Source organism: Alosa pseudoharengus, unplaced genomic scaffold, assembly GCF_046254945.1.
Source record: "Alosa pseudoharengus isolate Yale_2024_CS ecotype anadromous, Long Island Sound unplaced genomic scaffold, YU_APseudo_1.1 YU_APseudo_1.1_scf_17, whole genome shotgun sequence".
Lineage (NCBI taxonomy): Eukaryota > Metazoa > Chordata > Actinopteri > Clupeiformes > Clupeidae > Alosa > Alosa pseudoharengus.
In genome coordinates, this window is record NW_027468640.1 from 35,023,360 (window position 1) to 35,095,070 (window position 71,711).

The 71,711-nt window shown below is 41.1% G+C and overlaps 3 protein-coding genes and 7 non-coding genes across 13 annotated transcripts; 5 read left to right on the forward strand and 5 right to left on the reverse strand.

Annotated features, from left to right (window-relative positions):
• Positions 1–3,960: 3,960 nt before the first annotated feature.
• Positions 3,961–6,449, forward strand: msmp1 (microseminoprotein, prostate associated 1). The gene is made up of 3 exons (XM_076289390.1): positions 3,961–4,125; positions 4,937–5,045; positions 5,387–6,449. The coding sequence occupies exons 1-3, from the start codon at positions 4,032–4,034 to the stop codon at positions 5,550–5,552; spliced, it is 369 nt and encodes a 122-aa protein (XP_076145505.1). The 5' UTR covers positions 3,961–4,031; the 3' UTR covers positions 5,553–6,449.
• Positions 6,450–6,512: 63 nt separating this feature from the next.
• rgp1 (GP1 homolog, RAB6A GEF complex partner 1) lies at positions 6,513–13,049 on the reverse strand. The gene is made up of 9 exons (XM_076289389.1): positions 12,831–13,049; positions 12,125–12,240; positions 11,596–11,729; positions 10,564–10,647; positions 10,064–10,213; positions 9,093–9,245; positions 8,332–8,459; positions 7,787–7,964; positions 6,513–7,317 (listed from the first exon to the last, which is right to left on the reverse strand). Exons 2-9 carry the CDS (start codon positions 12,238–12,240, stop codon positions 7,094–7,096), a joined length of 1,167 nt encoding a protein of 388 aa, XP_076145504.1. The 5' UTR covers positions 12,831–13,049; the 3' UTR covers positions 6,513–7,093.
• Positions 13,050–13,653: 604 nt separating this feature from the next.
• gba2 (glucosidase, beta (bile acid) 2) lies at positions 13,654–38,468 on the forward strand. Of its 4 annotated transcripts, none has more exons than XM_076289393.1 (18): positions 13,654–13,735; positions 14,719–14,988; positions 19,698–19,789; positions 22,197–22,312; positions 23,644–23,862; positions 24,236–24,475; positions 25,965–26,067; positions 26,508–26,661; positions 30,093–30,218; positions 30,624–30,808; positions 31,204–31,308; positions 31,673–31,780; positions 33,280–33,431; positions 34,398–34,504; positions 35,652–35,794; positions 36,047–36,162; positions 36,536–36,727; positions 37,372–38,468. In XM_076289393.1, exons 2-18 carry the CDS (start codon positions 14,786–14,788, stop codon positions 37,579–37,581), a joined length of 2,571 nt encoding a protein of 856 aa, XP_076145508.1. In that variant the 5' UTR covers positions 13,654–13,735; positions 14,719–14,785; the 3' UTR covers positions 37,582–38,468. The 4 variants fall into 4 exon arrangements, with proteins under 4 accessions (XP_076145508.1, XP_076145506.1, XP_076145507.1 ...); XM_076289391.1 differs by having other exon boundaries at positions 13,671–13,938; XM_076289392.1 differs by lacking the exon at positions 13,654–13,735 and adding an exon at positions 13,946–14,139.
• A 3,051-nt stretch (positions 38,469–41,519) lies between these two features.
• Positions 41,520–41,592, forward strand: trnak-cuu (transfer RNA lysine (anticodon CUU)). The gene has a single exon. It is a non-coding gene; the product is annotated as a tRNA-Lys (tRNA).
• A 363-nt stretch (positions 41,593–41,955) lies between these two features.
• Positions 41,956–42,028, forward strand: trnak-cuu (transfer RNA lysine (anticodon CUU)). The gene has a single exon. It is a non-coding gene; the product is annotated as a tRNA-Lys (tRNA).
• Positions 42,029–43,648: 1,620 nt separating this feature from the next.
• trnan-guu (transfer RNA asparagine (anticodon GUU)) lies at positions 43,649–43,722 on the reverse strand. The gene has a single exon. It is a non-coding gene; the product is annotated as a tRNA-Asn (tRNA).
• A 367-nt stretch (positions 43,723–44,089) lies between these two features.
• On the reverse strand, positions 44,090–44,162 carry trnak-cuu (transfer RNA lysine (anticodon CUU)). The gene has a single exon. It is a non-coding gene; the product is annotated as a tRNA-Lys (tRNA).
• Positions 44,163–44,615: 453 nt separating this feature from the next.
• On the reverse strand, positions 44,616–44,689 carry trnan-guu (transfer RNA asparagine (anticodon GUU)). Its single transcript has one exon. It is a non-coding gene; the product is annotated as a tRNA-Asn (tRNA).
• Positions 44,690–45,165: 476 nt separating this feature from the next.
• trnak-cuu (transfer RNA lysine (anticodon CUU)) lies at positions 45,166–45,238 on the reverse strand. Its single transcript has one exon. It is a non-coding gene; the product is annotated as a tRNA-Lys (tRNA).
• A 395-nt stretch (positions 45,239–45,633) lies between these two features.
• On the forward strand, positions 45,634–45,707 carry trnan-guu (transfer RNA asparagine (anticodon GUU)). The gene has a single exon. It is a non-coding gene; the product is annotated as a tRNA-Asn (tRNA).
• Positions 45,708–71,711: the final 26,004 nt, after the last annotated feature.

Below are 71,711 nucleotides of genomic sequence, written 5' to 3' on the forward strand. Positions count from 1 at the left end.
GAAAGTGTATTGTCTAGGATTGCACCAAGACTCTTGATCTGTGTGGAGCAAGGTATATGGTGCAGCCATCGATGGATACATTTTTTTACCCCAAGCCCTTTAAGGCATTTAAGTCTGTTTTACCTGCTCTCTCTGTCTGTCTGTCTGTCTCTTTCTCTCTCTGTCACACACACACACACACACACACTCCTTGAGATTTATCGAGTTAATTTACAAAGCATTTTAGCACTATAAGTAGCACTTAAATCTGTGTGAGCTTACTAACTCACTAAGACCAATTCACAAACGATAGGAACGCAGCTGTTGTTCCACGTTGTTATGTATGTAAACCCTAGCAGCGGATACCTTATGAAGTGACATTTTTCCTGTTAAAATTGGTCTTAGCCAGTTTTGTGAAGAGGTTTTAAGAGAAAACTCTTTGTTAATTTTTTTTAGTGCAATTTATACGAGCACTCAGTAAGATAAAATGCTTTGTGAGTACGGCCTCTGTACAAGATGTTCTGCACTGATGTTTTTGCTGTTGTCTTGGAACTCCTATCTCTATTTCCATGCCAGACATTACCCACAGTTTTCTCCACTTTACTGCAAGCAGATGCCTCTACTCACCGCATAAGAGTTGTAAGGTTATGAACCCAATAAAACAGAAGAAACTGTTTGTTCAGTTTTTCATTCATGGAAAGAAAGCAACCATTTCTCTCTCAGATGACACAGATGATCTTTTTCACATCGTTTCAGCTCAGAAAGAAAGCAGAGAGCTGAGGCACCTGTCCTATCCCCCTCCTCCCTCGACTAAGTTAGATAATGATGCATAAAAGTAATAATTAGATACATTAATCAAACTAAATCTGTCAAAAAGATGTAATGTTCTTGCAGTAACCAAGACATTATAGGCTAGAAGTTGTCTACTACTTCCCGCTAACTGGAGTAAAGAAGCGGGGGTGCTCCATTTATGGAAACACACTTATACAAATGTGTGGGTTCACTTATGCCCCCCCCCCTCTCTCTTACACATGCACACACACATTACTTTTACAGTTTACAGTCAACACACACACACCTGACCATATAGCTTCATATACTTACAATACAGCAGCATGATCATGCAATTATTCTCTTACTCTCTCACTGCCTCAATTCTCTGTATGTCTCACTCTCTCTCACACACACACACACACACACACACACACACACACACACACACACACACACACACACACACACACACACACACACACACACACACACACACACACACACACACACACACACACGCAGGGGGGTATTTAGCTGGTCAGGTTTTCCATGGCCTGGATAGGGTATAATTCCAGCCAGAACCAAGGGAAAGTGTTTGATTGTGCGGAACGCATCAATCTGCAAGCCACAGTCCAGTCATGGTGATTGGCTTAAGTGGTCAAGCATTTCTTCAGGGCATAGCTTGCGTAAGGGCATAAGTTGAGCAGTCAGCATGATGCTGTGCATTTCTGTTGAGCGCTAAGGCTGTTCCATGGCTGTGCTCCATTAGGATTATAGTTAGATCCCAACTGGAGCCTCATTAATAGCTACATCAACCACTAGTTCAAGTGTGGTTACATGGTCTTGACCATGGTATCAGCAGGTGCAATTTTGCCTGTGTCAGCAGCTGTATGAGTGGCACACATGTCACTGATGGAACAGACAACAATGTCTGCATTTTAAAGATAAACTCAAGAGTAAAAAGAAATAAAAGGTTCAGTGACACAAATTCTGAGGTATCTACTTGCAGCCGTATCAGTAATCCTGTGAATTGACTATTCATCCGACATAGTTGCCTGTGTCGTCCGTTTTGACTGTGCCACAAAACAGTGAACAACACCTAGTTTTGTGTGCATGGGCTTTTGAGCAGTATACACATACAATTTTTATGAGAAACTGAACAAAAATGGGGTGTTTGGCTTTTTGCCTCTGTCCTCTCTTCTCACCAGTGGTCGCCCAACTTCACAAACACTCTCCCCATGCATACAAAAACTCGAGTAAGTAAAACTGGGCAGATGTACAGGGGTAACTGCTAATCCCATTGCCCCCCTCTACAACTGAAGTCATACATAGAGATAACTGACCTGAAACTGCCCCCCGCCTCCCTCATACATACAGAGGAGAAAGGTCATTGGGCAGCCCCACAGGGGTAACTGCCCCTATGAGGACCACTGAAGTTGTAGGCAGGGGTAAATCTGAGTCATCGCAGAGGAGACCAAGTTCGTGGAAGCCATGCAGTAGCATTACGTTCTGCGGTTGATTGACAGAGGAACTTTCAACACCTCACAGTCTACTATTGGGGGGGTGGAGATGGGGAGGGGGCAGGTCAGGGGTGTATAGCAGAGCAACAGAGCCCCTGTGGACTCCCTTCTCCCACAATGCACCCCAGACAGCCTTGCTATCGCAAGATTTTCCACCACACGCCGCCGTGTGATATAGTGGCAGAGATGAGCTAATGATGTGAGCTAATGCGAAGCTGTGTTCCCGGCTCAGAGAGCATTACCCCACATCATAAGTGATGGACACACATGCACACACACACACATTCCACTGCAATTGCCCATCAGAGACATGCAAATTATCAATCTAACAGAAAGGAGTAATAATAATAGAGATAATAATAATAATAATAATAACAATAATGTAACTTTCTCATCCCAGTGACATACACATTCACTCATTCACTCCACAAATCCTAGAGGAGAAAGAGGAAATATTTATTCTGGAACACACACACACACACACACACACACTAACACACACACCTGCAGCAGCCCTGCAGTAAAAGTCTGATCCCAGCCTTTACGAGTTTCCTCCTCCCAACCATCCACTGGACGTCCGACCTGTGTGAGGTCATCTGCCCGAGACACCACCATGACATCAACTTCATGAGCTCAGGGGAAGCTGACACGGGTCAGTGCAGACAGCAGACAGCTACAAACATGAGTACCTGGTTACTACTTATTCATGGTGGTCCAAGAGCTTAAAGGATGTCAAGGGTACAGTTTACGCAAGGGCAGTTCTAACATTATTACCTAAAAAGGGGGACCATTGACAGACAACTTGGTGCCCAGTATTGTTACTGAGTGTTGATTTAAAGATATTATCAAAAGCTTTGGTAAGCAGACATAAGAGGTGCATGTTGATTTAACTTTATTATCTGAGGATCATTCTTATTGTTCACTCAAAGCATGTATGTGCATGTGTGATGATTTGAGAATCCTTCTGACGACATCTAGCTCACTCTTAATGGTGCCCAGTTTGTTCATGATCACTGTGAACCACCTCAAATGACAGCAGACTGAGGTTAGTCCACAGTCCCCATCACCATTTCTAAGAGATGACTTCAGTCCACTATAGGTGAAAAGTTTTCAATGACCTCATTTTTGTCCTAAGCTCAGAAGAATTTCTTGAAAAGTGGACAATTTTGCAGGATTAATAAACAATTCCTTCCTGTTCCTCTCTGTCATTCACTTGTCCTCTTGGACCAGCACACTGAACCTCCTGTTCAAACTATTATGAGGCGCCCCTGGGTTCACGATGATAAAAAAGTTAAATTGTGCAGCATTAATGAACATATTCCGGTAAGCCTTTTGGAAGCCCATGGTCTCTCTCTCTCTCCATCTCTCTCCCTCATTCATTTCTGCAGTCTTTCTTTCTAGCCTCTCTCTCTTTCCCCACTTTTCCTCTCTTAGTCATCACAGGATGTGTCAGTGTTTCTGCCGCTAGTGGAGGTCATGCCCAGTGGTGCGGAGCAGCGCCCATCTCCGCTGAGGCCCAAACGTGCCAATATCCCCCATGCCCCCACCCCACCAGCACCAACAGGACAAACCTGCCCTCCACCCCGCCCCGCCCCCGAAATACACACCTCTTTCATGCAGGGGCTCGTAAAGATCTCAGGAGTATATATGGATTACACAAGGCGAGAGAGGGATTGTGAAGCTTCAAACAGCTGAGAGAGTGTGCAAAGAAAAAGAAGAACAAGAAGAAAGATAAAGATAAAGGAAAAAACAACAACCATGATGGGACACTGGCCACTCACAGTCCTGGTGACCTCTCTGCTTTGGGCTACCTGTCGAACAGCACCTGCTCAGTGTCACTTTAACTCACAAGGTGAGTATTCATGGCAACATACATTCATGCAAACACTACAAACACTATTCAGAGACTATTCAGCTTGATCCCTCTGTGATGGGGACTTAGAGGTCTCTTGTGAATGGGAACACTAAGCGATTGCAAACCCTGTGTTTGGACTGTCAACAAAATGTACTAAAATTCTAGAATTAAACATCAGCATCATGGCATCTCCTACCATTACAACCAGTTTGACTTAGGACTTAGTAGACATCAAATCCTCTCAACATCCTGCTTTTGCTATGGTACTATTGCAATCAGTAATGTTTAAGCTATTTGCATTTATTTTGGTGTAACATATATCCACTGTTAATGGTCTTCTGTGTTTCAAACAGAGTTTAAAACCTATGGTACTACATACTAGATGTGTGTATTTATTCCAGAATAATGTGAACTAAATGAGTACATAGATGCCCTACAAACAATTTGGATGTGAATGTGTGTGTGAAGAGTATCAACATATATGATTCAGTAGGACAAAAGTTGCATATTGCATTGCTTTTCCAATTACAAGATGTAGCTATGAAATAACAAGACGGATTCCTCAAATATGATCTTAAGTATAACAGGTTTTCTTACAGCTGCCTTTTGTATCATTATCTTAAGGTCACACCTTGTACATTATACATGTAGACTTAGTTTATCATTGGCTGCATGGGTTTACATGTGAGCATGTGTTTATGGTGGGATATGTTATTCTTTATCAGGTGTGTTAAGGTTACGTCACTGAGGACATGGGGATATAACGGAATATACTAATTTAGTAATTTTGTGTGTGTTTGTGTTTCAGCTCTTTGTGAGTATGAGGGCAGTAGCTACTCTCTGGGGGAGAGCTGGATGGAGAGTGGCTGTATTCAGTGCACCTGCCTGCACCCTGTGGGAGTGGGCTGCTGTGAGACGTGAGTCCTCTCTCTCTCTCATGCTAGTCAACCTACTGTCTACTACTACTGTCAAACAAAAAGATCCATTCATATTCTCTCCCACCCAGAGATGCTTATTGTCCTATTCAAACAGAGACAAACGGCAACTATTTTCTCTTTCTAAATGCTTAGACACACAATCAAAAGGATTCAGTGCCGACTCTTCACTCTCTCCCTGTGTAGAGACAAGCACACCTCCAAAAACTAATGGATAGTGGTGCAACAATCTTATTGCAAAGGATTTCTGTTGAGCTTCACTGCCCCACTTGACCAACACACCTGTCTCTTGACCAACACACCTGTCTCTCCTCTCCCTGTAGGGTCCACAGGCCGGTGGACTTCCCTGCCTGGTGCGAGGTGCGTGTGGAGGCTCTGACCTGCACCGTGCGTCTTGTGCAGAGCGCCGACCCCCGCTTGCCCTGTATCTCCCACGGCAACAGCCTCGACCCCAGCCATGGGACCCTGGGCATGCAGCTGGGGAGATAAGCAGCCATCACCTCTCTACCTGCACTCGAGCCCACAACCCACCTGTCCAATATCAACCCTGCTTTGAGTCCGTCTGAAGACGTCTCATGTGCTTCTGCAGTATAGCCGTTTGAACTCACACCAGCTCACTATCAGACTTCCATCTATCAGAAGTCCATCGATCCTGGCAAATTGTTATTGGTATTCAACAGTTCAACAACCAATCAAATTCCAAGCTCCTGAAGCAATTTCTTGATTGGCTAAAATGGAGCATAGCTTAATCCAAACCACCTTTTCTCATTTACAAAGCCAGGAAACAACAGCTTTTGGATTATACACACAAAACAGTCCACTAGCTAGGGGACTAGTCTGCACCTTTAATTGCCTGTGCTTGCATATTGCATATGCCCTCTGTTGCACCCAACTCTTGTTCCTAACTTCTTTCCCCAGATGTGGACTGTCAATTAGTCTCTATGTTCGAAAAGTATGATTCCTTATTTTTCCTGAATGTACAATACTAATGCTATTAGCAATAGAATCCACTGTGTTGAGCACAGGTGGAAAAGAAAGGGTGCAAAAAATAAGGGTTCTTTTGTCCAAGCAACAGTTTGTTTTATGAGCACACAGCACACACACATGTGCACTCACGCTATTGTCCCTGTGTAAACTGCGTCGGCAAACACACACAGCACACGTGTAATCTACCTGCTGCACACACGCACACATTCAAATGTATATCATACAGTATAATCCCTTGTAGAATAAGATCATACCAATACATATGCATGTCACCTGTGGTGTGAGCAAACACACACACACACATGTACATAAATGCATGTACAGTAATATATGACAGTACTTAATATTCCATGTGTTGTATAAGCACCTCAAACTGGTTAAATAAAAATAAAGCTCAATTGTAACAGCATCTGAAGGTTTTGTGTTGATTTGAATGCTGTGCGTTCAAAAAACAGCAGTCGCTACAAATATGTGTGGTTTTATTTTGAGGTCAAAAAACACATTTCCAACTCTTGAGAACTTCAAGCCTCTGTGTCTGTGTTACACACATGCACACACGCACTCACACAGACACACACACACACACACACAAACATGCATGCGCACACACACAGACAGTCGAAATACATAATGGTGGACCATATAGTCAGTCAGTGGTCCCTAAGCTCTCCCATTTGAGAGAGAACTGAAATAAAACATAATTGTAGTTGCAATAAGGAGGAACATAATAAAAAAAGCTTTTAGTAAGAAATCCCCTATATACACTCCCAGACATGCACACACACACAGGCACGCACGCACGCACACTTGAAACATTAAAACCTGACTTGATTAAATTTCAAGAGATTTACCCACAGTGCATAGGCAACCGTTAAGAAAGATTGTTAAAACACACACACACACACACAAAACTCTGTACTTACACAACAGAATCCCCACACACACACACACACACACACACACACACACACACACACACACACACACAGTACCCTCTTTCTCTCACACACTAACTAACTCTCTCACACACGCAGACATTAATATCAAATGTTAATGCTGTTGGTCCCTGTAAACTGGGAAACGTAAGCTGCCAGTGCCGGATTGGTGGGAAGCACTTTGATTGGCAAGTCCCAGCTGAAGGTGTCCACGTCTACGTGGTCCGCTCCTGTCCAAATCGTAACCTCTGATTGGTTCTGCAGCACAGTGGGCGACTCCACAGGCTCTCTGGATGTCACAAACTCAAAGTGCAGACGCCATCTCAGGGTGACTAGGAGAGACACACACACACACACACACACACACACACACACACACACACACACACACACACACACACACACACACACACACACACACACACACACACACACACACACACACACACACACACACACACACACTGATCATCAAGGGTCAGTCTAAGAAAATGTCTGAATATGTTTTATGTTACTGATACCCATTAGGGTCACCTTGACATGTTAGGGTAGCTTGAGTGTGTACAACATGCAATTAACATCAGCCTTTTTCTCTTGCATGTAGATATACTGAATCCTAAATAGCAGTGGTGTATGAATTCTGTATGACAGTGTACGTGTATGTGCTTCTGTGATTCTGTGTTTGTGCTAGTGTTTCCTATATGGTGGTGTATACATTGCAGATGAAACCTGATGCTATGCTATAAACAGATATAATATATGTATGGCCCTGTGTGTGTGTGTGTGTGTGAGTGTCCTTACTGATGTCAGTGCTGAATCCTGGCGTCACATTGAGAGGTATGGGCAAAGAGAAGTGGCTGGATGCAGTGTGCAGGCAAGACTCTAGGTGGCGCCCATGAGAGGTTACACTCAATGGTGGAGCTGGCTTCCTCTGGTACATAGAGTTCACCTCCTCTTCGGACTGTAAACTAACAGAATACTACACACACACACACACACACACACACGGTCGTAAACTCAGTGATGTATTTAATTTACTTGATTAACTTCAAAGTCCTCAACAAATGCAAATTCCTTCTTTTTCAACTTAATAGCATATGGACAGAAAATCTGTATTACATTTCCTTTTAGCATATTGCACAACCAGGGGTCTATTATTTTACAGCATGACTTTTTTTTCTGCTCTGGAGGTGAATAATAAATAGTTCTTTGGAATCACTGACATTTGACTGGTAAGTTTTCCTGCAACTAAATACTTGCTTTATGTTCAGAGTGTGATAAGCATTTTCATTTCTGGGCAAAGCATCCCTATAAGACCAGAACTGAGAAGGGACAGTGGCTCTCACCTGTAGACAGGGGATTTCCCCCTCGGAGAAGGTAAAAGTGCCGATGATGTCCTCCCCGATCCGGTAGACACTCTTGAAGATACAGAACTTAGCCACCTTACCCCGTGAGTTAGTGATGTTGAAAAGATCTGAGGACAGAAAGGGCAAATCATTGAGTTAGGAAATACACATGCTTGTAAGGAAATATTGTTTTTATACTAGAAATTTTTCAGGGGGCGGGACATTTGATTGAGGCGGCTGCCTTGCCCTTTTCTATCCAGGAAAAACCCTGTTGTTCTTTTGAGACATGGCTCAATCCCATTATTTCAAAAAGAGTGCTCGGTGCAGAATAATTTCCACAACAGGTGAAACAGTGCAAAGTGTAGATCTTCTAATATGGGAAAACAAATGTTAATTAACATCACTGATGAGATCCGTTAATTTGAAAGAAGGCCTAGTCCATAGGCTACAGGTAGCAGGTGCTGGTGGAGCGGAGAATCTGAGCGAGTGAGGATCAGAGTAAGAGAGAGGAGCGAGAGCGTGCTGAACACAAAGGCCTAAAGTGTATTAAAGCTGACATTAAAGCTATCGTTTTAACATCACTATTCACCTTCCCAGATATTCTTAAAAGCATGTTTTTAGCCCCCTGGTCGTTTACTTCATTTTGTGCCAAAAATTGTGAAAGACATTGTATTGTACTAGAAACAGTGACATAAGCCCATGTGCACAGTAACAAACAAACTTCCTCCACACACAATCCAGAAACACACACACACACTCACGGGGGGAGCGGCGTGACGTTGTGGCCATCAGCATGTCCAGCGCCTTCTCCAGGAGACTTCCGTCCCTGCGGTTGCTGCTCCCCTCCTCCTCGTCCAGGAAGGGATTTGAGGGGGCCACTTCCTCGTCCTGGAGGAAATGCGGCTCCGACATGCCTGTGAGCCACACAAAGGACACACCGGATCTATTTAGCTCAACCCAACCCACGCTCCCTCTGTCAAGACTACCAACGTCTGCATGTTCAATTGTCTTGGTTTTACCAAACTATGTAGACCGATATGCATTCAGGATTCTCAAAGTGCAACCGGTGGGGCCAATGGCAACACTTTTTTTGTGTAGCTGGCGAAGATAACATGAAAGATATGTGTAACCGAGGTCGTAATTCGTCCACCCGCACACCTCCACACACACCGGCATGGGAGTCGAACGCTCTAACCACTGAGCTAAAAGCCCAGGCTCCCAACTCAGAGGTTAGAAGCGTTCTTAAGGTTAGGGCTGTGAGGATTTACACGGGCAACTAGCACACTAGCTCAGTTCACCTCTGTTTTATATGTTTATGTATTTAGAACATTGACAGACCGAGGTCTGGACAGAGTCACAGGCAGAAGGTTGGGGTCCAAACAAACAAAGCTGAAGTTAGTACTTAACAGAGAAACATCTTCTTCATGGGGAAGAGAGCTTGTTTGCCATGTCACATTTGTGCAATGGCATTTAGAAGTGATGGGCAACCCTGTCCTGCATGCCTGCTTTGCTGTCCCATCCATCGTAGGGTAGAGTTTGTTTAGGATCCAAAATTATGCAAAAGCTAACTGTTAATTTTATTAGAACAATGCTGCAACAATATCAGCAGTAGTTAGCTATGCCATCTAGGATAACATTGATTGCTAGAGATTGAAAGAGTATGTCTGTGGGTGTGTGTGTGTGTGTGTGTGTGTGTGTGTGTGTGTGTGTGTGTGTGTGTGTGTGTACTCACCATGTAGCACTAGTACTCTGAAAGGAACACGTAGCAGCTTGATTGGGGAGTTGACCCTCTGGCAGCCGATGGTCAGCTTATACACATACTTCACCGCCTGCCCCCTGAAACTCGGTGGACCGTCTGAGGGGACAACCTCACTGTAGGAATCTACGATTAGGTGGTAAGGGGAGAAAGACAGGAAGAGCATGAGAGGACGGTCAGAGAGGATCAAATGTTGGTGTCCAGTGCTCATACTGTTACCTGCGTCTGACAACAGTGAGCTTGATAACACACTTATGTAATGGAGATGTATGATTGGTTGCAGACAATGTATGCTGCACTGTGGAGAAGGGCCTTTACGGATCCCGGGTATAGCATGCGGCACATGTTGCGGTTGTCTCCATACAATCAATAGGACAAGGACATTTTTTCATCTTCCTGTGTATAGGTAAAATTGTGAAAAAGAGTGTGACCGTCAAAAAAGGAGTTTGTGAGAATGTATTCCGTTTTTTTCTTACAGGTTTTGCTTTCTCCTGGATCCAGGCGTAAGTCACAGAAGAGGATCTTTGGTGGAGTGTCAAGGATACACTGCCCCCTCTCTCCTGAGGAAAGAAGGGAAGAGACAACAGAACATTTCGAGAGAGGAGAGTAAGAAATTCTAATAAGTGAAACTTAAGAATCCATACACTATGATGGGAGCCACATACAGAATGTGTCAGTTCAGGTTGCACAACAGAAAAAACACATGTATAAACATCAGCTACTGCCGTCCAACACTATAAGTATTCATCCAGCATTAGCTTGTTTAGATTAGAGATATTTCCCTCAACTTCCTCTCTTTTTACCTTGCATAATAAACTCAAACCAACTTTTTTTTTTTAACCACATGTCAAACCCAAATCTGCTGCGACTGCTAATCTGCTTTGGTCATGCAGCTTTCAGTGCCGCTATTGTGGGGAGATGAATGCATTTGTGCAACATGGGGACTAATCAGCCTAATAGGTTTATTTAGTCATGACAGGTGGTAGGCCGCCAGTTCAATAACTTTATAATGAACCCAAAGTCATATCCGGAAAAATGCACAAAAGTTAAATAGGGGTACATCTGTCTAGTGCATCGTATAGTTGCATTGTAAAGTAGCACATATAATACATAACAGGCCTGTTTTGATTTAAGCCTAGCCTAAACTAAAAGAGACCTCCAATGAAGACCTCCACTGAAAAAGCGCTTTTAGTGTAGTCAATGTCCAAGAAATCAGCACTAATAGTTACTCCTCCACACAAGCAAAGTGTTCAAACTCTATTCCAATCATGCCATGGTCAGAGACAGGTTCTATTCACATAAATTCTTTGTGTAATCAACAACTGGGAACAAGTTTTGCTCCCATGCTCAGTGGATGTGTGTGGTGAGTGAGTGAGTGAGTGAGTGAGTGAGAGAGTGAGAGAGAGAGACAGAGAGACAGAGAGAATGGGTGTGTGTATGTGAATCATGCATGACTGCAAGAAATATTGTGTTTGTTTGTGCGTGTCTGCTTCTGCCTGTGTTCTAACCTCTGCTGGGAATGAGCACTGTGTCGCTCTCAGCCTGCACATCCTGCTTGTTCCCTTGAGAAGGCAGTGCCACCCTACTCTCGCTGGCGTGGAACTGGCAGTGGATCTGAGCACTGGCCCATGCCAGCATCTCACTGGCCACAGGGGGGGAAAAGGAGTACACAACCATCACAGTAGGCAGTACGATCGAAAATAATGGATAGTAAACAGGCAGAGGTTGAATACAATGTTGGAATTAAAACAAAGATTGACAGCTATATGCAGCCACACAACAAAATTGTCTTAGAACAAGTAGCACACTGTGATCCATCTCACTTATGCTAGACAAAGTTGAGAAGACGTAAAAAAAACGAGAAAACAGCTTATTAACAGAGAACAGACAAGCAAGAAGAAAACCTGCAAGTCCCACACGGAGGCAGCATTAAAATCTACTAGCAAAGTAAGATGACAGTTAATCAGTGAAAACAAACCGGAGTGACAGAAAACCGAGAGCCACAGAGAGGCTGACGCCAAATGTAGCCTAGCCTACCTGCTAGCTGAGGTGGATAGATGAGACATCGGGTTGGTGAACGTGATAAGGCACTCCAGGAGCTCCCCGGTTAGGAACACCGGGCCGCGTGCCATGGAGGCCACCACCTCGATCATCTGCCCGACATACGAGATAAATTAGCAGGACCATCAGATAGAGTTAGCACTACAAGCTATCCAGCCTAACACACACTGTGGACAAGCAAATGGCTATGCCATCAGATGTCAGTTCTTTCACTCACAAATTCTACCACATGCTTGCGGGGGTCATCGCGTGTTTGGTAGACGTCCAAAACGTATTAAACAGTCCAAAGCTAATACACCAGCAAAAACATTTAACATCGCTAACGTTATAGTATGACAATGTATAGATATTTAATGAGCTAGCTAACTTATGCCATCACGTTACACTTCGCAATCTAGCAGTTAAAATTACACGACATGAATTTGATACACCGTTACATGAGATTAAATACGAATTTACCCTAATCGCCCACTGATACACCATCAAAATGAGTAAAACACTAAAACATTGTCTCACTATTAACCTTTAAATGACCAAGCTACCCACATCAGTTAGGCTAATTTTGATACATAGCTAGGCTAACGTTGCCTCTCATACTTAGCTCGGTAACCAATTTTGAGCTATGGTCTTAATCGATGCCCCTGTCCGCCGGTACAAACTACTGACAAGATTGAGAAGTTACCTTTGAGTTGCTTGCAACCACCTGTCGGCTGGCTAGTCTTCTCAATACCAAATTATAGATATAAAAAGAAATATAACAACCGGCGAAAAAATATCCAAGTTGGCTACATCCACTCAGCTGTGATCAAGCCAGCTCAAAACCAAAACAACACAGCATAATACCCTGCACTACCAAGCGTTATCACTACGTTTTCTAAAATGACGAGGCGTGTGTATTAAACCTCAGTACAGTGCATCCTGTGGCTGTACTTAGTTTTGTATGACATTGACAGCCCTTCAGTAAAGTAAGCCTAATTCCATTTGTTTTACGGTCATGGACCTGCTACCCCCGATTATCATCTCAGGTAACATGATATCAGAAACGTTAACGTGATACGAGCATGATATGTCAAGGTATCCAGCCAACATTTCAACGTAACATAGGGGAAAGTGGGGTTGGGGGATGTATGTTACACCTTACAAAGACTATATTGTCGGCATCTCAAATACACACGGGCTATCATACTATGAAATACAATAACAATCAGTCAACATGTTAAATTTAGGTGTGAGGTTATGGTTGGCCCATGAAACGTCGCCGTGGCATATGTTGACGCACCACTTTATAACATGCAGGGGGTTTCAAAAAAGTATCGTTGAGATTTTCTAAAATAAATAAATAATGCATTTATTTTAACAATATAAAAATAAATATAACATCTTTGGATACATAGTGGTATAGACTGTGATCTGAAAAAAAATATTGATAACATACAACTCTACGCTGGTTTTCTCAACAACTCCCTTTATCACATAATTTGGTGTAATCTCGAACAGGGGGATTACTTGTTTCAAACTCGCCTGGGCGGAGTGATATCCTTACCCATGCTATTTACAGGGATGGGAAAGCTGCAGGAAATCTTGATGGTAAACTCCAATGTGAAGCCATTGTAGACTACTATCAATACCGCTAAGTTAACGTTGCAGCATACATTTCCGATTCAGTTACGAACGTACCAGCCGACGAGACATGGGACATCTTATACAATCAGCAAGAAATCCTAACAGATCAGAAACACAGAGAAAGGGTCCCAAGGCCGGGTGGGCAGCGACTTGTCTGGGCTAACTTGGTAACTCAGCTACCTAACGTCTCGCAACGCGTTGGAAAGAAGTGTTTGCACTTCAGATGTTGCCTTCAGCAGCTGTGCGCGCGAAATAGAATTTAATGTTAATCATTGCAACCATACGTCATTGTCGTATGAGCCAGTACATCTTCTCTGAGAAAACTGGATGCTGACAGGTGTGGTTCGTTGCTTCGCCAAGAAAACCCGGTAGAATATGCTGTTTTGTTGCATTGTGACAGGGTCACGAGCCGCTCTGAATGATAGTGTTTTGTTTACTGAATTGTAACGTTATGTTTTAGCAACATAAAGATAACTAATGTAACGTTAATTTATGCTAGCCACAGCTTGAATGATAGCATCAACTTGGCAAGGTACTTCTCATGTTTCAGCTTGCAGAAGGATAGATTTGGATGAGTTTCCATGAGCATATTTTGACGATTCTAGGTAAAGTTAGCGATTGTACGCACATGAGTTTGTGAGGTAAAATGCTTGTTGTTGTCAAACCTTTGTCTGTTAACATTATAGCTTTAGGCCCGCGACACGTCAGATAGGTAGCGCGCATTTTATGGGTTCACCGGTTCACTCTTAAACAAATCCTGCATTTCCTGCTCTAGCTCGCCTGACTCGTTCATGAGTTGCACAGGATTTTTCATTTTGGGAGAGAAGTGAATCACGGGGTTTGAAGATAAAGCTACAGTGATCTGCTTTATGCTTTGTGGCCACTTGTGGAATAAACACTGAAAACGGGATTATTAACTTAAGTCCTTTATTTTGGCTATATCCTAGAGACCCGTCCGGTTAGACGAAGGGTGACGCTGACAGCTGGTTTGACATCCACTGACTTGTGCACTTGATGAATTCAACGATGGAGTCATCAGACCAGACGTCTTCCGCAGAACTGATGGGTCGATATGTCTCATCGGAGATGGGATACAACGTGCCGAAAGAGGGATGGAGGATCTGCCTGGCGCATGAGTTTAAAGAGAAGAGGAAGCCTTTCCAGGCCAAAGATGTGTCGCTCTCCAACATCATGGAACACATCGGTCTTGGGATCAGGTAAGCATCGACGCATCCTGCATCAAAGCCACGGGCACGGCTGCCCCGTGAATTCACCCCGCCTTTGCTCACACAAACTGAATGTTTGCTCGGTGCATGCAATAATTACACCATGCACACCGACATCACGGCCACATAGCATTTACTTAGTGTGAAGTTTGTATTTATTTAGTTTGAAACATCTTGATGATATTAACTTATGGTCACCACCATTGGACTTCTGGAATCTTGGCAGGTTTCCCGTTGCAATATTTCACAAGTTGTGGAGAGGGTGCGAATCAGATGTCGCCAAACAAAACTTGTTCCCAAAGCTACGGCTATTCTATTCATCGGGGCTTTGCCAAAAGGATTTTGCTAAAGCACCCCTCTAATACAATTGTATAGCTTTTGTGGCTTCCCTTTCTGTTTGTGTGTCCCACCTCTCACCTGTTTGTTTATCACCAGAGGTTAGGCAGCAGATAATGGCAACTTTATATGCCAACAATTTGAACGCATACTTCGATTCACTATGTTTTCCAATTAAAGCTGTATCTTGCTGATGCATCAATGTTGTATGGTAAGGCCTGGTAATGTAGGTAGAAGCCTATATGCCTTTGACATTTATATGTTGTGTCTATGTGTACTGTGGGTTTGAATCTGTCGCTGTATCTTTTCCCATTTTGAGGGTGGAGTAAACTAATATTTACTATAGCCAAGTTTTCTCAACAAAAAGCCTTTTTGTTTTAGTGAAATGTTCCAGTTGTAAACTTATCCAAAAAGGCAATGAGAAGTACCTGACAGACACACACACACAAATCAATCCATAATGTAACACGGAGCCAGACTTGCTGTTCTTCCCGTTGTCATGGTGCTTGGAGTTAATTGGTCATGTTTATTAACCTGATTCATTCTGATCATTGTGAGAATGGACTCTGTTAATGATTACCGGAAACTTGCCTCACATCCACACGCACACACTGCACGAAGTCTATAATCAGACCCAACACACACCCTTTTTGACCTTCATGTGTGTGACCTTTCAACTGGATATTGGCAAACATGTTGAAACTTTGCTGCCTTGTCCTCTCCCTTTACTTGCTTCCTCACAAAGACACATTTATGTGTACCCCCCTACAGACACACACACACACGGCTTGTAACACACCCTGCACACACACCACCACCAGTGCAGCGTCACCTTCATAGCACAATCTCTAGTTTTATCTCCCCATATCCCACAATTCCTCTGTGCTCTAGTCTGTCTGAATCCGCTTGTGTGCAGCAGTTTACCAACAGCTGTGGTCACACTCCACAGGCCACCACACATGAATGTAGAGACAGAGAGGGAAAGAGAGAGCGATGATCAGAGGGACAGAATAACACCCCTCACAACAATGCTGCCTCTATAAGCTATAGAGATGGAGTGAGATGGAATGAGAGTGAGTGTGGGTTCTGGTGAAGTGATGCGGTTTTGTTCACTCTAGCCCAGAGAGAACAATGTCATCATGAAATTATGTGTTTTGTTCATGTCTATGGTTTGGTCAGTGGTTCTGTCCAATTACCAGACCACTGGGCCTTTCAAGCATTTCTCAACACTTACGTCTATTATAATGTGAACAGAAGAATGGAAGTTGTTGGGCCAATCCCAAAGTGAGCCCTAAAGGACTAAAGACTCACAGACTTAATTGTTCTCAGGTGCTAAGTGAGTGAGTGAGACCACATGGGCTCAGATAGGTATAAATGGGATTGGGACAGCACTTCACGATGTTTAATAACAAAGACGTTGCTGACACATGCACCATGCATGTGTGTCGTGCTGTTGTTTACCTTTGTAATGTCCCGGATTTCCCTATGGTTTCTGCGGTAAACATCACAACGCTTTGAACTGTGGGTAATTCTCTTTGGTGAAGTCTGCACCGATGCAGACTCACAGAAAGGGCTCGGTAAGTGTGTACTTAAACACCCTCTGAAATTTGACATTGGGACAGCCCTAAGCCCTTACGAATTTCGTGATAACGCGCACCCAAGTCTGTGAGTCCGGACTTTGGGATTGGCCCATTAGATGGAAGTAGGTCTTGCCAAAATTACAAACAAGACAATACTACTGAACACAACACTCTTTTAGGTAGGGGTGTAATGGTACACAAAAATCACAATTCGGTATATACCTTGGTGTTGAAGTCATGGTTCGGTTAATTTTTGGTACAGTAAGCCTGTAAGTACTGTTAGTGTATCATTCACCAACAATATTGCCGATGCCCAACACATATAAGGAATAGTATTTTGAAAAGGTGTTAAATGCTTTTTGCCTTTAAATGACTGAACTGATATATGGTCAGCCACTCAATGTTTTTGTGGGAACTTGAATGTACTGCATTCGGCACACATCTGTATTGAACCTAAATGGTTCAGTATGAATATGCGTGCCTTTACATACTCAGGCTAAACTTTCTCCTAAGAATATAGCTTAGCTGATTTCCACGCTAATGTTTTCACAAGATTTGACAAGGTGACACTGTGTACCAACAACCACAGGCCACTTTACGTAGCCTGTACATAGAATAGAAATGAATCCTACAAGACTATACATCAGGAGAGTTTGCGTGATGTATGAGAAACGAGTTAAGTAAGTAAGTCTTCTTTATTGTCTCTCCCAAGAGAGAGAAATTTGCTTTGGCCAACCAGAGAGCATCAGCAACACATACATAAAAAAGAAGTCATACAAGCTACAACAACAAGACATAGACCATTTTACATAGATCACTATACATAGAACATGAAACACATGGCATTACCCCAGTTCACACACACACACACACATACACCAGTAATCCAAAACTTTTTTTATTATCAGGTGTTTACCTTTGCTCCTTATCAGTCTCGGCTGGCAGCTTAGAATCATTAGTCTTCAGGTGGAGTAATTTGTCAGTGGGGAAGGGCTGGGAGCGACAGAAGTCAGAGAGCCAGAGAGGGAAAGAGAAGTAGCCAGACTCACAAATCTATGCAAAATAACTCAAATGGGCATTCTATATAATGATTAAATGAATCTGAATGTAGAAAACAAGATCAGTTAAAAGCAGTATGCAATTTGCAAGACTGAAGAATAGGAAGGGACAGAATGTGGGCCCATAATGTTCTTAGATAGATAGATGGATGGATAGATAGATAGATAGATAGAATGTAGTTTGACGGAGATAGATGTGAATAGTCAGTGGAGTTAGTGTTTAATTTAGCACAAAACAATGCACTTTACCATACAGACAGTGTGTGTGTGTAGCCTATATAAAGAAAGGTTGACTGAGACCATGTGGTTTGGAGTTAGCGGTTGCTTTGTGTAGTCACAACTCTGATAAAAGGGGCACGCAGCTGTTATGCTGTGTGTGACCACCTGATGTGATCTATGTGTCTGTATGTATTGGAGTCTTCTCTTCATAGCCACCTAAAATTCATTAGTACTGGTCTGTGCATGTACTCTAACCGGAGTCAAATTCCTTGTTTGTTTACGCAAACCTGGTCAATAAAGCTGATTCTGATTCTGATGTGTGTTTGTGTGTACATAGCGTGATACAAGTCATTTTGTGGTCTGCTTTATATGTTGTCACTAAGACCTTAGGCTATGCCTTTGTCTTGTTCAGTGTCCAAACACACAGTAGGGAATGGAATGAGTGAGAGGGCTACAGTGTTCAATGAAATCTGAGACAAAGCTTATCTGGTCTAGCAGTGTATCTATCCAGGCCATCCTCCGCAAACGACCTCAGGTTAGCTAGGCTTTTCTCCTTGGCAGGACTCTGCTGCTGATTCCTTATCAGTAGGACAGTGTTGCCACTGCCAGCTAGTGTCTATATGTTGTTATACACAAAAGTCTTGAGCCTTTTGATTTGACTGTTTCTGTTAGTGACCGTTAAAGGAGCTACGTGAGTTAAATTATTTTCGCTCATTATTTGAAGATGGTGATTATCTCATTACAGTCAACAGTTAACTTTTTCCCTCTACTGTGAATCCATACATGATATGTCAATTAGAGCTGAAAATGTTCTTAATTTTGATCATTTCACGCGGGCTCGAGCCGGGCTCAGGTTTGTGCGGTAGGCTAAATGGTCAGGTGATGTGTTTCGATTGGCTGCGAGAAAGATGCAAAAATGGATGCTGAGGAGGTGAAACGGAGGCTAGTCTCTGGCGATTACGTTGTAGTTGCACCGGCAAAGAAAGCAAAGTGTGAGGTGTGGAAAAGTTTTGTCCATGTGCATAATGAGAATAATGAGCCAGTGGGTTAACCTATGTGAAATCCAATGGATGCAACATTCTGCAGAACGACAGGGAATTCGTCGCTGATAAGGCATGTTGATCAAAGCTTGTCCACACCTGCCAGTGCCTAGGATCAACCTACAATCACATCGTTTGTTACAGCAACAAAATCCAATCCTGCAAAGGTGAAACAAATGGTTACGGAGAAGTGTGTCAGCTTTCGCTGTAAAGACATTAGGCCTTTTAATATCATAAATGGCGAGGGGTTTGAAGAGCTGGCGCAAGAACTGCTCGGGCTCGGGCTGATTTCTGACGGGCTCGGGCCTTGTCGGGCTTAACTTTTAAGGCCCGATTACAGCTCTAATGCCAATAAAGCCCCTGAAAAAACATTATTTTTTTTACTACTAATGAAGAATGTCTTTCTTGGCCCATTTGTTGAGTATGAAGCACTGATCCACTCATTCTTTAACCGTGTATGTGTGCAGGTATCTGAAATGGTGGTATCGAAAGACCCAGGTGGAAAAGAAAGCACCATTTATAGATATGTTCCGTGCTTTGCCTCTGCGACAGATTTATGGTGAGTGCAAACATGATCAGATATAAATACTGATGAACTTACTATTTTATACACTTCCAAACCTCTAAAAATGTTACTCTGATTAAAAATGAGTGTGTCATTGCCACAGCTTGTGATCTTGCAGAACTGACACAAGTCTGTCAACTGTCAACATATTCCACGAGACAATTAGTGCAGTGGGAATATTGGGTTACCTCAACAAATATTGTGAAGGAAGATGGTTAAAGCCTGATGTTAATGAATGACTGTCCAAAATCCTGCATATTCTAAATATCTTCCTGGTTGCCTTGCCTAACCAGCCAGCTTCATACCAACACTTTCTTGAGTGCAGACTCCTTCCCCGTCTGCCTAGTAACATCAGACTAATTCCAGTGTTTCCCATACATTGACTTGTTTGTGGTGGCCCACCACAATATCAACATTTACCACCACACAATGATTTTCCAGGCTGTACTAAATTGTGCTTAAATCTTAAATATAGCATCATAACCACATTGTGCTAATTGTTAAAAACAGTTATATTCAAGTTATTACACGGCTCTTCAGAGTGCTGCAGAAAGTTCCATTCACATGAATGGGCCTTCCCAACGTTCGGGCCTGTTAAATCTATTTATACCATGGTCTAGGTTGAAATGGGTGTCGTTTAAAAAGTGATATACTACACCTATAAAAAGACGTTCCGTTCGAATTGCCTGATGACAGTTCTAAATCACTGTGCTGGCTCAAACGCTAGTTGGTAACCAAGGCAGCATTATCAACAATCAACTTATCAACATTCCACAGCGTTGCGATAAACAGCTGAAAAAACTAACGATTTTAGCTCTAAAACTCATTTAGTATTGATAATTGATTTCATATTTATTTATTTCGTAAGTGACCATGGTATAAACGGGATAATGCCCTTCGATGCGTCCATTATCAGAAATAAAAGGACTTCGCGGAAGCAACCGTCCTCCGCTTCGCGTCGGACAGTTCACGCCTCCGCATCGTCCATTTATTTCTGATAATGGACACCTCGTCGGGCATTATCCCTTACATAAATCGCCGGGAAAGTATATAATCACCGCTGTCAATGGCAACGGGTTGATTAACGTCTTTCATATCCCTCTGCAAGAATTCCGTTCGCTTATTGCAATGGAATTTCATTGAAAGGGAAAGTAAGCTAGTAAGACGTTGCCACGCAACACCTGAAACTGTCAAGTTCTATCTGTGTGGCGAACTATTTATTTTGTCAGCGGAAGACAGGAAACGGTAGCAAAATAATTTTTAACTCATTGAGTGCCCCCATGCGTTAATATTAAGTTTTTAGCTTCTTTTTTAAATTACGAAACTAGACACTTTAACACACCTTATATGTGATTTTGGGAACTCTGTGATGAATGGAAATGAAATATATGACGATCGAAAACTCATGAAAACGCACATTCTGGACATTTTGTCTGGACATTTTATCATAACTCGGTTGCCGCTTTGGGTCGAATCAGTGACGCATGCACGTCAAGCTCAAAATCAGGCCATTTTCATGGGTCTATCACTAGGTGGCAGTCTCGCTAGGTCACTTCCCGGAACCTTACAGGCAACACTTGATATTTCATGAAAGACGTTATATCCATTTCTAGAAAAAAAACAGCGATTTTGATGAAAACTAGCCACTGTTTAGCTTGGGATTTCTCAGGAACAGAGGCGTGTAGAAATACACGGTTTGCACCCACTGAGAGCTTAAAGTCTCACCTTTCAAACGAGCCATTGTATGTGTTCATAGCTATAACAGCTATAATATGCTGTGGCTGTACAAAAATCATCAACAATGGTCTAGATTGCTGGCACTCTAGGACAAAGCTTCCGAAAACAGCTTGGCATTCAATGATTTAAAGATTCATTGTGTTAGGTTTCTTTTCTCGTTTTGGCAAGTAGCCGTGTAATAAGCGGGATAATGCATTGTCCGCCGGTAATTATCAGAAAAAAAGTCCCTTCAGGTCGAAGCAAAACCTGTTCTGTTCTCCCTGTCGGGACTTATTTTCTGATAATTACCGGCGGACAATACATTATCCCTTACTTAATTCTGCAAACCAACCACCACAAATGGAATTCAATTCTGTGGGAAAAACTGAATTCAGTTTAGTTACGTTGCACAACTTGCGGGCTGAAGTGCCCATGGGGACCCGGGTTCGAGTCCGACTGGGGTCATTTCCCGATCCCACCCCATCTCTCTCTCCCAATAGCTTCCTATCACTCTTTACTGTCCTATCAAAATAAAAGCAAAAAAAAAACCCCAAAAATATACTAAAAATTCATTCCACAGTTCCGATAGACAGTAGATAAGGAAAGGTAATTGTCTGGGCATGAACTCTCATCGAGATACCACATAACATATTTGGAATTTTTTCCTCTCTCTTTCTTGCTTCAGGTGCTCCATTGGGAGGTATTGGAGGAGGTACCATCACACGTGGTTGGCGGGGGGAGTTCTGCAGGTGGCAGCTCAACCCTGGAATGTACCATTACAAAACTGTGATCACTAACCAGGTACAACCAGTTAGCAAAATGTCTCAATCTTCAAAAACATGCTCTGCACAGCTAACTTATGTTGGCATGGTTATGTTACAGCTTGATAAGCGGGTAGTCTAGCATAACTAACACCCAACGCTACATGTCCCTTTGGATAAAAGCATTTACTAGATTCCACTCAGCGAATCACTATCACTTTACTCACAAAATGCGACTATCATAGTCATATACAATGATGGATATATTTAAAATGTTTATAAAATTAGTCTTCAGCTGATGATACACAAGGCAAGGCCTTGGCAAGCACATTTTTATACACTTATCTACCTTATTATACCTCTACCTTTTATACTACTTATCTACCTTATTATACATTTTAATAAGGTAGATAAGTAGGAGAATAAAGAATGAAAGATAAAATAAAGGCAACCACATCAAATAGAACCATTAAAATGTTGTAATATGTAAAAAAATAAACAATAAAAATAAAACAGAAGTGATTACATGGGTAAAATGAAAAACAATATAAAATAAAAGTGTAAAAGGAAGGTAAATGCATTTGGATAAAAGGGTGTTGGTCAACTTTTTGAGCAACGGTGCAGCGTTGTTGTTCCCATTCCCATCAATATTGGGCCAGGATTCTTTTTCTGGAGAACTTGTATTATCAGTAGGCAAATTTTCATGATCGTCCAATCAGAATACATTGAACCGGTTATGCATTTCCCATTGGCCACAAAAAGTTGCCCCATGTATCATCACCTTTAGGTCAGTGTTTGTTTGAGCATGTCTTGGACTTAAACATGAGGGGGGCACTGGTATGTTTGAGCCCCTTAAAGAAGTTCTTCTACCCAAGGCACCAGTCATGGACCTTCTGAATTATTCAGCACATAAATACTGCCCCAGCTGCCTGTGCTGTAATAGTGCCTGTGTGTGAGGAATGTGTGTGTCCTTCTAGTTTGCAGATGTGTGTGTGTGTGTGTGTGTGGAGGTGTATACTAACACTCTCTGCACTGCACTCCTGCGTAGGCCTGATAATTATTTACTTTAGTTCAAGCAAATACTTTGTCTTTGTTCCAAAACTTTTAGTGCCAATAAGTTTAATCTTTCCTCTTTTCCTTTCTGTTTGGCTTATGAAATTCTTCTTGGCTTCTCCACTCTCTCTATCCATTCCAACTATCTCTTCCCATCTCATTCTGCCCTCCCTCTTCCACTCCTCCTACTCTCTCTTCTTTATTCCTTCCGCTTTTACTTTCTTCATATCTCCCTCATTTGACTGTACTCTTTTTTCCCTAAATCACATTCATCAGTCACGTCTCCCATTCTTTACTGACCCACAATGCTATGCTTAGTTTACAGTGTGTCTGCGTCGGGGGGGTCAGACGGTGTACCAGCAGGTGCTGAGCGTGGAGCACCCCCCAGCCCTGCAGGGCTGGAACTGGGGCTTCTGCAGCGAATACGCATTCTACCACGCACTCTACCCCCGCGCCTGGACTGTCTACGACTTGCCCGGCCAGAATGTCACACTCACCTGCCGACAGGTGTCCCCAGTCATCCCGCATGACTACAAGGTGTGTGGAGCTTGTTAAGTCAGAAGCCTGCTGATATTTGTGGATTGTGCGGATGGGATTTTGTTTATTAAGCTTATTTGACAGATTTAGCTCCTTGGTTGATTACATGTGGAGGTCCTGGGGAAACGCACAGCACAAAATAAATGTGTTCATCTGAATTAGGTATTGCATCCATTTCTGTCTATGTATCTTTAGCCCTCTCCATCTCTTTACCTGCATTACTTGACTGCACATATTATTCTCATTTTATCACCTCTATTCACACTCCGTCATTGTTCGTACCCCCCTCCCAACTTTTCCTCTCCCTCTTATCACATTTCTGTTGGCATTTTCTTTGCCTTTCCTCTTTCCTCTTATTGTCTTGCTCCCCCAGGACTCCAGTCTTCCAGTGGGAGTGTTTGTGTGGGATGTGGAGAACAGGAATGACTATGATCTGGACGTATCCATCATGTTTACACTGCTCAATGGTTCAGGACACAAGGACGACAAGAGTGGGGGACACTGGAATGAACCGTTTCACCTGGAGAAGGAGGGGGAGGCTGTGTCAGGGGTGTTGCTGCACCACTGCACGCCTGTAAACCCCTACACACTCTGTATGGCAGCCAGGGAACAGGTGTGTGTGTGTGTGTGTGTGTGTGTGTGTTTTCATAATATTTGCATAGCAATTGCATAGTTTGTCAGATTGATTATAGTGGACCCATGTCTAGAAGATTGAGCATCTAAAGCAGTGTTTCCCAAAGATCCTGCTTTGAACACGGTTGTGTTGCATTTTAAGCACCATCAGCGTGAAAAGTTGGAAAAGATACGTTTTAATGCGCATCTGAAAGTTTGGAGAAATTCTCGCATGTTGCGCATTCGTCAGCATAGTAAGCTGTTCCTGTATTTCTAAAAAAAAATTGTAGGCTACGTTGCGTTGCAGACAAATGGGTCCATGACACTGTGGACATCAATTCCGATGTAAATAGCAAATAAGTCAAGTCGTTATATTGTATTGTTGTATTATATATTGTATAGTCATTATATCATAACAAGAGGCTTTTGTGCAATTAGATTTTAATTGGTAAAGTTGAGGAGCTGGTATCTGTTAAGGTTCGTGCAAATAGACGGATTCATGTTCAAGTTTGCAACTGCGAGGTGCATGGCAGGCGCCCCACAGAACGATTTCATTTTGATAGGTAGATATCCATGCTCTGGCTCCCCCTCTGCGATGCGTTCGTCCCCCAGTTTCATGCGCCAGTTTCATGAGCTTTTATGACAAAACCGTGACTGTGGTAGTTAACAAACTACATCCTAATAGAAAACTGTTAGCTTTCCTGGTATCAAATGACAAATGATATCAGTTAGGCCTATAACACAACATAAATTGTGCTGGCGACCCAAATAAAATCTCCTGCGACCCACCCGTGGGTCGCGACCCAGACTTTGGGAAATACTGATCTAAAGCAATTGGAAGCAATTTACTATCTAACCTGATGTGCATGCATGATTATTTGTTTGACAAGCCACTGAATTGCAGGTTTGGATATAAGTAAGGGATAATGTATAGAACGCCGGTTATTACTGGGAAAATAAGTCCCGACAGGGCGAACCGGACCCCGACGCGCAGCAGAGGGGTCTTGTTCCGCCCTGAAGGGACTTATTTTCACAGTAATGACCGGCGTTCTATACATTATCCCGCTTATTATACGGCTACTTGCCAAAACGAAATAATAAACTCCCCACGATATGACTTTAGCCTACATAACCTAGCCTATTTGTTACCGTTCGTCGTGGCATTTGCTGAGAAACAAATAGTTCGCAACAACACACGCTGCTGAACTTGAATCAAACATTCTTTAGAACACAGCTGATCAACAGTCTGCTTTCATGTTTGAATGAAGTTCCAGTCCTTGCGTAGTGATATGAAAGACGTATCAGAAGCACAAAACCCGTTGCCATTGACAGCGGTAATTATGTTTGCAGCGGTAATTACATGAATATATCTTACCGCTAGAACTTTGGGAAATCACATTCAAGTCAATGGCGCGTTCTACTAGCATTGTGAAGAGCCGTATAATAATCTATAATATTTCTGTCCCTGTGTTTACGTGCATGAACTTCAGCCCGGTCGGGAGGTGAGCCATCAGACGGCGTTCAGTCCAAAGGGGACGTGCAGTGCCCTGTGGACTGATCTCATCACTGATGGAAGCCTGGACTCACCAACAGGTCAGTCACTCAACAGACGGATATATACTCCTTGCTCGTGCAGTTGACACTAAAAGCTTGCTAATGTGGTAACTGGCTTCCATTGTGATGGTGAAAGCTTTTCTGTCATCTTCATGTGATCTGACCATTACGTATTAGAACACATACGTGTTCATTCATTCACATGAACCCTATTTAGAATCGCAATGAATTAGAAGATTATACTAATAGTAGTTTCTTATAAAAAATATACATCTGCATATTGATATGGTGCTCCAGGCATTATGCAGCATACGCATATGCAAAGATGCAATTAGAATTAGGAGTAGAAACAACGCATTAACCGAAATTGATAATACAATGAATATATAGTTCGATTTCAAATTCAGCACCCGTATCAGATAAAACCCAAAGGATACCCAACCCTAACTCTCTCTCTCTCATCACTCTATCACTGTTAGGCTCCAGTCCCCCCACACAGAAGGGGGAGAAGGTTGCAGCTGCTCTGGTGGCCAAATGTTTGGTGTCAGCACATGGACACAACAGCCTTGAGATGAGTCTGGCCTGGGACATGCCCCTTATACAGTTTGGCTCCAGAGAGAGAAAACACAGCAGGTACACACACAACAACAACCACATGCGCACACACACATACACACACACACCAGGCTTGGCTTGGCTTGGGACATGGGTTTCTTGTACAGCTTGGCTCCAGAGAGAACTCACCAGATAAAGACAACACACACAGACACAGTCTTGTCCAAATATGTACAAATGTACATGTGCCTCCAGAGAGACACGCAAGAACACACTCACACACACTCATTTCAACATTGTCAGCGTATACGCCTTTTTCATTTCCTCTTTCTTACAACCCACCCTCATCAGTCCTCCTTCCTTTGTTAAAATGTGTTTGTAATGTGTGTGTGTGTGTGTGTGAGAGAGAGAAAATGCTATCCATTTTGCACAATTTAGTAACATTTAACTTGTTGACACTTGAAATATTTCAAACAGTTGGATGCCAATATGGCAAAAGGTAAACAAACAGAGTTCTTTATAATAGCAGTGTGCAGAGCATTTTGTCTGGTTGTACGCACCAAGATTTACTTCCTGAAAGAACGGCTATAAATCATGGAGATAATAAAGAGAAAAAAATGCCCCGTCATTTCTGCTAATCATGTTGTATTAAATATTTCTACTTTCAATATACAATACATAAATGCCTAAAATAGATTAACTCATAATCATAGAAGTTGCCTTTCATTGCAACACATGGATTGTGTTGGCAGGTAGCCAGAGCTTTTGTTCTGAATAAATTCCTTTCAGTAAAAGGATGGTGACAAGAAAACAATGTTTTTTTCCCTTTGATAATCAAAAACAAAATGAGGGCTTCTGTTTGTAATCCTCTTTGTAAGTGGCTTCTCTCATATTTTGGCAGCACATACAAATAATGTCTAATCTAATCAACATGGTTTGTTTACTCCCATACTCCCCATTTACTCAGATAAAAAGTCTGCCTAGTCCTAGAGCAACAGTACCTTTTAGCAGGGCTTTGTGTGTGAGAGGAAGAATGAGAGAAGTGTGAAATGTTCACTACAAGTTGGTGTTGAAACAGGGTTTTTTCAGGGTCTTAAAAACTCTAAAATTTAATAACGTGGATTTTAGGCCTTACTAAGTCCTACATTCATTAAAATAATACGCACTAGGTATAGAATAAGTTTAGGCTGGTCTGAATTATGTAATGCTCATTTAATGCTACTTATACCGTGGTCATTTAAATGCAGGTGGTTTCTATGTAAAAAGCAGGGGCGAAAGTAGTTATGAATTATTGCCAGTAGTCTACTATGAAAGTCTCTCATAGGGAAAAGTGTGCATGCAAAAATTTCAACACACCTAAATAGGGTACATCAATTGATTTATTTTAGCCTATTTGCAGAGCATTCATCATGGCCTGTTATTTGGCTTTTATCATTCTCTCTTCTTCTTTCCCTGCCTTTTTTGAAAGGCCCCTCTGCCTATCCACTGTTTACTCACTTCTCTTTTTGCATGGCTTCATGGCTTTAGTTAACTTTCCAAATAAATTTAGCTTGTTTTAATTAGTCACTGATATGTCTCCATATGAATGATGATGCCTTACATCAGATAGAAGGGTGGTGGTAATTTGCCTCAATGCGCAGATCTCATACATTTAATTTAAAAATCAATCTGGAGGGACGAACATTTAGCACGTGCATGTGTGGAGAGTGAGATGTGCGCATTTGCGCTGTCGTTTTGAATCAGTCAGACGTGCTCATAGACATAGACAGTAGTCCTTCAGCCTAATGCACGGATATCATTGTAGCTTTAATTTGAAGATTCCTTGCTATTTCGTTTAGTTTTTTGTTTCGTGTAACCAAATCAGAATTGCTTCCATCTATTAACCTAGCTCATTGTTTAACAACACTAGCTGCTACCCATATAGAAATGCTACCGATGCTTTTGAACTGAAAGTTCGCTTCTTCTCGTCTACTACACCTAGACGTCAAACCCTCATCTGAATAGATTGTTCAGGATTGGTTGGTGAGTGTGTGATGTGTGTTGTTCACATTGTTACTGAGAGGGAGGGGGAGACACGCAACGGCAAAGTAAGTGTTGCCGCTTAAAAAAATGATGACTGAAATACTCGATATTTGCGATATAGCACTTTAATAGACCTCTCCAGAATAAGTCCCGCCTCCTAACTTCCGTATCCATCCAACCTTCGGTCGTCAAATGTCTATGGGAAATAACATGGCGTTTTGAAAGATCGTACCTGTCAAACTCTGTAGGTGACAAAGTAGAAAAAGCTGGTGGGCAGATTGGCCTACACACTTCTGCCATCTAGTTTCCCCTGGATTTTTTGATTCAATCAACAATCAAAAAATCCAGTGGAAACTAGATGGCAGAAGTGTGTAGGCCAATCTGCCCACCATTTTTTTGTACTTCGCTACCTACAGATGTTTTACCGGTATGATATTTCGAAACGCCATGTTATTTCCCATAGACAATCCACGCCCGGAAGTTGGATGGATACGGAAGTTACGGAGGCGGGACTTATTCTGGAGAGGTCAATGTATCTCACATACAGCAAACTGCGATATATCGAGTATGTCCGGTATATCACCCAGCCCTACTACCGACATATCACAATTAAATGTACTAAAATTACAAATAAGATCAACATAGAGTGGTAACTCAGATAAACATTGCAGCCCACATAAAATGTACAGGGTTCCCACTCTGTCAGGGAAAGATCATGGAATGTTACGTTTCATAAAGAACCTGAATTTCCATGACTTCCTATATAATTAATTGAACAATATACCAACCAATGATTTCAGAGCACCTGCGTAGCGTTCAAGAATCTTTTACTTCTTTAGAGCGGGAGATGAATAAATGGGCATTGAATAAATACATTTGGGCTACACAAGCAAGCAGTAAAGATAATGACCAGATGTACTCCAATTCTTCATGGAAATATTATATTTGGCAAGTACATTTTAAACTTATACAACTAAATTCCCTGATATTCCATGACTTTGCCCCAAAAATGATACAATTCCATGTCTGGAATAGACTTTCCAAAAAATCCATGATATTCCAGAAATTCCATGACCCGTGGGAACCCTGAATGTATTGCAGTACAAATGTAATTACTCATATGTTCATTCTGGGTCTTTCCATCATAATGGTCTTCAAAAGATCTTGACAAGTCTTAAATTTAAAAAATGCTGATCTCTTGATCCTAGTATTGTTCCCTCCACTATAGTGGGGCATGTAGAATATTCCACCAGCAGGAGCCTTGTTTGTTTAGTAGGTGTGTGCTTTTTCTCTCTCTCCCCTTCTCTCGCCTTACATTAGAAATATTCAAGATTCCGTCCCACGCGTGTGCATTTACCAAGTGTGTATGTTGACACTGAGTTTGTTTTATGTTAAGCGTTATGGGAGTATGTACTTTTTTTGATAGTCTGTCTGTGCTTTAATGCTGAGTTTGTGTGTGTGTGTGTGTGTGTGTATTTGCTTGACAGGAGATACACACGATACTTTGGCAGTGAAGGAAATGCTGGACCTGAGCTCTCACTGTATGCTCTCACACACTACAGAGACTGGGAGAAGACCATTGAGGAGTGGCAGAGACCAATCCTGCAGGACAGGTATGGAGGATCGTCTGTAGGAGGCCGAGGGAGGAATAAACTGTTTATCTAAAGCTGCAGTCCTCCATTCTGACAAAAGATTGTCGTTGTTTGCTCTTAAATTCAATCAACTTGCGCCACTCCCTTAAGTGATCCTGTTTTGCTCGGCTGGAATAGTGTATGACTCATTACAAGCCACTTGGTTTCATTTATGCAGCCAGGACTGTGCACAAACTCCAGAATTGTCTTGAGTGTATGCTGGACAGACAGCTAGAAGAATGAGAATATTGCTCTAGCAAAGAAAATAATAGCTTAGAATGGAGGAACCACCATACATTTTCTATTAGAGCAAGTAGATATTACTTTGCTAAACTGTTAAACCAAGTACAATTTGACTGTTAAGGTGTATGTGTGTGTGTGTGTTAGCTCCCTTCCCCCCTGGTACAAATCTGCCCTGTTCAATGAGCTCTACTTTGTGGCGGATGGTGGAACGGTGTGGGTGGAACTTCCAGAGGACGCTGATGTCAGTGGTGGTCTCCGTAGCAACGAAGGGGGGCTCCCTGCCCAGCCTCCTGTCGTTAAGGAGTATGGCCGCTTTGCCTACCTTGAGGGTGAGTGTATTCCTGCTTTTCTTAGTTGCTTAAATCCTCCCAATTTTACGTTCCCTTTTTCCCCGTTTCTGATCCCTCCTCATTCAGTGCTCAATCACTTCTTTTCTGACCTGATGGTCATTCCAATTAGAGAGAGACCTGGCTACATTTAAACTTGAGTAAGAGGTAAACCTCCTGATAGAGCTAGTTTGTGGTATTGTTTAGTTTGGATAATGAAGCTTTATGTGTCTTCTATTGGGAGGTTTAACACTTACTCAGAGTTAACTTGGCGAAGTTCATCTCTAAACTACATTTGGATTTACCCCCCTGGAGTACACAATGTATAACAACTATGATGTGCTTCTCCACGCTTTTTTTCATTAAGTTCATTCTATCTTCTGTCTTTCATCTTCCAGGACAGGAGTACAGGATGTACAACACATATGATGTGCACTTTTATGCATCCTTTGCCCTCATCATGCTGTGGCCCAAACTAGCGCTTAGTCTGCAGTATGACATTGGTAAGGGAAATGCGCGCGCACACACACACACACACACACACATACACACACACACACACACACACACACACACAGTAGGAATACTATTTATACTAAAACTGCATCTTGACATAAATAGTATAACTAGTATAATTATAGGACATTTAAGTATAATGTATGCATTGTTACATAAACATCAGTGTTTCTGACAGGATTTTTTCCAGTCCAGCGTCGGAAAATAATCAATTTTATCAGCCATATTCAAACCTTACTTGTCTTCCAATCTATGTTACAACAAACATAACTGTATCCTTTGATTCATGAGTAATTGTGTGTGTGTGTGTGTGTGTGTGTGTGTGTGTGTGTGTGTGTGTGTGTGTGTCAGCTGGCAGTGTGGTGCAGAACGACCCCACTGAGAGGCTTGTCCTCATGAGCGGCCGCTACTCCGCAGTGAAGACCCGCAATGTTGTCCCTCATGACATCGGGGACCCAGGTACTGACACTGAGTTTCAGCTCGTAGCGTGTTGCTGCCATTAAGTACCTTAAATTTGAACTGTCATCAAACCGTGCACACACACACACTTCCATATGCACAGCTCACATTAGGGATGGCACGGTTTTTGAAAAATGCTCCGAACCGTGCGGATGGCATGTCACGGTTCGGAGTGTGTGTTCGCCGTACGGTCCCACGGTTCAGGCTAGTTATGGCATGCGCAATTGATTCCCATGTGACAATGTGTTTCCCTTTCGCGCGAGAGTAGGAGTATAGTTTTGAGTGCTGCGCGCGACTGGAGTCTTTAGAAATGGCAAGTGCGAAAGACAAAGACTGCCCGGAGTTGCATGATGCGCCAGCCTCTTATAGGTCTGGTCTGGTGTGTGGGAACATTTCGGATTTGAGGTTACCTATGATGATAGAGGAGTTAAGACGACAGAAAAGACTGCGACTGTGTGCAAACATTGTGCAACACGTGTTCAGTATGCTCTTGGCAACTCTTCGAACATGCTAGGTCATATGAAAAGACGTCACCCCAATGTGTCTGTAGACAGTTTAAGGAAGAAAGAGCTGCAGGCTACCCAACAACTTCTGTCCTCAGCATTTAAGCAGCCTCTCAGTGATAACTCGGCCAGGGCAATGGCCATAACGAAAGCAATCGGGATGTTTATTGCAAAAGATATGATGCCATATAGTGTGATTGAGGGTGAAGGATTTCGTCAGTTGATGAAAATACTCGAGCCCCGCTACAACATTCCCTCCCGCCGACACTTCGGCACCTCTGTAGTTCCAAAACTATACGACGAGACACGAGAAAAACTTGTCAAAGAATTGTCTGACACGGCCCACGTAGCTCTCACCACCGATGGATTGCATTTATTGATAGCCACTAGCCAGCATGTTTTTTAATATTTAAAATATTACAGTGGCACTTTTACTTTAGATAAGAATTTTATGTTTCCAAATACTGCACTTTAATTTAAGAATTTAATTTAAGCTGCAAGAGTTACACTTTCTTTCTTTGTGTGCCAAAAAGGGGCATAAGTTCCTGCAGATGGCAATAGTACACATTCTGCCTTTTATGCCAAATAAATGAAAAGATTGTTGAAATCATCAATGTCTTCCCTCTTGCTGTATCAAAATCTCAACTGTAGCTTAAAGTTTCCTCAGACAATAATGTGCTTTATGTGAAGTCAAATTCAGTTTGTGCATTATTACATGATAACTATTCTTTAAATACTCTAGCCTAATTGTGGATGATTAAGCTATATGCTGAAATATGTTTCTGGAGTGTTAAAGATTAAAAGAAAAAATAACAACAAGAACCGTACCGAACCGAAAACCGTGACCCTAAACCGTGATAAGAATTGAACCGTATATTTTGTGAACCGTGCCACCCCTAGCTCACATAACCACTTGTCTAAACTGACTTGACACATTTGACCATGTGTGATCTCCCATGACCTTAACCCCACCCCTGGCCTTTGCACCCCTGCCAGATGATGAGCCATGGACTCGTGTGAACGCCTACCTGATCCATGACACAGCTGACTGGAAGGACCTTAACCTGAAGTTCGTGCTGCAGGTGTACCGAGATTACCACCTGACGCAGGACATGCAATACCTCTCTGACATGTGGCCCGTCTGCCAGGTAAACCAGAAAGAATGAACATGACCCGTTCAAAATTAGACACAGACATCAGTTGTTACTTTACTTCCTTACTGCCCATATGCTGAACTTATTGGTGACTGCCACAGTGCCAGTGTAAGCTACTAGGAATAGAGGCTTCTGGTCCCTGGGGGTCCAGGGAAAGACAACTTGAAGCGGAGCAAAACATTTATTAAACAATTCAGAAGTTGTTTCTGCCTATTGATTCCTAAACACAATAGTCCTTTTATTACTAAGTAAAGACATTTGTCACCTATTTTGAGACTCATATTATACACCACTATGTTGTATATCTTTTAGTTCTAGCCTAGCATAGATCATTGAATCAGATTAGATCATTAGCATCTTGCCCGTTCAAGGAACGTTGTGAATGTACCATGGGAACAGCAGCACAATGATATCATGCAGCACCTGAAAATAGTCCCTGTAGGCTGACTTCCAGCAACAAGGTGCAGCAGCCGAATTGGTTAGTAACTGGATTGTTACACCTTAATGAGAGCATAGTTCCATGTCAAAACAGCCTAGAAAATCGCCACATTTCATTTTCCATTAGTTTTATTACACTTTCTAACTTGAGAAGAGACAAGTTTAAAATTGGAAAATTACCAGAAGTCTTAGTCACTTTTAAGCGTGATGCTAGCAGGCGAGATGCTAATGGTCTAATCCGATTCAATGATCTATGCTGGGCTGGAGCTAAAAGTTGGATCGCCAGACTCTGAGAACGGTTGGATGAACTTGAGAAAGGTAAATATCAATTGTTTAACTCAAGGGGAAGTGGAATATGAATGTAATTCCTCAAATGGTGGAATATTATTTTAAAACAACATAAAATTAACATACAGCCATAAAAGATTTTACAGTATAGTAACAGAAATAGTAATCCAGGTCCTTCACAACCAATGTATCTCAGCTGCACTCACAGTTTTGCTGTTTTGATTGGGTATGCAGGCAGTGATGGAGTCTGAGATGAAGTTTGACAAGGACGGCGATGGGCTCATTGAGAACTCGGGCTACGCAGACCAGACTTATGATGGCTGGACAGTCACTGGACCTAGGTGAGAAGCACGTGAAAAGGACGAAAGAGAAGTTACTTTGAATGGCTCTTAACTCCAGTAATTTCTTCGCCGATTTCTCACCTTTTTTGTCGCATTTTTCTCTACGGAGCTCCCCTACAGCTTTGGGCTGCATATTTCACAACCGTCTTTTTGGTCTTTTCGCTGGCTCTACCATGATGAATATCTAAAAAATGAAGCCATCTAATAGCTAGCCGGCATGGCTAACCGGTGCTTGAGGGGAACGTGTGTATGTCCAGAGAATTTAAAGCATTTTGTGTTTCTGGTTCGCTGTCGCCTGTTCTCGCTTCTCACGGGACTTACTGATTCAGACACTGCCGGGACGCTAGTGCAGATCTTGCAAGGCTGGTTTTCCGCTAGTAGACAGTAGAGGGAGCAGGAAAAGCCACCATACGAGCCAATACAGGTCTTTAACCATCACAATTATTTCTAAACTGTTTTATTAAGTTGAAAATGTTGCATAGAGGGCCTTTAAAGTGTAACTGGAGTAAAAACAACATAGGATCTATTTACGGTAGTTAACGAGTTCAAAAGTTTGATTGACACACAATTACGCTATTTGGTAGAGTTTTGAGCAAGACCATTCGTTCTTAGTGGAGTTTTGAGCAAGACCGTTGCACTGAATGGGCTTATAGTGAAAGCTAAAGGGGCAACTAGCACGTCAAAAAACAAATGCTATTTTATACCACTGACAATGCTCAAAATATAATTTCACTTCTGTGGTAGTGTGGTAAGGGGTGGCTTGGCTTGTGTTCTGGAAGCGTCAGCGGGCATGTTTAAGATGGCAGCGCTGCGCAGATCTGGCTGAACTGAACGCAAGGCATGTTTGACGCTACCGGAACACGAAGCCAAGGATTTTTGTGTTTCTTTCCTGCAACAATATAATAGTATATTTTGGAATGCATATCTTTGAAATTTTATCTTTGTTACAGATAGGTAAAATAAACATTTAAATGCATGTCACACTTTGTGTGGTTGTGTGTGTGAGACAATTAAAACATTTGAAAGTTGTGCTGAATGAGACTGGTTAGGACAGTCAATTCAATGACTGAATGCACAACACAGCCCCTCACTCCACTTCTTTCTTAATCTCTCATCTTCCTCCATTTCTTTATTTCTCAATGTTTAGTGCTTACTGCGGGGGTCTGTGGCTGGCGTCCGTGTGTATGATGTGTAAGATGGCACGGGTGCTGGGCAGTGACAACGTGTACCAGCGCTACAGAGATGTACTGGACAGAGGCAGCGCTGCCTTCGACAAGCTGCTGTGGAATGGTTAGGGAGTGACTGTGTGCATGGCATGCTTGGCTTGAGTGTGTGTTTTTCTTGCTATTAAACAAATAAGTGTGAGTGTGTTTTGTGTGTATAGACAGGGTGTGTTATTTTAATGGAAGCAATATGTTTCAGGATAGTTGAGTGAAAAGGAACAACTGAATGGGAATCACTCATGTATTCTTCACATGGCATATTCATTTTGAGTTTTAGCCCTTCCGTTCATACCTCACTCGTTCCCACTCTGTGCTCCAGGCCAATACTACAACTATGACAGCAGTGGACGGGACTTGTCCAACAGTGTGATGTCAGACCAGTGCGCAGGACACTGGTTCTTACGAGCATCCGGATTGGGCGAAGACGAGTTCCAGGTATGATGCACTCTACTGAATGAATGACTTGTCACTTTCCCCGGCTAACAATCTAGTTTCTTCAGTCTGATTGTCCATCTAAAAAGATAGCACTATAAGATTGTTAGCTGAGCCTATGCTGACTATCTATTTCCATCTGTCTTATTGTTTGTATTCTTGAATATTTAATTTCCCTGCATATCTTTTCCTCTCTGATTGTTTATCGGTATACATCCTGCTGCTAGTTGTCCACTGGTCTAGCAACTTTCAATTAGTGTGCATTATGATATGTAGAATTATTAATGCAATATTAAATTATACATTTTGGTGAATGACTTTAATTTAATATGAGTGCTGAATTGATCCCACAATGTCCTTTCTTTCCCTTGCCTAGGCCTTTCCCCAGGAGAAGATCCGGAGTGCTCTGAAGTCGGTGTTTGACCTGAACGTGATGAAGTTTGCCAGTGGGCAGATGGGCGCAGTAAACGGCATGCGGCCGGAGGGAGTGCCAGACCAATCCAGCGTCCAATCGGATGAGGTGTGGGTGGGTGTCGTTTACGGTCTGGCCGCTACCATGATCCACGAGGTGAGTTTTCTTTTTGAGTGATTATTTGTTAAACTTGTTTAGTAATCAGGGGTCTAAGCAGAACAGATACTGGAACCCTATTTAATTGTAAGGATTATTGCTATGCTGGTTTCTTTTTATGCCCTAAAAGTAGTTGATCTGCATAAATTATAAATCCCACAGACACCAATCTTGGTAGGTAGGTTAATAGCCAGGCAATGATCTCACAAAATTGTAATTTCTTCGCCACCTAACTACCAATCCTGAAATAAATATTGGTTGTAAGTTCGGCTATGTGGTTAAAACTCTTATTTTCAACTCGTATGCATATGCATACAACTCTTATTTTCAACTTGTGGATATTTTAATGTTGAACAGCCCAACACCGTCTTTAATGGCAAACTGGATATTATGATAATTCAAAGTATACAATTCTATCTACGGCTATTTATCTGTGACTTGATGCTTAATGCTTGGTGTGAAACCAAGCCCAGAACTAAGTTATCTTTCTGTTCAAGACCTGCACATCTCTTCTACCAATTTCCTTCTCTCTCTCTCTATTTATCTTCACTTTTCATCCTATTTTTTCATTCAGTTCCCTTCCAACCATGGTAATTCCTCCCTCTTTTATGACATTTTATTTCCATTCTGCTCCCCCATGTTAGGGTATGCTAGAGGAGGGCTTGAAGACCGCAGAGGGCTGCTACAGAACCGTGTGGGAACGCCTGGGCATGGCCTTCCAGACCCCCGAGGCGTACTGTGAGAAGGGCATCTATCGCTCCCTGGCGTACATGCGACCGCTTAGCATCTGGGCCATACAGCTGGCACTGGAAAACCGCACTGCACGGACTGAACATGCCCAGAACGACATCTGAGACATCTGTCTGAGGTCACAGATCAGAGTGAACATGACTTAGAGGAACTGAACCATTAAGTCAGAACACCAGCTAAGCTTTCCGAATTGACTGTCCAGTGATTAGTTATGCACAGATACACACGGAAGTATACATGCATGAACATGAATGCAGACAGACTGATAGGATACAAACTAAGGCACTCACGGTTCCCAGTTAGTGCCCCATGTATGTTATTTCCATAATAGCATTCTCATAACATTTCAGAACAGATTTACAGATCTCCATATTGTAATTGATGACCATGCACTGGATCCCTCAAAGATTTACACATTCCAAACACAACTCATACACAATGTGAAACACCAATAAAATGCACACCTCAAAACACACACACACATCCTTATATATGTCTACCTGAATCTCCTGACCTTGATATACCCACTAAAAACTGAAAGTTCTTGCCCTATGGGACACTACTGTCCTATGATGCAACTGGACTAATGACAAGCCTCTCAACTGCTGCTTTCTCAGACTCAAGATATGTTTTGATTCTGGTCATATGCTCTGCAGTGAGAAAGAGAAATATTTCCACCTTAACCACCCTCTGATTGTTTACACCTTTGAGAAGTGAGGACCATCGCAGAGGAAAGGAAGAACACACTCGATTTAATATTTACACATAAATGAAAAAATAGCCTTGTCTAGAGAATGCAATAGAGGGTTTCATTACATATTTACTTGAATTGAAGTTTATTTGTTTTTGTTTGTGAAAGCCTAATTTTTTTCAATGAATGTTTTGGCGGCTCTGAGTGTGCCTGCCTGTGTGATGTAGCATCTAAGCCTGTGATGTATGCAATCTTTTACCGACATAACAAGTACCACAACATTAAAGATCACTAAGAAGAGAGAGAGAGAAGTTTACCTTAAATAAGAAGGAATCAGAAAAGGAATGCTGCAATTGTAAGATAACCATACATTATGGGTGTCTTTTGGTGCTGAGGGTAGCACAATTTAGTATAACTAAAGCCAAAGTCTTTTTAGGCAAGTCCCTCGACTCGTCGGCCATATTGTAAGGCTTTTTGCCACTTATCGGGCATCTATTTCGGGCAGAACTTTGTGTGTGCGGCTTCACGAATCACGACACACCAACCTCGCTCCAGCTGCAAGATCACAACACATGATTGGCACGATGTATTCACACATCAACTTTTGGCAGCGGAATACGTGTAGACGACTGCCATGTTTGCACTATGAACTAAGCCCATACATTTCTATGGGAGATTCTTTAAGTGCTGGGTCTCCTCATTAGAAAGTCTCTGCTACAGCTAATCAGGGTATGCAACTGATTAGGAATTGTCTTGTGGTGGCTGACGTGACTTTGGCACTGGCATGAGATCTCGTTGTTGTGTAGACAACTTTGTGTGAATGTAGACTAGAAGTATGTTGGTGTTAAAGGACAGGTTCGGTATTTTACACTTCAAGCCCTGTTTTCAGATAGTTTATGATTAAATAGAACGTTTAAGATTGAAATTTGGACACATGCTGCTGTCCTGAGAATTTTCGGTTTCTGTGGTAGCGCCCCCCCTCCTCCAGAACGATGCATAGGTGCACTGGAACAATCCTTCCTAAAACGCATTAAACTTTCGTTTACAAAGACGTGAAACTCACCGAGTGGTCAGGGGTGTTCACTGATATGCTCACACAAAAATCGTTGCAAAAGATTCTTTCCAACAGGTTTTATCGTAGTTTTTGTCCAACTCCATTGACTTGTATTGGATGTGCTGTGAGGTACGGTATTACTCCGCTGCCGGAAACGGATATGGGGTTGTTTGTTTTCTTTCTGTAGTCTTATGCAGTCGCGGTATCGTAGGCTACTACGCTATCCAAATTATTGTCACGTCCAACCATGGCTAATGCTAAAATGTCTTGGAACTTGCACGATGTGAATGATAGCCTACGTGAATCATTACGTTTTCATCATGAAAGTTCCACAGCCAAAAAAATAGTAAACGTACAAAATCATGTAGCCAAATTATTCATGTAGGCTAGGGTTAGTGTGAACATGACAGGTTATGGACATAACAAATAAGTTCTTACCCCAAGTTCTTCCAACTCTGTCGTCCCAGGAGGTAATGTGGGAACCGCTGTATTTCTCAGGCAAAAGAGCTTTTTGGGCGATTTCTTTTGACCTCCAGCGAAGTTCAGTAAAATGCAGACACGGTGATCAGCTTTCTGCAGATTCTCAACAGGTGTGCTCACATCCAACCCCAGAAATTCCAGCCACAACTTTAGCCTTTCTGGATCGTTGAAAGGAAGTCTGTGACAACTTTTTTTGCCACAAATTTTCCCGCTATTCGGAACTGCATAAATCGCCTCATTTTTAGCTGTCTGTTGCAAAATACTTCAAGACAGCGATCTTCTGCTTCTTCTGTGTATTCAATGAAATGCCAGTGGTTTGCTTGTAATTGGCAAGACGGTGTAAGGTGCATTATCGCCACCAACTGGGCTGGAGTGTCTATTATTCGGAAGAATGTACGGGTGTGAGGCGTTTGGAAAAATAGCTCCACAGTTTTACAACATGGTAATAACCTGTTGGAAAGCGTCTTTTGCAGCGATTTTTGTGTGAACATATCATCGAACACCCCTGACCACTCGGTGAGTTTCACGTCTTTGTAAACGAAAGTTTAATGCATTTTAGGAAGGATTGTTCCAGTGCACCTATGCATCGTTCTGGAGGAGGGGGGGCGCTACCACAGAAACCGAAAATTCTCAGGACAGCAGCATGTGTCCAAATTTCAATCTTAAACGTTCTATTTAATCATAAACTATCTGAAAACAGGGCTTTAAGTGTAAAATACCGAACCTGTCCTTTAAAAAACAAACATTAACAAAGCTAAATAACTTTGTTTTCACCTAAATATTCCAAGTAATTCATTCTGCAATCTCTACCACCCCTATTTCACTACGATTGTCCACTCCTTCACACTGCTGTACCAAAGAATCATGTTTCTTATTATTCCTGATGCCTCTACTGCAGTTTGGTTTATTAGCAGCACTGTTTGTGGTTGAATCTTCTTAAACCAAATAGGAAGTCCATTGTTAGCGGGATACAGGCCTTGGACTTGACCTACCACCTACTGACTTGTTGGCTGGCTTGAAGGAGGTATGCACACTTAAATTATTGTTTTGTCAGATACTGGCTTCATCTAGGCTTGTGTCAAGCATAGTGTAGTATATCCTTTATGGTTTGGTAGAAATTTGTTTTATTTGAAGATTACAGGTATCATTCAGCTGTTGTTGAATTCTTGTGACAAAAGTGCCTGTAAAATGAATCTAGATAAAAGGTTCTGAAAATGTCGTATTGGTAACTAAATCCACTACAGAAATGGTTAAATGGCTATGGTAAAATTCAGCTAAAAGAACATGTGGACCTCCATGCGTTTCTATTGGCATCAAGGCAATAGTTGTGAACAGCTGCGGAATCAAGGTAATCAAAGCAACATTTACAGAATTAGTAGTTTCCAATCTTAGTCGCATTATACCTTATGCTAATTTGGTGGCTAATCCACCAAACTCTAACACAGTTGTTTCCAAAGTGGGGGGAAAAGTTTAAACTATTAGAAATAGCATATTTTAGCCATAATTGTAACAAAAGATAAAAATAGTACTTACATTTCGAATAAAACCCTTTTGATTTTCTTTACCACCTCCGGGGAAAGAGGGGGTCGCAAGTCACAGGCACCATTATTTTGGGGGCCGCGGAACCTCTACTCTAGCAAATTGAAATTTCCTCTGCAAGATTTTAGGTGAATTTCAAGTGTTTCCAGTCAAACTTTTTTGAATTTGAGTGGCCAAAATATTCATAGAAAAAATTTAATGGAAACCCTGCTACCGTTTCAATAATGCATGATGGAATATTTGCATTAAAAAAAAAAAGAAATTGTTATGACATCACAGCCCGGCTAGCTCAGTCGGTAGAGCATGAGACTCTTAATCTCAGGGTCGTGGGTTCGAGCCCCACGTTGGGCGCAAAAGTTTTCCTCCATAAGCATGATGAATACAGACCAGAGTTTGTGGCTTGGGGCTTTGCTGGCCTATATGACTCAATTTTGATTGGAGTCATTTGAACAGATAGATCAGGTCGATCCCCCCCCCCCCCAATTACTTATTAATTTGTAAAAAATGTGACAATCTGTGGCTTTGAGTTACGATTTCCATGCATCATCTAAAGGAGATTCATCTTGCCCCAAAATTAACACACACAAGGATCTTTTTGTTGTGGTAATGGGTCACATTCTTTGGTTCCTGTCCCATTTTTTTTTCAGGCAGTTGCCAAACTTCCTTCTGCAGGATGGGGGATGGAAAGTTTTTTCTTATATGTTATCAACACCTGCCCGGCTAGCTCAGTCGGTAGAGCATGAGACTCTTAATCTCAGGGTCGTGGGTTCGAGCCCCACGTTGGGCGCAAAGCTTTTGATTAACCCCCCCCCCCCCCCAGACACACAAAAGATATCTAGGAATAATTGCAGGTTAAGATGTATTCAAGCATGTTAGATTGGCTTGTGGAAAACACTGTTGACGTATCTGAAGGCAATTCAAACAATTTTTAATTGACGCATTTATCAAACATAAAATATGCTTCTAAAACACGTAATTATATTATAGTATATATTATTAAAATGTGTATTTGCTTGCATATAAAAAAATAGATTTGAATGCCTAAAATATTTAATTTGAGTATCCCGGATAGATGCACCATAATTGTTTACCTATCTGCAGCTCGACACAAAATGGGATGTACAAATAGATGACCACTTTACATAAATATATACAATTCGTCTCATTATCACCGGCTGGCTAACACTGGCACATTTACAGAAATGGTAATCAATGTGTGTTGTCATTAAAAATAAATTACTGACACACTGGCAGCCACATTTGCATATTTTAATTCTAAAAAACTCCAACGCGTTTCGGCTACTCCCAGAAGAAGGCATTTAGCCGAAACGCGTTGGAGTTTTTTAGAAGGTTAACTTGACCAAGCCATGATAATAAAGGCTTTTTAACTTTTTCAATAGAGAGTGCCTTGGAGTTTCTTGATTCTTGGCATTTAGTTTCCCATCCAAAGAGCACCTCTGACTTAACCAAACTTTAGAGTCCAAGAAGCGCTCCTCTACCCCCATTCTTTGTTGAGACTTCAAAAGTTTTTGAATTTGATCTTACAGTTCTGTCATTATTCTGTGTCTTTTACATTTACTTAATTGGGTTATAGCCTATGCATTAATAGCCCAGCGATACCTCGAAATTAGGCTGTTGTCTGTTAGGCTAAAGTTGCGTGTGACGCTGTAATCCACATCACACTAATTCATTTAATTTGTATTTTTAATTCTATTTGGTCATTTTGCCTTCTGTTGTCTTTTGTTTGCTTGCCCTTGCTTTATTATTGTACACTTTTGAAAGTAACCAGTTGCATATGGGTTCTGTTATGTCTTTATCTGTATGTTACTCTTCTGTTACTATTACTGTTCTATGTAGGCCTACTTTCCTTTTGAGTTGCGTATGTCGCCCAGTGGGCCGAGTTCCCCTTGTTTCCCCATTAGTGGGTTTAATTGGGTACCCTGGCTGGCTAGTGCCAGCCTGATTAGGAGAGCCTTGTGATTGGTTAATCAGCTGAGCACCTGTGTATTTAAATCCCAGTGTTGGGAGTGTGGGGGCTCTTCTTTTTCTTGTATGCATGTATGTGCTGTGTGGCAGTTGCTGAGCTGCCAGATTTAGGTGGTGTTTAGACGACACCGAATACGATGCATACATATGTATGTGGGCTATTTGTTGTCATTTCATCTTTTCAACAGCAAAAAGACCGGTATAAAATTCAAAACTGTTAGGGGTGGAGGTGATTGGACCCTCATAGCTAGACCACATATTTTTTTTATTTGTAATGTTTATGTGGCACCCTTCTCAGAGCCTATGCCCCAGATTGGACCTCCTATCAAAACTTTCTTTGAGCAACGGTAACCTTATGATGAGTATGAGAGCCTTTCCATTATGAAGTACCCCAAGGAGAATCATAGGGGGAAAATGATTGCGTCCCTGGGTGGGCTTGAACCACCAACCTTTCGGTTAACAGCCGAACGCGCTAACCGATTGCGCCACAGAGACTGAGCTAACAAAGTTAGCATTAGCAGCCTACTTAAATCTGATGTAGGGAGAGGGAGGGTGACATGCATTTTGATTTGTGTTTCAGTGCATGTGGAGGCAGGATGGGTGGGAACATAGTGTGGAGCGAGTTGGGCTGTACAACAGGCACAGAGAAGACAAGGCAACACAGTTACATAGGCTATTCAGAACTGCATTCACATTGGTAGTAATCTTTTAGACTATTGTCTTTTGAACTACATAAAAAAGGAACTTTTGTCTCCAGTTTAATTATTTTCTAAGCTTTAAAGTGTAATTCCCTTCATCCACCAGTTATTGCAGCCTTTTGAAGCTACTTGCTAGGATGATTTTTATCAATGAAAAAGACTTGCGCCCAACGTGGGGCTCGAACCCACGACCCTGAGATTAAGAGTCTCATGCTCTACCGACTGAGCTAGCCGGGCTTGAGGACTATGTCATGGCATAATTTGTATTGAATGGACAATATTGATCACAGTACACCTTTTATGAAGAAAAGAGATAGTATGCCATTACAAATAAGATGAGGTATACACTACTCAAGTAAATGTGAAACTATGAAAATGAACAACTTTAATGGTTATTTGTTTTTACAGTAAATTTAGCACACTTTACAAAAAGACATTTGAAGACAGACTTGACTACACTGTTAAATATTTGTGCAGCTTTAATGAAATAGCCTACAGTTTTGTACTGTGATAACATCTACAAATGTGGGCACACACTGTGTTGTAACCAAAACATAACATTAGCGATACTAGAAAACAATACAAAAGCAGTTTCATTCATAACCATGGAGCCACAGCGAACTACCCACGTATCCCTTCACCATATGCATCAGTGAACTGTAGGCTAAAAACACTAGGAAAAGACTATCCCGTCCCTGGGTGGGCTCGAACCACCAACCTTTCGGTTAACAGCCGAACGCGCTAACCGATTGCGCCACAGAGACTGAGTTACCACCCTCATAGACAGAAGTCATTTTATCCCTTTGTTTCGGAACCTTTTCACTCAGCAAGACTCGTAGGTGGGGGAAGGGTGCTACAGCAGCAGCAACTGCTACAGCAGAGGGAGTGGGGGAGGGGCAGAGTGTGGACAGAGCACATGGGGTGGGGGAGGGGAGAGGTAACTGCACCAACTGACAAAGCACAGGCTGCAAATTTAGTTAGCTTAGGCTACTCATGGCATTTCAGGGCAAATTGACATTGAGCTATGGAAGCTCTTTCAAAGCTGAATCTGCAATTGTGGACCTTGCTATTTTAAAAATACGGAATATCATTAAGAATTTACATTCAGGGTATAATTTCTAAACAGACCTGGCATAGATGTGTCAAGTATTGAACTTCAAATCTTCCACATCAATTGTATTACATGATTATATTTAAAGTATTGATTTACAAAGCATTAGGAAAGGGGAAAAAAACTTTGCGCCCAACGTGGGGCTCGAACCCACGACCCTGAGATTAAGAGTCTCATGCTCTACCGACTGAGCTAGCCGGGCTGATGATGGGCAGATTAAATCAACTAATAAGAGCAAGCACCACCCCCTAAAGCTACATTTGCTGCATACCAGATGCTTTCTTTTACAAAGCAGATATATTTCACGCAATTTTTTTGTGAAGGAACATTAAAATGTATTTATATTCTACAAGTCAATTGTTATAGCAAACTTACATATGAATAACTCTGAATGTTTACTGAAGTCACAACAGCGTGCTTTCACAATAAATGACAAACTGGTAAACTTTTTCACATTTAAACGTGACCACTTCTAACCCCTTTTTTCTACCCCTTTGTAATGATTTATCTATTTCTTTTTAAAGCGGCACCAGAACTCTGTCGCACTGGGTGTCATGTGACAGTACTAATCCTGCCCCTCCAAGACCCTGCATTCATGTCTCTGTGGCGCAATCGGTTAGCGCGTTCGGCTGTTAACCGAAAGGTTGGTGGTTCGAGCCCACCCAGGGACGATGATACTTTTTCTTGGAAGACTTTTTAAGACATATAGGTGAGTTAGACATATGGAAAAATTGTATTTTGTAACCAGTTTTGTCATACGTATATTGTGATGACTGGAGTGCATTTAATCAAACATATTTGCTGAATTAAATTAATAAGAGCCTCTCTTTTACCACAGAGCAATGATCCACAATTTACAATATAATATTATGCTGAGTGTTTTGCAAATAGCCTTAAAAACATGACAAACAAAAGCAAAGCAAACTAAAAAACAGGGTAGAATTTTTCACTGAAACAGCAGATGGCGCTATATTTCCCTTATATCGCTTTCCAAAAGGAAAGGGTGCACAGGTTTTCCCCAGAACAGCACTATGATACATAGCCTTTGAAGAAGAACTTCCAACACATACTTGTCTTTGAACTGTGGCTGTGGCTTAAAGTGTGCAGGACTTCAAGCAAGGGCATTTACAGAAATGCTCGAGGTTGTTACATACAAATATTTATTTTCAAATCTTAAACCCTACCCATGCCTGAATTCTGGCTAAGTGCCTGAGAACCTTAAATTTACACTACAAGATTTTCACCTTAAAACAACTGTGCCTGCTTGCCTGCATGTGTGTTTTTATGTGTGTGTGTGTGTGTGTGTGTGTGTGTGTGTGTGTGTGTGTGTGTGTGTGTGTGTGTCTGTGTGTGGGTGTCACCCTCTCCAAAAAAACCTGAAAAAATTCACTGGTGTTTGGAGACCAAACCTATGCATAAATATTAAACAGTAATAAACTGAAAGCAAATAGAAACTAGAAAAGCTAGAAAAGCAGCAAGAACATACAGATAGCAGCTTTCACTTGGATAGACCAGACAAACACAAGGAAATGGGAGCTCTGTATAGCTATTTCTACCCTGAGGTAAGCAATTCTTTATTTTGATATTTTCTGCAGCTACATGAATATTATCTAATGTAATGCACATCTAGCTTGCCCTCATGTCAATGTGATGTCTATGTACAATAAGATCAGAGTAATGAGACAAAGCAATGACATTTTGCCATATTGTCATATAGAGTTCGGGATTGTGTCATCAAATTGTTAAGAATTGTGGGAATTATGGTACGGCGGCTAGTATAAAGATAGACATTCAAGGGTTTAGGCATGACATGTCAAACAGACCTCTTTTTCGCAACTGACAGGTTCAGCCTGTACTGTAATCACAAGTGTTGGCCAATTTGGAAATGATCTCTGATATATAACTATGTCTGTTTTACCAGTGGATGTAAAGCAACATAATATAGTACGGGCAGTAGTTAGTTAGCGTATCATCAGTAGGCAAACTCAATGTTACACAGCCTACAGAACAGAAGCCCATCTACAGCATTTATTGGTCTTTATTTTATTTAAGTAACACTCCTCTGTCTTCTTGTCTCGTCGTTGTGAAGAAGCTCACATTTGCTCATATCACAGTCCATTTGTTTTCTCTTGTTATCGCTTCTTAACGCTAAGTATCTGCTTGCAAACTGCAGGTTTCAAGAGTTCCTTTACGCAAACAATTCCTTCGACCCAATTTAATGTCTACATCCACTATGATCAAGTCTGTTTAATTGAAATTAATGTTATAGAGACTATTTTAATGCTATAGCAGAACCAATGCTTAAAGTACATATCTGACCTGCAGTAGGCTACATCTGAAGGTAAAAGAGTCAGGACACTATGGCTAGGGAAGAGACTGTAGTGTCCTACACCTACAAGATATGGGGAATTCAACTGAAAATCTGAGACCTCAGCAGGGGTTGGTGATGATAAGACATGAGATTGTCCAGCTATTCACAAAGGAATGAGCTAGAAATACAGATTACCACATACTTTTGAAACACAATAGGTGGGGATTCTGAATGCCAATATGGATGCTGATAAACACATTCAGACTGAGATGATGGACTACACCCAGATTATAATCTTAAAATACACAGGCAGATCAGTCAAACAGTAAACACAATGATGGGGAACATACTGCTGATAATCAGGTCAGGGAACGTACAGAGTCAGAGTGAAACTGAAAGCTTCATAAGACCAGTGACAGAAAAAAGATTTAAACATTAGATAGAAACATTTAAACATTACTAAGGGATGAGCTGACCAGGCACGTAACTGGGGCGTTCCGTTCGCATTGCGTCTGCTGCAACAATTAGCTTCCACTATAATCAATGCACAAATAATTCCAATTTTGACAATGTTCCACCACTTGGATTTTCTTGGTGCATCTCACATATGCCTACTCCATAAAAAAGCAACCTGTAACTAACCTATTAGAATTTCACTCTACAGGCTTTCTATTCAGCAAAGTCATAACTAAGATACAACACATCCAGAAGTAGCTTCACAATGTAATGTAATCACGCATGACAGAAAGTAAGATCATTGGATAAACACATTTCCCCCATTTCCAGGCCTTGTTCCTTGACAATAAATAAAGAAATGTAATAAGTTGCAGGTATTTTTTTAAAAGAAAATTCCGGTTTTTAGCACTTTAAGGCCCTTTTCTGGTTTGTTTTGGATGAACTAGAGTGGTGGACACCGACATTTTGACTATTGGTCCTGTCTCGACTTTTCTGACTCGTTTTGAATCGCCTTTTCACTTCTCAGGGTGGCTGGCAATGGGCATACTGTAGTAGGCTACTCAAACATGTCCTAAAACAACCCTTAACGTTCGTTTTCAAAACTGTGCAACTCACCGAGTGGTTAGTGGAGTTTGTTGACTATTAAAAGCAAATATATCGGCGCAATGTATGATTCGTATTTGAACCTGAAGCATAGACGGTGGCGCAACGTGCAATGAGTCTTCCAACAGAAATCAATGGGATTTTACAAAATGGCAAATAAAAGACGACAGAAACTGTATTTCGCTACGCTACTTGTTTTGGAACATCAACGAACACCACTAACCACTCACAGTGGTTACACAGTTGCACAGTTTTGAAAATGAAAAACCGGAATTTTCCTTTAACCTCTAACTCACATTGTAGCCTATGTTGGAAACATCTGAATGTAAACACAATGCAAAAAAATGACATATACAAATAGGGTCACCATGACTAACAGCACGAGAGTGGTATAAATAGCTGTCAATCCCTCATAAAAAAGGAATGGTGCAAGAAAAAAATATTGATATCCAAGAACTGCCGACGTGATTTCATCTTAATTACGATGTTGCGCCCAAGCACTAACGCGAGGGGGCCCATGTCGGGGTTGTGCACCGGTGGTACCCAGATAGCAAAATCAAATTGGCAGATAGAGGACTGCTGGTGGTATGCCGTGCCGTTGGACCACCATCTCTTTAAATTTAACTTGTCATGAATATTAAGAAAAGTTATATATAGTATAACTGAACAAATGAAAAAGATTTTAGACCAATAGTGGCAAAATATTGGACAATTTGTCTGCAACCCGCCAGCGGACCGCCAGAGAACCGATGAGCAAAATGCCAGCCGACCACCAGCTATGCCCCCACTGGACTGCCAGTGGTCCGCCAGCCTCTTGCTATCTGGGTAGTTACACCACTGGAGATAAGTGTCTTGCAATGCTAATTAATGATTTTAGTGAGCACTACTGACAGACGTGATGTTTCACTGCTGGGAAGATGAATGTGTATTTAAATTGGGTAATTTATGTAGTAGAAATGTGGAGTCATAATTGAAGTCAGTGCCTTCTTGACCGAGAAAAACTCCCATAATTCCGTGCCTTTCACTGCTCTTCGCTGCCCTACCAAGCCACTCCTCCAGGAAGTAGCCGAGGCCTAGAAACAAGCACTCATTAATGTGACATTTTAGCATTAATAAGGATTTTCAAATTATGGCGTAACTTATTTAACCAGTCCGTTAACAATGTTAACCCAAGGAACAATAGTAAACACTAAAAATACTATATCCCTGATTGTGAATCAACCCTTGAACAATACAATATGGTGAATGGATCCCAGACAAAGGCTAATGCATTTTAAAGGGAAACTTGGCAGGATTAGCTATATTTCCCCCTTTGCTGGGGAAGTTGAGCATTATCCTATTTCAAACTGTGGAAAAAGGTAATGATAAAGCACATGGATTTGTTTACAAGCTAGCGAAACGGCAATTGTAACACAGTTAAAAGGCTGCTGATGTGTGGATGCAATTCATAACGTTTTCTACAAAGTTAGTTAAAATAAAGGTGCGTACTTCTCCTTGGGACAAGCACTTTTGAATTTTGGAAAACACGGTAACACTTATATATATAATATATATATAATAACTACACACAATTCATCATTTATTAAGCCTTTGTTACTTATTAGTTAATGGTTTGTTCATCATTAGTAATTTCTTGTTCATACATAATTTATCATCAGTAAAGCATTTGTTCACAATTATAGATGGTTTGTTCATAGTAAATAAGCCTATCCAAAAAATGTTTGTAAGTACATGATTTATACTTAATAAGTAATGAAACAACCACTTATAATGAAATCATTTTTTTTTATTATAAACCAGTTGCAAACTATTACAAAATGCTTTGTTCATCATTTTTAAAGCATTGTTGCTATGTTAATTCTCATAAAGTATTTGTACACACAGTTATAAATAGTTTGTTCATAGTAAATAAGCCTAAATCTAAAATATGTTTATACATTATTGTTAATACTTAATACATGATGCAATAATATGTTTTTGATTAAGTAATATTTTCATTATTTAACGGTTGTTACATACACATGCACTAATGATTAGTTAGGGTAAGGATACATATTTTATAAACCACTTCCTAATACTATAATTCATGATTAACTCAGGAGTTACAAGTAGTTAGTTAATGATATTTTGTGAGCTTATCTAAAGTGAGGACTTTCTATGCCTTGCAACACATTTTCAAATGAGTTGTAAAGATTACATTCACATTCATTCATTTAGCAAACAAGCGACGTACACATTGACATAACAGTGAAAGCCGGGAATCGAACCCCCAACTTTTTAGGCTACTGCATGCTGGTCCAGCTCCTTATCCACTACACTACCTTGGCCCAGATAGAAATGCCCACAATTATGCAAGAGTTTCTGTTGTCTTCTACTACACACTGCTATTAAACATCTGTAAACTATTATTAAATGTTGTATTCTTCGTTTGTAAAGCATTATTCCTACATTCATTCTCATCTGTAAATCATGTTTACACACAGTTAAAAATGGTTTGTTCATATTAAACATGCATATCTATATTATATTTTTGAATTTACTGTTATAATACCACTGGGCAGAGGTAGTGTAGTGGATAGGGAGCCGGGTTAACATGCAGCAACACATAAAGTTGGGGGTTCAAACCCCGGCGTCCACCAATGTGGCCTTGTCCTTTAATTTCATTGACATGTGTAAGTCGCTTTGGGTGAAAGTGTCGGCTAAATGAATAAATGCAAGTGTAAACTTTATAACTCATTTGTAAATGTGTTGCAAGGCATAAAACGTCCTCACTTTAGATGAGCTCGCAAAATATCATTAACTAACCACTTGTAACTTCTGAGTTAATTATGAATTATAGTATTAGGAAGTGGTTTATAAAATATGTATCCTCACCCTTACTAATCATTAGTGCATGTGTATGTAACAACCGTTAAATAATGAAAATATTACTTAATCAAAAACATATTATTGCATCATGTATTAAGTATTAACAATAATGTATAAACATATTTTAGATTTAGGCTTATTTACTATGAACAAACTATTTATAACTGTGTGAACAAATGCTTTACTGATGATAAATTAGAAATTACTAATGATGATCAAACCATTAACTAATAAGTAACGAAGGCTTAATAAATGATGAATTGTGTGTAGTTATTATTTAAGTGTTACCGAAAACACTTTTCCATTTACATCGGGATTTTGGAAACATTCAGTGTCAGAGTCAATAAAATGAGCCCTTCAACGAAATTCACAAGCAGCTGTAAGTAGGCTAAGCATGCTAAATTCGACATCCAAACAGTATTCTAACGTTAGCTTTGAGATACTGCTTGATTGCATAACTTAACTTAGTTTAGTCTCCTCAGTGTAGCCTACTATGTTGTGATAAGACCTTAGCAGAGTTAACTTCAATGCAGCAGTTTTGAACAAATTTGCGCAGCATGGTCATGCTAAGCGGTTTTAATAGCAATTTAGCCACACGTCTTCTATGCAATGCTTCTATGTGGCAACAACAATCCTTCAACAATCGTGAATATTTTGTTAAATGCACATGCAGATGAGGGGCAGCGGGCTACGAGAGAGCGGGGCGGGGCAAGGAAAGGCTGCGTGCTTAAAAAGCGCAGCTCAATGCAAGGATTTGACCTTATCTTTAATTTAAATTAAATTAAACATAGAACCAGGGTAGGAATTTCACGGCGGCCACGACGGCCATGGCCGTCGTAGCCCCTTGCGTTGGCCGTGACGCCCCTTTGAAAATCAGAGGTTTACAGGCCACGGTGGCCTTGGTGCCGCCTTCTTTCAATATTCTGCTTTGCGTCCTACTAGCGATATATATTTAGCCTATGGCCTGTCAAAACAATCTTAGCATTCACAGCGCAAATTACGCAGTGGAGAAAGTTAGCGCAAGAAAGAAAGTGCGTCCAAATTCACCCATTCTTCTCAGTTGAACTAAGTAGCCTACTCATCACACAGACATCACAAGTAAAGAGCTTTTTCTCAGCTTTTAAACGATGTCAGCCGCTAATTGCTGTGCTGAACGGTTCGCGAGAAAAGTAAATAATATCATTCAATTTAATCATAAATTCTACTGAAGGTTTTGCGTCCATCTCCCTACCCATTCATCTCGGCGGAATACTTCACGAACCCCTCGTTTAACACATGACAAACCATATATCAGAATAAACAGCAGACCTTACCGAACACAAGGGTGTAAAGCAGTCCCCTGTACAGTTAGCCGTTCCAGAGTAATCCCGTTTTTAATTTGCAGTAAATTTCAACATACATGGATGTCTCCAAATTTGGGCTTTAAGTTTTACACTGTGTTTGTTTGTTCCACATTATTTTATAACGGGCCAAATACAAAATAAATATTACAAATGTCGCCTAGATATCGGTAAATCAGAGGACAGCTGACTAAGAGTTTGTGAAAGTAGCCTTAATGATCACAAAATGCTAAGCATGCATCTAGGCTATTTGTCTTTCTTAAAGCTGAGCTGTGCTTAAATTGTTCAATACATGATTTCATAACAGGCCAAATATCAAATAAATGTTAAATATAGCCTAAATATCTGCAAATATTAGATGATCAGATGATTTACAGTTATATGTAATGAGTCATGTTTCATGTTTTTGTAATGTTTCATACAGTGATGCAGGTCTACTGCAGTGAATAGGCTAAATACAACTTTGATCATTTTTATAGCCTACTACTGTATAGTTAACGTTGGCCTTAGTGCCCTGACATGTGGCCTTTGTGCCCTCCACCAAATATGCCCAACTGAAGGCCAAGTGGCCTTGCCCCCAGAATGTTGAAATTCCAAGCCTGCATAGAACATTAATGTGTGGCGGTTTTGATTTTGTGGCGCCCTGCCACAGATTAGTCAATGTATGGGAAACACTGCGATTTAAAACGAGTTTCTTGTTTCTCACTTCTCTTTCCGGGACGGTAGTCCCAATGTTGCAAGGTTGGTTTTCCGCCTGGGGACGCTAGGGGGAACGGGGAATGTCACCATTTTTACCGGAACAGGTCATTTAACCATCCAAATGATTTCTACACGGGCTTATTAAGTTTAAATAGTTGCCAAGTTCCCCTTTAACTTGGTGACTGTGGCATTACAGGCCTCCTCAGAAAATGCCGTCACTGAAGACCCATCTGAGTTGATGACCTCATCTGAGCGCAACAATGCCACCGCATCTACAAATGCCCCAGCTCTGGCACAATCTGTGGCCATGAGTGGATCTGACATCACAGGAACAACAGGTGATGAATATTCCATGACTGAATATTGAAAAGAGTTTCAGCAAACTCCTTTCAGCCTAAAACACTACAGATTTGCTAAATATAGAGCCTGCGGCAGAACTGAGAAACTTTTCCAAAACACACACACAGAAAATATTGTTTATTTTCTAAATGCCAGAACTCTCTCCCTATGTCAACTGTATCTACAGTCCACTCTTATGCTGATTATTCTCCTGAAGTTGATGAAGTGGACAAAAGGAATATCAACGTGAGGTGTAATGGCAAGAACATGCAGGTGGATATGTTTCCTGATGAGAAGATAATAGTGCTCCTGAGAGAAGCCTGCCAGTTCTACCAGAAGAAGGAAGCATGTATGAAGATGGTTTACAACGGTATATGTTACAAATTAGTCCTTATGGTTACAAACATTATGTTCGGCCGTAATGAACCCAGTCTGAAGCCTCTTCTGAAACATTGTTTTTCTAACATTCAACAAGATTGCATGTTTGGTCATTTAGGCCTACCAACACCACCACAAGAAATTGGAGAACTAGTGTCCATTACTGTCAGTCAGTGTTTTACTGTAATTACCATTGTTACACAAAAAGGAGTAGAATAAGGTTTTGAAATTGCCAACCCCATCGATTCAATATCAAAGCCTGCATGTGGTAACGTCAACTCTAAAGACTAACTTGATGTCATCTTTTTGATTGCAGGAGACGTACTGGATGTTAACAAAACCATCAGAGAAGCACAGCTCAGAGCAGGAAGTTCTGTCAACCTCATCAGAGCTTGCTGAACACTGGCATAAAGAAATATAGTAGGCAGCAAAAACTGATATCAACATCAATATAAAATCAACATAAATAGACTATCAGTAAAATATAAGTTCTATAAAAATATGCTTAATTGATATTTTTTCATTGTTAACGTACAGCTATACTGGATTTGTCATTGCTGCTTCTTCGCCTACTGCATTACACTCCATTATCATGTACCCAATTGACCTCATTTCTGTTCTGCTTTACTGAAGTTAAAGCACATACAATGTTTAAAGTCACAGACACAACAAACTAAGGTAACTTTTATATGCATAGGTTACCAATGCGCAAACCTACCATGGCATGACCTACACATAGATAGTCTGTGTAACATTACATGTATTCTTGCAGGCACCCTTTACACATAAGTATAAGTATATATACTCTTTTGATCCCGTGAGGGAAATTTGGTCTCTGCATTTATTAGGGTTGGGTATCGTTTCAATTTGAACGATTCCGATTCCAATTACGATTTCTTATTTCGATTCCGGTTCCTAACGATTCTCGATTCCGTTTTTTTTTTTAAACGTTTAGGATATTTTAAATGAGCTAGCTAATGGTCTTTCTCAGGGTATCTGCACATTTTCCAAGTGCAATTTTTTAAAGACTTTTAAGACCTTTTCAAGACATCTAAATGAAAAAGAAAAGACTATACCACAACAAAAGAAATATATGTCAGTTTATGCAATAGTTTTTTTTCCCTACTAATTTTAACCCCCACCCCATTTTGGATGTCTACAGAAGTTACCAAATATATTTTGAGGAAAGAAAAATAATTGTGTGTGAATTACCTTCACAGCTATAAATGCCCAATTTTAGGGTCTGGGCTGCTTGCTTTTGAAGCTGGCTGTACATATTTGGTTTTGCTTACTGCTGAGGCTGACTTCTTCACCTGTGTCTGTAGTAGCCTAGGGCTTCTTGCCAAAGACATGTGCACTGGACTGGATTCCCTTCAATATTTTTTTCAAAGTTAGACTAAGCTATTTACATATTTTAATAAGCCTACTTTATATAATTTACTATGTGCATCTATTGTCCAATATGCAGCACAGCAAATTAAAGTTAATCCACTACTTTACATTTTGCATACCAGTTGTATCTAAACCAACCAAGCAAAACTTGTTTTAAATTAATTAAGAGACAGGTCCTCCTCGCATGATCCTGCTGAAAACGGCTGGTTTCATCTCAAGAACGCATGTATTATGAACGCACTTATTTTTTTTTTTTTTTATGTAGCAGTCGCCGACATTCGAAAAATATGCGGTTATGTTTCACAACTTTTGCAAAGTAGGCCTAGCCTACTGGGAAACGCTGGCAAGCAAGCTGCTGGCAGATATTACAGGTAGGCTATTATAACCTTTCTTATACCTATTTTCTTCCCTAGGCCAGCAACACACGCTGGAAAGATGCAAACAGATCAACTTAACATATACAGTATTTCCTCCTGATTGCGAAGCACTGCACATAATTTGACCAGCAGTCTTCGCGTCCATAGTTTGGGAAACGATGCTGCGTCCGAGCAAAGACTCTAGATGCCAAGCGCAACTCCAAAAAGGAGAACAAATGAGCGTCTGGCGCAGCCTGCGCCGGACAGGGCTTTTAAAATCCATATGTCCGGCCTAAATTCGAACATATGGCCAACCTATCGCTAACTGGCTTACCAACTCTTTCTCCTGCTCATTCTACCGTAGGCTCCCTCATTCCACGTAGGCTACCTGTCTATCTCTCAGGCCTCAGCTACACCACGAAAACGTCAGGCATATTATTTTGTACATATAGGACTGTATTATTATCGTTTTCACACCTTTAACCAAACCCGTGAAAAACATCTTCACTCTGCAACCACTACACTTCCTCCCGTAGCCTAATAGTATAGTCACTTATACAATTGCGTTTTAAATACACGAAACTGGATGGAGACATCACTCGCTCTCTTGCACTCGCTGGCGGTCCCATACGCACATTTAATACCTCTCTTTCGAAAATTCAGTTGTATTTAAGACTTTTTAAGGATCCGCGGGAACCCTGCTTTCTGAATGAAATAGTCTGACCTTCTCCATGAATTTTAATTCTATGAACTATGCGCTTCGTTGGTGTTCAGCCGGTTCTTCTTCCGGTCGGCGGACTGGGAATCGAAACTAGGAATCGAAATTTAAACTTTTGAACGATTCCGGGAAAATCGCAAAGATAGTCCCGGTTCCAACCAATACTCGATATTCGATACTCAATTTATCCCAATCCGTGAATCAGTGAAACACACTCAGCACACAGTGAACACACAGTAGGGCTGGGCGATAAAACGATAGCGATATGTATCGCAATAGACATGTAATCAATATCAATAAAAAATTCGTTCGATAGAACATTCGATAATTAAAAGCAACACACACCTCCCGCCTTACGTTGTCCATAAATAAATAGGCTAAATATATCTTGCATTGTAGCTAGTATGTGCAACTCTACCAGAGTAGACGATAGAAGTAGGCCTACCTCTCAATGAGTCCTTGCCCCGTGCGTGCGTGCGTGCGTGCTCTCTCTCTCTCTCTCTCTCTCTCTCTCTATCCCTCCTCAGCATGCGCATGTAATCCAGACATTCACAATCGTGCAAAATGACTGAATTGCTATTAAATCCGGTTAGCATCATTAGCGCGCTGCACGAAATTGTTCAAAACTGTTGCATTCAAATTGACTGCTAAATTCTAATCAACTCAATCCCGATGCAAATGGAAAAGTATTTTCCAAGACTCAAACGGGCCTGTCCCAAGGAGAAAAAGTATTCATTTGAAACTTAAACACACGTGGGGAAACTGAACAGTCTAACCAGTAGACTTACTATGATACTATGTGCACAATTATTTATTTGAGTGTTAAGTTTAAAATAAAAGTGTTTAAAAGTGTTTAAATTGAACTTTTTTTCCCCTTCTGGTCCTTATCTGAAATAGATTTAAAAAAAATAAATAATCAATATCGACCGATATGAAATACTTATATTGTGATAAATTTTTCAGCCATATCGCCCAGCCCTAACACACAGTGAGGTGAAGCACACACTAATCCCGGCGCAGTGAGCTGCCTGCAACAACAGCGGCGCTCATGGCTGTATTGCACTGTCTCAAATGCACATATCTTATGTGTGTGCTATTTTTTTCTTACTTCCTGTTGGCATTCAGTAGGTGGTGCTACATCACAATTGACCTGTCGCTAAGCTCCGCCCCCCATTGTTACCGTGTGAAAACTCGGACAAACAAACCAGACTTGATTAGAAATACATTGTGGACAATGGCAGCTGACAGTATATGAAAGCAGGCTTTGAGGACGTTTTGGTCGATAAAGGATTTACTTTCCTCCAGAAGCTATCAAAAGGGACTTAATTATGCTATGGAGGGGTGTATTCAAAACTTTAGAATACATACAAGGTGACAAGCAGTTGTGGCGAGTAGCCGTGCAAATCACCGTGGAAAAAACACTGACGTTAATGCTAGCTAGCTAGCTTGTGGAAGATTGATACTAAGATATGTTAGGTTACGTTAATATTTGATGTAGTAAGAATATAGTAGTTGGTTAATGAGCATTTTCATCTTGGGATTTAACAGGGAACCTGTGCCCACGTTGTTGTCTTAGTAACCTACATTACGTCGAGCTGTTGCAAACGCGAGAGACGTCCTGTAGGCTACTGTTGATGGAAATATACCCCGTTTTCTAGCCTCTCGGGGTACTGGCTATCAGTATTACACGTCCCCCATGCAAAACGTTTGACAATGGTTATCCGTCGGGTTTTTTTAGTTAATAAACTCCATAACTAACCATTAATTTGTCATTTTATGCCTCCTCCCGGTTGTTTCCTATAGAGTTGTCCGCGCTGATGTCCGAGTCCCGCTGAGGCTGAACTGTCATTGGCTCATCAGCGTTCTAAGGGTGGCGCTTAGCGACAGGTCAATTACATAAGCTGAGATAATACATCTGGAAGTGACCAACGGTTGAGAAGTGATCCTAAAAAACTCTTTTCATGCTCCACATGCTTACCAACTTTGGTATGTGTGTGGGTGACACTGATCTTTCCATTCTTGCCATTCTTTCTGTTGCCAGATGGTGACACTATGCCAGACATGCATTTTGGGCATGTTGATATCTTTATTACCATAATAATGATTAACCTGAATTATGTATGTATTATATATGTATAGTAGGCATGTAACGACACACTCAACTCATAATTCAGTGTGATTTCATGATCTTAAGTTCACAGTACAATTCTTAAAATGATTTTTTTACAGAATAAGCTGCAGAAAAATATTCCTTTATGTATATAAATTGAGAGGAACACAAGTCTGAGCTAGTTGTTTCCTTAGTGTCCCAGGTAATGCGTATTCTGTCTTATCCGCCGCCCTGATGAGGTTTTAAATTAGAATAATCTTTTGGCCAATCAGATTCCAATTTTACTATTACACTGCCCGGCCAAAAAAAAAAGTCACACACTAATATTTCGTTGGACTGCCTTTAACTTTGATTACGGCACGCATTCGCTGTGGCACCGTTTCCACAAGCTTCTGCAATGTCACATTTATTTTCGTCCAGCGTTTTTTGCCAAGATCTTGTATTGATGACGGGAGATTCAGACCGCTGTGCAGTCTTCTCCAGCTCATCCCAAAGATTTTCAATGGGGATAAGGTCTGGACTCTGTGGTGGCCAATGCATGTGTGAGAATGATGTCTCATGCTCCCTGAACCACTCTTTCACAATTTGAGCCTAATGAATCCTGGCATTGTCATCTTGCAATATGCCCGTGCCATCAGGGAAGAAAAAATCCATTGATGGAATAACCTGATCATTCAGTATATTCAGACCGTCAGCTGACCTCATTCTTTGGCCACATAACGTTGCTCAACCTATACCTGACCAACTGCAGCAACCCCAGATCATAGCACTGCTCTCACAGGGAGGCTCTTACCTATTTGCTTAGTTAAATCCAGGTGGCGACCTTTTTTTGGCCGGGCAGTGTATTTTACTGACGTCTGTCGAACAAAGTCGAACAAAACCAGATTATGCCCTATTCTGTTCAAAAATTACATTGCAATTCATGCCGGATGCAAGTCACACATGCGTTACATCCCTTCATACACATATTCATACGTGTAAACCTTCCTATATCGTATATCCATGAATATTCTTCCTATATCGTATATCCATGAATATTGTACTAAGTGCACAGTCTACATGTATTGTCCCTGTTGCTTTTATGTTGCTTTTATGACTGTATTACTCTTGTCGTCTTGTACAGTGTCCTTGGGTGACATGAAAGGCGTTTTAAATAAAATGTATTATTATTATCAATTTGCAACTGTTTTAACGTTTCTTTTACATTTCCCTACAACCATTGTGCACTACTTTATTATGATAGTCTCATCATAATTGAAAATTAGGGCTACCCTCAATGAATTTCTGAGGATTAAAGATTGAATGAATAAAAGAATGAATGTATGTGTGACTGTGTGAAAGTCTGTTGTGTGCATGTATGCAGTGGTGTAGTCTAGTTTGCTCAGTGTTGAGAAGTAGCAGAATGCATGCAACGGGATCACATATTTAAAACACAAAATATGAGTAACTGTATTTAAATGGGTGGTATTCAGAATACAGTTACACTGCTCAATTTAAGGGATTACATTTGGACTTGTTGTAACATTTAGGCCAAGGCTTTTGAAACTCAAATTCAAATATTTTTTAATCAAACCATGTAGCCTGTGTATCTCTCAGGTTGTTCCTTTCTGTCGCCTCTCTGTTTATATTAATAGCCTAAATGAAAACAACTGTCAGGAAATGTAACTTTAGTTATGTTGTAGGGTGTATATCCATGCATAGGCTATAACCTTCCGGTAGTTTGCCTATGTGCAGACAAAACATTTCTGTTGTAGGTTCTTTGACATTAGTAGTGTTTCATATGCATAGGCCTATCAATCACTGTAAAGCAGGATGTGGGTTGTTGACATTAGCTATGGGTCTTGCAATTTCACATTAACTGTTTTATCCATTGCTAATAAATAGAATACAATGTTGATGTAAGCCTCTGTATTCTCTGTAGCCTAAGTATTCAGAATTAGTTACTCTCTTGGAGACTGAATATGTTACAAATTTAATTTTAGGGCATGCATTCTGTAATCTGTAGGGGAATACATTTGAAAAGTAACGAACCCAACACTGAGTTTGCTGTAGTATACTGTGATATTGCCTGGTAGGGTAGGTAGCCTGTAGTGCTCATGGTGATGGTGGTGGAGTGCTGTCTTTATTGGAGAAGAGTGTTTTTATCTATATGCAACGTTCAAATAACTGTCACATCTTTTTGCGAAAAATATCTTGTGTCAAAATTCTATCACAAATGTATGTTCATACCAGAGTTTCCGCTTGAAAAGAGGTTTTGTTTTCCGGACATTTTGATGGCATGCTGGTGAAATATCCTATTATCGCTTTTTAATTAGTCAAGTTGAGGAAAACTGGAGACAGGCTATGTAGCTTAAAGAATGACAATCAGGCCGTATAGAATGCAACATGTTCATTGGCCTAACCTAAACATGCTTAACTAGTGTAAATTTAAAGACCTAGCCAGTCTCTATTCTGTTTTCATGGACAACAAGAATCCGCTTCGTTCGTTGATTTAAATAGGCTACGTTGTTTGTTGCTGCTACCCAAATTATCTCAAGTGGTTCAACAGTTTCACTTGCGCAGATGTGCACACACATTGAATGCTGAACGTTTTCACACCACTACCCCCTAATGCTATACCTCTTTATTTGAGAACACTAAATTAAGAAATATTTCCTATTCTGGAAAGAATTTGGTTCAGTTTGCGGTTCAATGATACCATTTAATTATACCGCAAATTATCCGTGGACCAGCAATCTCCTCATAGAGGAGGCCCTAACCCTGCAGATCATAGACAGAGAAAGCATGCTCTGAGAACAGAACACAGTTGCATGTCTAGTGTAACCATGGGTCTGTCTACACGGAAAATGACAAGCGGCCGCACCCCCCGTACCTCCACTTCCAACGTCACTGATTCCAACTGATACGCCCGACACTTCAGCTTTTTCTCTGGTGATGGTGGAGCTGACCGGACACCTGAGGCTTCAGGCGTTACCAATTTACTATCATCCATAGCGTCTGGCCTCTGAAAAAAGCTTTTAAGGCTAGTCTGCCTGGGCTTGGCCATGTTTGAACCGTCTCACTCATTCCGTTTGTTGTTTAACAGGCGTTTTAAGCGCTTACTATTTGAAATGCAGCATATGCGTGTTGTTTAATAACGGTAGAGCATGCTCCTTTAAAACATAGCCAAAGGACATATTCTTGCTTTAGGCCTACATTTTAGGCTTATTCTCAAATTCAGATTTCAGTTAAGGGGTCGGGATTATTAGCCAATTCCAATCGGACAATGACCGGAGAGATTTCATTTTGTTGGACTTTTCATTTTTTCTGCGGCCAATGTCTGGCAATTACCGGACAATGGAAACCCTGGTTGATACATATTCTTGAATATTTTAAATATACAGTATATCCTGATGCTTTAAGTGGGTATACTGTGTAGACCTGCATATCACATAGTGTAGACTACATCACTCTATATGCGTGTGTGTATATACAGCTCTGGAAAAAATTAAGAGACCACTGCACATTTTTCTGATGGGAGGACATTGAAATGAGTTGACGGTCAAATTCAAATTTGCAGTGGTCTCTTCATTTTGAATATGACCGTCAACTCATTCAAATGTTGCTCAGCAACCGTAAGATAACATCAGAAATGTGCAGTGGTCTCTTAATTTGTTCCAGTGCTGCATGTTGGTTTGATTTGACTAAATCAGGGTGGTCAAGAGACTTTTGCTTTGGAGAGCACAACTTATACTTGGCATTGGCACTTAGGGTGTTTTCACACTTGGTCCCTTTCAGCCTTCTAAACAAACTCAGATGAATGACTCAGCATTTTTTATGCATATGAGAGCACGTCAACCGAACTCAGGGCCAGATGTACGTACATTTGCAAACGTAGCGTTATCAGCGCCATGGACAAACCGCAGATTGCGAACGCTGTCAGACCCAAGTTTCCGTCATATTTATCAAACTTTCAATCCATAGTGTAAACTGCGCCTTTCTCTGCCTTACTCCGCCCATTATCACAATTTACGAACGTCCACAACTGAACGGCAGAGCCTACATACAAGCTCAGTTGAACAGTGGCGGACCATCAGGGCCTTCAAGGCCTTCTCTGAAGGCCTAACTGTTTTCAAACGAATTAAAAATAATAGTGTCTTTACTAACATTTTACTTTACCATGTATTATTCGCTTCTTCTTCTCCTTCCCGATCGTTCTTGACTAGGCTATTACCATATCTTACCACTGTCCACTATATTTGATTGACAGATTGTTTGAACAAATAATTAGGGTGTGCGATACATTTTTATCCAATCGCATGTCTTCCCTTGTTAAGGCCCGCATCAGGCCTTCACAAGGAATCACTGCGTTTTCGGTACCTAAGCAACCATTAGAAATCATATGTTTGGATTCGGGTTGATTGATGGCTACATCTGACTGATTAGCCAATCAAATCGACCTGTTATGGCGAGGTAGGCAGGTCTGACTGCAGTTGGGCCTGCAATGTTCCAAAAGAATACCCGGAACCGTTCATCACGAAATTTGACGCTGTCTGTTTTACGTGATGAACTTCGTGAGCAACTTCTGTCAGTCAGACAGACAAACATTCACTGGAAAAGTACATGTCACACTGACATGACTATGGTTATAGTTATGAATAGTAAATTGACCGTTTTTGTTTAAAAAATATATATTGATACGCTTTCATTAAGCAAAATAAAATAGGCTAATGTAACGTCACAGTGTCAGCTGGACTACATGTTAGCAAGATGCACATAACGTCAGCTAGCTCTGCACGTAGCTGGTAACCTATGCAGGAATTGGTAAGTTTTGTTTCATGTTTATTTGATAACATAGACTTGTAGTACAGTAGTACTATAGATGCTTGTTATCTGGCCCTTTTCTATATAAAAACTGTTTTTGTGCGTCTTGCAGACTGCAGTGTCTGCTTGGTAACTCTACTGTGTGCTAGCTTGAAGTTGTGTTGGAGTTGGTGGCTTTGGTGAAGATGTCTGGATCGGCATCTATGTGAAAACTGTCATTTGTCTTTGGTTCCTACGGAGCCCCGGATATGTCATGGGGAAAAAAAATAATGAAGTTGTGGCCACGAAATAGCAATTCGTTCCCACAAAATAATAAGTTGTGGCCACGAAATAGCAATTCGTTCCCACAAAGTACTAATTTGTGGCCACGAAATATTAATTCGTTCCCAAGAAATAGGTAATTTGTGGCCACGAAATATTAATTAGTTCCCACGAAATAGTCATTTGTGGCCACGAAATAGGTAGGCCTATAGGCTGTGCACTGGACAGCTGGATGAGCAAATCAAGCGCAACTCCTCAAACAGGAACAGTCGCTGTCACACAATGGACAGGGATAGTATGGTAGAGTGCTATTTTAGGCTGGGAATGAAATACAAAGACATTTTGAAAAGCCTGGCATTGGAGGGATTCATTATTAGCGAGAGGCATCTCCACAGACTATTAAGAGCCAAGTCGCTGCACCGGCGTAGGTACGACTTGAACGTGTCTCTCTCGTTTGCGTTTTTTTATAAGGCGGCCGTGAACATTTCCATTTAAACTAGGGATGTCCCGATCCGATATTTGGATCGGATCGGCCGCTGATATTAGCAAAAAATGTGGGATCGGCCTGCACGGGAAAATCCCGATCCGGACTCCTGATCCAGTTCGTTTTCAAAACTCCGGTCCGTGTTTTCCAGCCACCGATGTAAATAATCCATTCCAGTTTTTTTCAGCTTTTCCCCCCAAATCCGGTCCGTGTTTTTCAGCACACCTAGCGACCTGTCCAGCATCCCACTTGTCTGTGCATGTCCCACTAAGAATTTAAAGTTATCGAGCAAATATTTTATGTCACAGTTGAATTAATATAGCCTAATGCTAACCGCGACCGCGAGTGTCCGCGAGACCCTCTTACTATTAAGGCTCTTATGCATGTTGCTGCTGACAGCTTTGCCTGTCTAACGAATGTTATCTCTGCGATTTAAGATTGTTTGTGTAATGTATAGGCACAGCACGCACTTTAATTTCCCTATTTTTACAATCGGCTAGCCTAACAAACGCATTTTTTTTTATTTCAAAAAGCAACCTGGTCAATCGGTAACAACTAAGTGCACCTAGGCCTACAACTCTACACATCCAAAAGGGTAGAAGCTTCCAGTAGGCTATCATAACTTTTTTTACCGTTTAGTCTGTGCATCGGCGCAGCCTACGACGATGTGAATTAGTGACAGCTGTTGTCGCGGTAAACTTAAGCTCCTGTCACTAAATAGTGTAGATAGGCCTACGTGCTATGTTGCTTGATTTTCTGTAATAAATGCAGCCTGTAGCCTAAGTTACGTCAGCAAACCCAGACCAGTTGTGGCATCAGTTTCGCTTTTAAAACGCAACAGTGAGAGGCTTTTTAGCGCAGTCTCACTTATCATTGATGAGCACAGGAGCAGGCTGACACCTGAGCATGTTGAAATTATCACCTTTGTGAATAGAAGAAGAATCTCCCCATCATGCTCAGACTGCAGCCAGGGCAAACAGTAGAAATTGAAGGGAGTATGGAGATGGAGCAGTAAAGTGTGGAGAAGATAGCAATACTGTAGAAGGTGTGACAGTTATTTGGGTTGTTATAGCCAATTCAGTGTGTGTGTGGTAATTTGACTATTTTCTACTCAGGTTTTGTGTGTGTTGCTTTTATATATAATTTTATATTGTTTACACTGATGGCTTTTTTAAGCCTTGGTTTACACTCTTGAGCAGAGCACTGATGCCAATTCAGTTTGTGTGGTTAATTGACTATTTATTTTCTACTCAGCTTTTCTGTGTGTTTTGCTTTTTTTATACAGTTTACAATATTGTTTGCACTAATGGCTTTTTAAGCCTTTGTTTACACTCTTGTTGTTCAAGAGCAGAGCACTGATGCCAATTCAGTTTGTGTGGTTAATTGACTATTTATTATTTTGTGTTTATTTAACCCTGTTAAGAATAAACAGGTCAGCTTCTCATTACCAACCACTGTGGATTATTCAAACTAACCTAATTAAGTTGGCTAGTTGTTCTTAAGAGTAAAACCCTTTTCAACATGAGTATAACAACAAAATAAGTAAATATCTTTAATCTTTAATACATGCTTGGATCGGCCGGTATCGGTATCGGCAGATGCTAAAAGCTACAATATCGGTATCGGATTGGAAGTGCAAAAAGCTGGATCGGGACATCCTAGGGCTGTAACGATTTACGATTCGAAACCGAAATCGCGACATTCATATCCACGATACTGTGTCGCGGTGTGAAAAGGCAGAATCGCGACACACCCTTTCTAGTGTTTCACGCAGTGCTTTGCAGCTTATGCGGCCACAAAAGCAACTCACAAATCCCGCTTTACTTATCAGTAGCCTACGTTGTCCAAAAACAAACAAAATAAATAAATAATAATTTCATACCTCTCCTTGCTTTCATTGTAGACTATGTGTGCAACTTTACCAAACAGTATAGAAGTAAACCCCCTCTCCTTGCCCCGCTCTCTCTCGCGCTCCCTCCCTCTCACTCTCCCTCCCTCTCACTCTCCCTCCCTCCCTCCCTCCCTCTCCTGCTCAATGAACACGCGCGACTTAAATAAAACATTCACAATCGTGAAAGCAAGGACGCATAGACGACTAGCTAAATTACTATTAAATTCGCTTAGCATCATTAGCATGCTGCACATATTTGTTTAAAACTCTTGCATTGAAGTTGACTGATCATCTCAATACCAACGTTTCCCAAAAGGGCCTGTCCCAAGGAGAACAAGTATTACCTTGAAACTTAAACACACATGGGGAAACTGAACAGTCCAATCAGTAGACTATGATAGGCTAAGCTATATGCTACTTTGTTTACAATATTTCCAGGCTTCAACCAGACAGCTGAATTAAAGAGGTAGAGTTGTAATAAAAAAATAGTAGGCCTAGGCTATAGGCTAATCTGCATAAAGTGTGCTGTCATAAATATCAGTCATTCAGAAAAATATTTTTATATAAGGATATAAAATAATAGATATATTATATTGTAATCCTCTGGTGTTCTAAGGGAGGCTATTAAAATGTTATTTTTATAAAATGTCTAGCCCCCCCCCCCCCCCCCAAAAAAAAAAAAAAAAAAGAAAAATCGAGATTCGTATCGAACCGTGGGTCAAAAATCGTGATACAAACCGAATCGTGAGGTTGGTGTATCGTTACAGCCCTAGGACATCCCTAATTAAAACATGCATCAGATAGCTGGAGGTGAATCTTCATTCCCCCCCCCCTCCTCCTCACTCTCACTTTTTCCCCATCCTCATCTCATCTCACGCCTTCTACCCACACACCCATCACTGTTCCATTTCTTTGTTATTATTTGCATACGCCACGCGCTGATGAAATCATATCTCGGGCACTTCTATCTTTTGTAAAACGTCGCATCGCAGAGGTGCGCTGACCCGAGGACCTGTGCCGAGATAGATGGACGGTCAGGAGCAACGCCGAGGCTGATGGAGAATCGGGACAAATGAAACACTTTTTAATGAAACGTAATTTACAAAGACATTGTAAAACACTGAAAGTTAATATTTTGTCACTAGCAACCTACATCTGTCCTCTGTCAAATACAGTTGCATTTACAGCTCTGAACAAAACCGTTCAAGAGTTATTTAAGGAGAAGTCGAACGTGCGTTATGTTTCATTCGTCCCTCCTGGCTGGGACAAATGAAACAGCATGCGGGACGAATGAAACATACAGCTTAAATTATGTAAACTTCCCACAACTTCGATATTTGACAACATATCATGAATGGTACTTCAAGTATGTGTTATTTTAGATAGATTGCTGCTGGGCTATATGTCTTGGTTCATGTCTGTTAACAACACATTGCAGTCATGGTGATGCGCGTATTTCGCGGTTATGGAAATAGCATGCACTATGCCATTAATATAGCTAGAATAATGCATGTTTCGAATTATATAATGTTTCTAGTACAAAATGTTATTTCACTCTGTTTTTATGTGGTTAAAGCCACCACACATCCAAATAAGTGCCCTTCATGACCCACAGGCCGTCAGTCTCCATAGGTTAACATGGCAAAACTCGACCCCCTACCTGATAGCCCCAAATATATTTACATCTTTCTAAAACTGCTTTTCCAAGTCTCACCTGCATAAAATATAGTATAAACACAGATACGTGTGCATTAACTTAGAATAAATGGGGTTTACTGCCTGGTCGGGACAAATGAAATAGGTGTTTCAATCGTCCCCCCATAGACATTTAGCATTATAGGCTGTTTTGCATCCATTACAAACAAACATGCAATGTGAACATCTGGGATTGGGGAGAGCACTAAATGCTCTACTGAATAAGCATGAAGTCAAACCTTTAAATGAAAAACACTCTTTAATAATAAAAAAACTAGATGTACCGCATAGTGGTACAAAATATGACCGCCGCTTAGTCCTGTACATCCATTCTGCGAAAATAAATCATATTAATGAATTTGTCTCCATCTTCTACTCCATCCCCCACTCTTGAAACTTTTGTGTATGCTTGTTTGGAATGTGTGTTTGCACACATTCCGCACACAAAGTAGCCTGCTGGCGCTGCAAAGGTGAATAGATTTGTTTCTGGGCCAAAAAATGTGTAGTATTGTTATAAAACCTTTAAAATCTCTAAACAATCACAAGCAGGGCAGTTCATCACAGTCCATCCATTGCAACTGGACTGATGAAAGGTACACCTGTAGGCTACATTGTATTTGGGAAAAGCAGAAGGTAGCAGCATAATGTATTTATTTATTTATTATTAAACAAAACAATCCCTGTCAGTTCCATGCAGTTTTCAACAGCTATCAAGAAGAGAGGTCACGGATTTTTGTGAATGTTTCTTCTTCTACATATGCATAAGTTTAGTCATCTACAGTAGTTCAAATGATATTCAGCTTTATTGTCAATGCACAAATTAAATACCAGTAGTCTAAAACAAAATGCAGTTTTACCCAGTGGTTCAAATAACTGACATGTCCAAAAGGGCCTTCATGAAATGCGTTGCGAGACTGTTCACACATTTTAACGGGCAAAGTTGAAGAGCTACTGTCCGTTATTGTTTGTGCAAATAATATGCTGATTCATGTTTCCTTGCATTTTGCAACTATGAGGTCCATGGTTAAGCTCAATCTTTTGACGCAATCTTTTGATTTTCACCCAGCCTAGTCCATGATAGGCGCCCGATAGAAATATTGTTTAATTTTGCGATTGAGATATCCACGCACTGGCGCCCCCCTGCGACGTGTTCGCCCCCCGGTTTCAGAGCTATCAAAAAATGCATAGAGGGAGTTATGACAAAACCGTGACTGTTAACAAACTTTAAGCTATATAAGGTAGGCCCTATGCTAGGCCTATTACACAACACTTGTCACTAGGCTATGCTGGCGACCCAAATAAAATCTCCTTTGGAACCAATGGCTTACACTAGGGGTGTAACGGTTCATGTATTCGTATTGAACCGAAACGGTACGGGCGTCACGGTTCGGTGCATGAATTTACACGGAGAATACACGGTATAAAAATACATAAAACTCGTGTGCGGATTAATTAATGTCATGCGCAATTACTGTTAAGTAGCGAGAGTTACGGGAGTTCTTTAGCGACACCTAACGCTAATCTGTAGCCTCGCCTTAGCTCTGAAGCTCTGATTGGCGCCTATGTTTTTTTTTGTCAGGTCGTCGGTCGAGTCCGTCAGTCATTAGCAGCACTAAGATTAGACCTACAAGAGTTAGAGGATCCGCTGGTCTCTTTAAGATCGCAAGTTTGAGAACTTCAGTTACAGTAACGTTAGTACAGGCGGAAGAGTGGTGGATAAGATGAAATTGTGTGTCGGCGTTGTTCAGCATTGGGTATGTGAGTGGAAAAAATGCTACACATATTCGAAGCCATCACCCAGATGATGTAGGCTACCAATCACTGAAACGAGGGGAAATAAACTTCCCGTGCGCTCCAGCAGCCTTTGGATACACATACAAATAGGGCCAAAACCTATGGCTTAAATTAAATGATTTCGTAATGACAGAAAGCTATGTAAATCGCGTGGTAATTACCTTTATGTTGGGGTAACTTGTAACTTCTCACATGAGGAGCTGGTAGTGTAAGTGCAGACAGTAAAATAAAGTGACAACGCTAACCAGGCTAATAAACAAACCATGCTACGGTGAGTTAACGTCAAAGGGCAAAGTCACGTGACTTCTAGTTGTAGCAGCTAGTCTGTTTATGAAATGAAAGGAGCAATTTCGTTTTTAAAAAAAAGGCAAAATAGTGTGATATTTTCACAGTTAGTAGGCTAGATTATTACTTTACACACAATGAAAAATATTGAGGCAAATTGTAGACCCTTCCATATACAACTAAACACAGATGTTGAAGGTCTTGCTTAAGTGGATTTTTAAAAATCATTTTCTATGTAATTTGCACTTTCATAAATAAGAGATGCTGTAGGCCTATTTTCAGTTTTATAGCTGATTGTCTTATTTTGTTTACAAGTTACAGATTGAGTCTGGGCACTTATTGTACTGTTTAGCCTACATCTTACACACTTCAGGCTGTTGCAGATAGCTCAGGGAAGAGACTGTATGACACTAGGTGGTACAGCCTGAGACATGTACAAAAAAAATGCTTTCTGCATTTTTGTTTTGCTTTTCCCTCCATTGTACCGAACTCGTACCGAACCGTGATGTCCGAACCGAGGTATGAACCGAACCGTGACTTCTGTGTACCGTTACACCCCTAGCTTACACCTTACAGTATCAAGCTGCCACCTCTTGGCGAAAAGTTAATAGTTTTGCATATACATTTCACGTAGATCACGGAAAGGGCGAATGAAGTGGACACTTGTAAATGGAACCCAACCCACTGTACAGTAGCTCAAGGTCTGTGGTTAAGCAGCCATAATGAAAGCGTTATCATTGTTTGGATACTTCACACACACGTGTTTTTTAATCGCATAGACTACAACTACCAAGCTGGAATCAAAGCACATCGACTCCCCTCTCACACCCTAAACACGCACTTCGAACAAACAAAAAGCGCCTCAGTCTCACGGAATAGCCATAGGCAAACTGTATCTGACCGGTGTAACGTTGGTACTAAATCATCCATCGCAAAGAATGATTTTTGTAGCACGTGCAACAAATATGTGTAAGTACAGCCCTGTCCTGAATACATCTCAACGTGCGCTCTAAAACATCTGGTTTAAATGGAGATGTAGATCATCACGGGTGCGTTAATAAATCTACATTGCGGCGAGTTGACACAAATTATTCACTTTGACGAATTTATGTAGTTTCAGTTACTTTACTTTGAGCCATGCTCTTCCTTACTTGAATCACCTTTGAAAATAGAGGATTGTAGCCTATATGGGTGTTTGGGAATGAGCGTTGACTCAGATGCTTTTTGAGACTTTGAGCAGCTAAATGTCGCAGCCCGGTGTTTAGGATGCATCATAGACAGGTTATCTTTCAGGTAGCCTATATATTTTCCATTAAAAAACCATCACGTAGCGAACGTGTTGTGGCTAACTCACTTAGCTCCTGCTAGTAGGAGTTTTACCTACGTTCTGCTATCGATAGGATTAGCGTAGCCTACCTGCAGTAAAAAACAAGCGTGTCCGATAAACATTCTCAGATTTATTTCGGCTTCAAGAGGAAATGGGAATTACATGTCATGCAGAAATCATCCTACCCTTAGACGTTCTCTGCGGCAAACTACTGTACAGTCTTGTCCTTGTAGGAAGCGTAGTGTCTTTTCAACCCACTTTAGATTAACTTCCAACAAAATTAGTCTCACTGCAACGATGCGCCATCTAGTGGACAAACGACTACGTGACGCCAATACTGGAAATGCAGCCAAATTATTATTATGATGAATATGTGGTTTTCCTTTAATCCTACTGAATGTGTAATTATGTATCGGCCGTTCTAATTGCCGATACTGATGGAATACGTGCCTGTGTATGTAGGCCTGTCGCGATATTCAATAAATCAATTAATCGCATGATAATTAAAATTAGCTCGATAATTTTTCTGGCCGCGATAAATGCTATTTGCTTGTTTGTTTTCCTC

Excerpts from the sequence above, each read along its gene's own strand:
- msmp1 (XM_076289390.1), top strand. The coding sequence starts at position 4,032 with ATGATGGGACACTGGCCACTCACAGTCCTGGTGACCTCTCTGCTTTGG. Across the intron at positions 4,126-4,936 it reads GTGTCACTTTAACTCACAAG|CTCTTTGTGAGTATGAGGGC; the intron begins GTGAGTATTCAT and ends TTTGTGTTTCAG. Across the intron at positions 5,046-5,386 it reads GGAGTGGGCTGCTGTGAGAC|GGTCCACAGGCCGGTGGACT; the intron begins GTGAGTCCTCTC and ends CTCTCCCTGTAG.
- rgp1 (XM_076289389.1), bottom strand. The coding sequence starts at position 12,240 with ATGATCGAGGTGGTGGCCTCCATGGCACGCGGCCCGGTGTTCCTAACC. Across the intron at positions 11,730-12,124 it reads CTATCCACCTCAGCTAGCAG|TGAGATGCTGGCATGGGCCA; the intron begins GTAGGCTAGGCT and ends CCCTGTGGCCAG. Across the intron at positions 8,460-9,092 it reads AACGTCACGCCGCTCCCCCC|ATCTTTTCAACATCACTAAC; the intron begins GTGAGTGTGTGT and ends TTCTGTCCTCAG.
- gba2 (XM_076289393.1), top strand. The coding sequence starts at position 14,786 with ATGAATTCAACGATGGAGTCATCAGACCAGACGTCTTCCGCAGAACTG. Across the intron at positions 14,989-19,697 it reads CACATCGGTCTTGGGATCAG|GTATCTGAAATGGTGGTATC; the intron begins GTAAGCATCGAC and ends GTATGTGTGCAG. Across the intron at positions 34,505-35,651 it reads TGGACAGTCACTGGACCTAG|TGCTTACTGCGGGGGTCTGT; the intron begins GTGAGAAGCACG and ends CTCAATGTTTAG.